This window comes from Hevea brasiliensis, chromosome 4 (assembly GCF_030052815.1).
Source record: "Hevea brasiliensis isolate MT/VB/25A 57/8 chromosome 4, ASM3005281v1, whole genome shotgun sequence".
Taxonomy (NCBI): domain Eukaryota; kingdom Viridiplantae; phylum Streptophyta; class Magnoliopsida; order Malpighiales; family Euphorbiaceae; genus Hevea; species Hevea brasiliensis.
In genome coordinates this window covers 7,666,503-7,726,366 of record NC_079496.1, presented here as the reverse complement: position 1 = coordinate 7,726,366, position 59,864 = coordinate 7,666,503, and the positions used below count along the sequence as shown (strand labels likewise).

Below are 59,864 nucleotides of genomic sequence, written 5' to 3'. Positions count from 1 at the left end.
GGCCGTCACACCATCGGTCACATATGCATCTCCCGGTGTACAACAGAACAGCTAACAAGCTGTGATAACATCAGGCACAAGGCCAAAGCTCAATACAAGGTCAGAATGGGTAAAAGCCATAAAATCACAGAATGGCATATTGCCATGTGCAGTACTGCTTACTGAACCCTATTGGCATGCCAAACTATCCAAACCAATCTTGTTAGGTATACTAGGGCATTTGAAACTTTTAGATTCTTCAATTTGTGAATTTCAAGTTTTGGTGTCACTATTCACCTCATTGGTCAACAAAAATGTTGACTTTTGGATAGAAAATAAGTACATTGGTTTTGGCACTCCCAACATACCACATTTTGCATTTAAAACTTGTTGGCATTAAGCATTAATACCATTTCTAAACTTAAAACCAAGAGGGCAGAATTTTCAGTTTTTGAAGCCTAATTTTACTGTTCCATTAAGCACTGTTACAGTGGGAATTTGAGGAAATGGTAAACATGAAAGTTGTTCCTTATTTTGTCTAGTTGAATTTTCTTTTTTGAATCACTCCATTTGGAGTTTTGTAACTCCAGTTGTGGTCCAAAAACCACAGCTGGCCGGATTGCCAAAACTGCAGAATTACCAAATCTACAGTACCATGAACAGTGACTGTGATTGCATTTTTGAATAGGTTCTGGCCATAATTTGGGGTAGGTTTCTTCATGAAAGTTGTTTGTCTATGTCTTAACTTGTTGCTGTAAAAATTTCAGGTCAATTGACCATATCTACAGTGAGTTATGGCCAAATGAACAGTTACTGTTCATTTGGTCATTTCTGCAGGTGCTGTTGCAGGGTATCCGGATTGGGGCTAACTTTTGGTCCACTTGCTTTGGTCTTTTGGGCATGGTTTCTTCAGCAAAAATGTGCCATTATAAGCCTAGTTTCATGTCCAATTGGCCAAACACCAATTGAACCTACACAGCCAAAGTTATGGCTGTCTAAGTGGGCTGGAATCTCAGCCTCATTTCTGCTGTCTTTAGGCAGCCTTCCATTTCAGTTTTGCCATGCATTAACTCACTTCAAATTATGATTAACTTGCCTTAAATGGTCACTAATTGACCATTAGAATGTCCATTAATCAATTCAAATGCCAAGTCCAATTTTCACTCTTAAAACCCTAGTTTCCATTATAAGTTTTCACAACACACCTTAATTACTAACTCATTCACTAACCACATGCATACATGGTTTAAACATGATCTCTAATCCTCTTTAAGTCCATCAAAACACTCTATTATTGTTCCTTCAATAGGGCTGCCTAATTTCATGTACACATACATGAGTTTTTGTCCATTTAAATTACAATTCCTTACTAAATTCAAGTCCCTAATCATGAAATTAAAGAGTTTTAAGTAAATAGGTGCACTAACCTGAATTTAGCCAATCTCCAAGAGTTGAAAAACTCCACTCTTCTCTTCCTAATGGCTGCCTAGAGGTTGTTTAAGGTGTGGTGTAAAATTTTAATGAAGAGAGGTTAGGGTTTTGTGGTGAAACAAAGTAAGAATCAAGCTTGGGAAGTGAGGTTTAATGGAGGTTGAGAGAGGGAGAGAGAAGCTGTCGATTGATGAAGGAAGAAGAACAGATTTTTTTGTTTCAATTTTGCCTCATTTTCCATTTTTAATGAAATTGCTTGATTGTCATTGGTAGAGAGAAATTTTAATGACACCATGTGATGTCAAAAGTCCCATTTTTTTCATTTTTCTTTTCTTTTCTTTTCTACTTAATTTCAATTCAATTTTTAGCAATATTTATTCACATTTTAGATCATAATAATTATTTACTTAACTGGACAAGTCGGCCAAAAATCGTCCCTGAAGGCGAAATGACCAAAATGCCCTCCGTTTGGCTTAACGGGTCAAAATTGTCTGTACCGATTGAAAAAATTTTCTAAATATTTTCTTGGCATTCTAATGCCATAGGAACCTTAATGACCCTTCTCTAGAGTCCCAAAAATTATTTTATGAATTTTCCCCGGGTCTAGGGCTCCTCGTTGCGAGAACCGCAACTTCCCTATGGGTTGCCCATTGCTAGGGCACCGGCTCGTTGAACTTGTTTGTATTTTATTTCTAAAATTTTTACTAAATTTTTCTTACTAATATTTGAGTTAATTATGGTTCCTGACTTTAGTTTAAATATTTTTCCGGACGTCCTAGCTGTCCAGACCGACACCGGTCACCGGAACAGTAGAATGTACGGAGTTACTACAGGGAGGGTGTTACATCACTCTACAGGGTGCATTAGTTTTAGATAGTTATAGAGATTATGGTTAAAATTGATATTTTACTCTCTGAGTCGAACGCTCACTCCTGTTCAATATTTTTTCAGGCCACAGGAGGATATTTTTGAGATTAACCTGCTTTCTTCCTCGCAGGTCGATTATTAACGTTTGTATAAACTTGTTAAATCTTAGAATTTTCGCATGTGTTAAAAATATTTATTTGATATGGGTCTGTAAACTAAATGATTATTTTGGACCTGTAAACTTAGTATTATATGCATGTTTGATGGATTGGATGAGGGAGCTGAGCTCCCATTTATTTTTATGCTGATGAGTATGTGGAGGGTGAGCTGAGCTCCCTAATTGAGTATTTATTGTGTTTACAGGTCGGGTGAGTAAAAAACTCCCCGTTGAAAGGTCCATTTTATGGCCGGACTCTGTCCGGTTGATTTCTTGAAATTGGGCCCAAATGGGCCTTAGAGTTGGGTTAAGTGAATAGTTAGGCTTACTACAGGCCTCGGGGGTTTTAGGCTGGCCCAGGTCCTAGTGCCGGTCCGGCCCATAGGTTGGGTCGTGACAAATATGGTATCAGAGCTTAGGCTCCAGATTCGTAGGGAAAAATTGTCTAAGTATTGAGAAGAGTCTACTAGGAGTCACATGCGGAAAAATAGGGTCCACATTCGTCTTGCATTGTCATCTTTGCTTCTAGTTTCTGCTTCATATAATTATGTATAAATATGAGTCAATAGAGCTGTGTAATGAGTAATTTTGAATTTTGTGGGCTAATGCTGCTGAATTTCAAGAAAATGCGTAGAAGCAGGAGAGCTGCCACTGCACCAGAACCAGATGTGCCTGACGAGGTGTCGGACAGATGAGGAGCCCGCCCAGGAGGCGGGGTAGGAGGCCTAGAGTCGCTCAAGTAAAAGAGCGGTGCCAACGGTCGAGATCAGTCTTTCATGGCGCAGGGTCCCATGGACCCCATGGCAGCTACTCTAGCTGGTTTGCAGAGGACCATCGATATGATGGCGCAGTATATGGTCCACCCTCCACAGCAGCAACAGTCCACTGCACCAAGAGGGGAACCTTACAAACATATCATCAATTTCAAGAAGTTGGTGCCTGGAACTTATGATGTGTCAGACGATGCATATCGGTTTTTGGATTCCTGCAGACAAGCAGGAACAGAATTACAGTTGACTGATAGGAGACTAATAGAGTGTATGCAGCATGTCATGAGGCCTATGCCTAGACAATGGATGAATGACTACATATTACCTCGGATGGAGGGTTTGTCGTGGACTCAGTTTGTGGAACTGTTCATCAATCAGTTTGTGTCAGAAAGATTTAGAGATCAGAAGCAGTGGGCCTTTGAGGCCTTAAGACAGAATGGCAGGTCTGTAGATGAATATGCTACATAATTTCTGGAATTGAGCAGATATGCCCCTACAGCAGTAGCTACAGAAACTATGAAGGTGAAAAGATTCCTAAAGGGGCTTAACAGAAGGTATGCGAACCTGGCCATGATGTCTGATCAGTCTTTTGATGTGGTGGTTGATCGAGCCAGACAGATTGAGATTAGCTATGCTGTGGATGACAGCGGAAGAGCAAAGAAAAATAGAGCAGAGGGTTCTACCGGTGTTCCCCAAATGGGTACTCCAGACAGTGGTGGCCAGAGTAATTACAAATGAAAAAGTAGGAACAAGAAGAGTGGTTTTAGACACAAACCTCGAGGGTTCAGACCAGGATACGGATCCAGCAGTGGTCACAGTTCAAGGTACAGCAGTTCTGGGTCTGGTTCGGGATCCTCCTTGGCACCTTGTGCACAGTGTGGAAGAGGACATTCAGGACCTTGTTTGATGAGTTCAGGAGTATGTTTCAGGTGTGGCCAACCAGGTCACTTTGCTCGAGAATGCCCTGTGTTCAGCGAGCCACAGATCCGGGTGCTTCCAGCATGGCAGGCAATCAGTTCAGTGGCCAACAGGGCCGAGGACAAGGGGGACGTGGATTTGGAGGCAGATCATGAGGTAGAAGTCAGTATCAGTGTAACACCCCGTTGCATAACCTAGTATATTTCACTGTTCCGGTGACCGGTGTCGGTCCGAACAATTATTGGGATTAGGGCCACACTTAAGACAACTTGAGAAGCCATAAACACAAATAATTAGTAATGTTTAATTAGTTAACTATAAATAAGAAAAACAGAACATATGAGGTTAAACGAGCCGAGAGTCACAGCGATGAGTGACCTCCTCGGGAACGACTGCGAAGTCGTTTTAAACTCAAATTTCGAACCGTAAAAAGTGACGCTGCGGTCCTTAGGACCCTTATGAACACAGTGGAAAAGAGAAAATCACGAAAAAGAACTGTTAAGTCAGTCAAATAATTAGGTCAGGGAGCCGGAAGAAATATTGGATTATTTGCAAACCGGGATGAACCGGCGAGGGGCAATTTGGTCAATTGACCCAGAGTGACTCTGACATAATCACAAATAAAATCGGAGAAAATAAAATTTCGGAAACGACAATAGAATTAAAGAACTAATAGAAAAATAAATAGAAAAAAAAAAAGGAAAGAAGTTAGAAAAGTCAAAGGTGATGTCATAAAAGAATTAATAAATTGAATTAATTAATTTGGATTTAAGGGTCTTCCATAAGCAAAATAGATAAAAGAAAAGAAAAAAAAAATTTTTTTGATTACTTCATTCCCGTCACTCTTTCTCCCTCATTTCTCTCATTTCCCTTTCCACCATTAACACCCATTTCAAGCTTTCAAAAGCTTGATTTTATTTTATAAACTCCCTAACTCCTTTAAGTAAGTCTTGTTCTTGGACTTTGACAAGCATCTTGACAACAAAAGAGGAGGAAAGAAAGAAGATTTGAAAAGGAGAAATTCAACAAAAGAGGTTAGTGGTTAGTTTTTAATATTATGTTTAAATTCATAATTAAGTAGTTGAATTACACTAGAAATTGTGGAAAAATACAATGAAATAAATTGTTGAAGGACCAAACCTAAATTTTAGTCAACTAGGGTTTGAGGATGTGTATGCATGAACTTGGTGAATTTAAAGGTGTATGTGAGCTTATTGGTGTTGAATGATTAGCATTAAAACAATTAAGTGTGATTAATTACAATAATTAGATGAATTAGGGTTTGGAGGCCTAGGGTTTGAGGCAAATTTTGGAGAAATACATAAATGGCATGTTTGACCTATTGTGAAGTGAAATAGTGGTCAATTATGACCAAATGAATTGTGTGGGAATGGTAGGAAATTAAACCAAATTCGTAGGTCAATGGTCATGCTGCTGGCAGCATGACCAAACTCACTTTGAAGGACCAAAACTCAAATTTTACAAGTCCCATTGATATGCCACCAATTGGAGATGAAAATAGACATAAAAGAGAACACTTTTCATTAAGGAACCATGGCAAAAAAACTGACCAAAACTTGGTGAAACAATTGACCAAAGTGAATTGATTGCAGGCTGCCACTGCACTAAACTGACCAAATGAACAGTAACTGTTCATTTGGTCATAACTCGAGTTAGACAGGTCAAATTGACCTGAAATTTGGCCAGGGGTTAGAGGGCATATAGATCTAAAACTTTCATGAAGAACATCACTCCAAATTATGCCATTAACCCATTCAAATTATTGAGCAAAGTTAGGTTACCAAACCTGCAACTCTGCAGAATTTTCAGTGAGTAGCAATGTTTGGATGGCTATAATTCCCTCTAGAAAACTCGGATTTAGGCGATTCTTGAACCGATGGAAACCTAAGACATAGTAGAACATTTCATATGAAGAAAGTGAGACCAAATTATGAACTTAACTTGATCAAATTATTGACCAAAGTTTGATCAAAATCTGCCAGAACCCAAAATTGCAGCATGAGCGATTGCGTGAAGCGAGAAACTTATTTTGGCCATAACTTGAGCTACAAAACTCCGATTGAGGTGATCCAAAAATGAGAATACACTTAAGACAATAAGGAACATTTTCTATGAAGGAAGTTTTGTTAAATTCCAACAGTAGATCGACCAATGGAATAGTGCAACTTCGGAGAACCAAAACCGAAAATTGACAATTTTGCCAAAATGACCTAAGCTTTAAACAAATGACCAAAACCAACAAGTTTGATGACCAAAATGTGGTATGTGGGTGAAGTTAGAGTTCCCATACCTATTAAGCCTTAGAAAGTCAATAATTTGACTTGAATAGTGTAGTGAATAGTAACCCGAAACACAAAATTTCGAGAACGTCGAATTTAACACGTTAGAGTTAGGTAAATGTGAAGTTAAGTTTATTTTGGATTTATTTTAAGTTTTAGTACTGAAACATTGGAAAATTTCATGTTTCAGTGAAAAAGAATATCGGGACAGAACCCGAGGAGTCTAGTCAAGGCCAACAGGCGACTCGTTTGAGGTTTGTGCACAACATATACTTTTATAATCATCTTTTGTATATCGTTTTGAATAATGTGAAATATTGAATTATGGCATTCTTATGATGTTTGATTTAAATTGTGAAAGTTATTGTTGATTTTTGAAATGAAAATGTTTAGCAAGTTGTTAAGATAAGTTTTAAAACCACAGTATCATGACCATATATTTGAACACCTCACTAGCACGACTAGTGGAGGTAATTAGTTTTGAATTTTGATTCCTTCTCTGGAGAAGTGTTGAGGTGTGCCAGTAGAAGAGGATGTGAATGGATATCCATATATTTGAGCTAGCTAGCCTTGTGATATGATTTCTCTTTAGCTTCTGGCTATTAAGATTCATGTGATTTCTCTTTAGCCTCTGGCTATTAAGATTCTATTTGTTTCGAATGGCGTGATCTAACTGTGGGTTTTATGAAATGTGTTTTGATACTTTGAAATGAACTTGGTTTACATGTAAAATCTCACAATGCATGATTGTATTTAATTTTCATGTTTAGCCAAATTTTTGAATGAATGTGCTTTAAGCTTTGCATAAAGATTATTTTAGTATATTGTGCACCACTGAGTCCTAGTACTCGTGATAGCTTTATTCTTTGTCGTAGATATAGAGATTAGAGGAGCGTGATGAAATCTTGAGGTGTGTGAAGTCATCAGCTTGAAGTTTTCGGGTATAATTTATACCCTAACTGTAAATATTTCTTTTGATGTATATATTGCACATAAATGTATGGACATGTACATGGGTCTTGAGCAGCTTGTACAAAGTTTGTATAAAAGTTGTAATAAATTTTAGTTTGGACTTCCTGAATGTAAATTTTAGTATGATGAATATATAAATTGTTTATCTTGAATGGAATACGAATAAATGATATTGATGGACAGTATTTTGAAGAAATTATTGAACTTGTGAATTTGAGAAATTGATTGAGATTGAGTTTGAAATTGAAGTAGTGGTTGAGAAAAACTTTTAGAAGTGCTTTTTACAGGTATTCGAAGAACTGTTTTCTCAAAATACAGAGGAAACTTTGTCAAAATTTTTATAAAATTTGCGGAAAACTAAAATGGCCAAAAATATTAATTAGTTTTAATTTCAACTAAATGTTTTAAATACTTATTTGAAATGCTCACCACTTGTCAAAGATAAGAAAATTATTTTAAAATCCCTTGTAGGGTACTTAATGAGTTATCGGTAGGTGAAGTTCGGTAGTTCATTAGGTATTCTACGGGATCATGTTATGCCTTACAGAGGGGTAAGGTGTGACAATCAGGGTTCTGCCACTCAAGGTAGGGGTCAAGCTCAGGTTTTCACCCTGACCCACCAGGATGCTCAAGCTTCAAATACAGTTGTGGCAGGTATTCTTCTGGTCTGTTCCTATGAGGCTCGTGTTTTAATAGATCAAAGCGCTACGCACTCATTTGTCTCCCCTGTGTTTGCCATGAGGTTGGGTAGGAACCCTACAACCTTAGAATGTCCTTTGTCGGTAGCTACCCCACTTAGTGAAAACATAGATGTAGATAAGATTTTTTCGGGTAGCCCAGTAGTAGTGGATGGAAAGATCCTCTCAGCAGACTTGGTTCCTCTACCAGTAATGGATTTTGATGTAATTTTGGGGATGGATTGGTTGACAACTCATTATGCCACTTTAGACTGCAGGAACAAAAAGGTGCATTTCCACATACCTGGTGTGGAAGAGTTTAGCTTTGATGGTGACAGGAGCGTGGCTCCATATAATTTGGTGTCAGCAATTAGTGCTAGAAAAATGTTGAGGTGTGGATGCCAAGGGTATTTGGCATTGGTGAGAGATACATCTGTAGAAGGTGTTAACATGGAAAATGTTCCTGTTGTTAGAGAATTCATGGATGTCTTCCCTGAAGAGCTTCCAGGGTTGCCACCGGAAAGGGGAATAGAGTTCTGCGTTGATGTTGTTCCGGGTACAAACCCCATATCAATGCCACCTTACAGGATGGCCCCAGCAGAATTGAAAGAGTTAAAGGAGCAACTACAGGAGCTGTTGGACAAAGGTTTCATACGTCCGAGCACTTCACCCTGGGGTGCTCCTGTTCTATTTGTGAGAAAGAAGGATGGGTCATTGAGGTTGTGCATTGACTATAGACAGCTGAATAAGGTGACTATGAAGAACAAGTATCCACTTCCTCGGATCGACGATCTGTTTGATCAGCTCCAAGGGGCTAGATTCTTTTCTAAGATAGACCTGCGATCAGGCTACCATCAGTTGAGAATCAGGAATGAGGACGTGTCCAAAACGGCATTCAGGACAAGATATGGTCATTATGAGTTCTTGGTGATGTCTTTTGGACTCACTAATGCACCAGCAGCTTTCATGGACTTGATGAATAGGGTGTTCAAGCTATTTTTGGACCGTTTTGTCATCGTATTCATAGATGACATTTTGGTATACTCTCGGACCGAGGAAGAACACGTGTGGCACTTGAGGATGGTGTTGCAGACGTTGAGGGAACACCAGCTATATGCCAAATTTTCAAAATGTGAATTTTGGCTAGAAAGCATCTCATTCTTGGGACACGTGGTTTCTAGTAACGGCATTCAAGTGGATCCTAAGAAAATTGAAGCTGTAACTGATTGGCTTAGGCCTACAACAGTCACTGAGGTGCGAAGTTTTCTGGGTTTAGCTGGCTACTATAGACGTTTTGTGTAAGATTTTTCCAGGATAGCGGCTCCCCTAACTAAATTAACTCGGAAGAATGTTCCATTCATTTGGACAGATGACTGTGAGAGGAGTTTCCAGAAGCTTAAGGAGTATCTAACCACCGCCCCTGTGTTGACACTACCTATGAGTGGTGAAGGATACACCATGTACGGTGACGCCTCCAGAGTTAGCCTAGGGTGTGTTTTGATGCAGAATGAAAAAGTAGTGGCTTATGCTTCAAGACAGCTGAAGAGGCATGAGCAGAACTACCCCACCCATGATTTGTAAATGGCGGCTGTAATCTTTGCACTAAAAATCTGGAGACACTACTTGTATGGTGAAGTGTGCGAGATATACACCGACCACAAGAGTTTGAAGTACATCTTCCAACAGAGGGATTTAAACTTAAGACAGAGGAGATGGATGGAGCTTCTGAAAGACTATGATTGCACCATTCAGTACCACACTGGGAAAGCCAATGTAGTAGCAGATGCTTTGAGCAGAAAATCTTCTGGCAGTTTGGCGCACATTTCAGCAGAGAAGAGACCATTAATTCAGGAGGTACATGAGTTGATGGATCAAGGTTTAATCCTAGATCTTTCAGATGAGGGGGTATTGTTGGCTCATTTTTCAGTGAGGCCAGACTTGCGGGACAGAGTTAGAGTTTCCCAGCACAGAGACCAACAATTGATGAAAATCATAGAAAGAGCACAGCGAGGTGAAGGTGGTGAGTTTGGATTTGCCAATGATGGCGCCCTTATGCAAGGTTCTAGGATAGGTGTGCCCGATGTGGACAATCTCAGAGATGAAATCATGCGAGAGGCACACTATACACTGTATAGTGTCCACCCAGGTTCCACCAAGATGTACCATGATGTGAAAGATAGCTACTGGTGGAATGGCATGAAGAGAGACATAGCAGACTTTGTGTCCAAGTGCTTGACTTGTCAGAAGGTGAAGTTTGAACACTAGAGACCGTTAAGAAAGCTGCAAGAGCTCCCTATCCTAGAATGGAAGTGGGAAATGATCACTATGGATTTTGTGACTGGGTTGCCTCGTACCACGCTAGGATATGATTCGATATGGGTAATTGTGGACCGTCTAACCAAATCAGCTCACTTTTTGCCTGTGAAGACTACGTATTCTGTGGCACAGTACGCCTGACTTTACATTCGAGAAATAGTCAGATTGCATTGAGTTCCAGCTTCCATAATATCTGACAGAGGGCCCCAGTTCACTTCTCGGTTTTGGAGAAAGTTGTAGGAGGCACTTGGCACACAGTTGAACTTCAGTACGGCCTTCCACCCTCAGACAGACGGACAGTCCGAAAGGACAATCCAAACACTGGAAGACATGCTTCGCATGAGTGTTTTGGATTTTGGAGGTCAATGGGATGATCAACTAGCTTTGGTGGAGTTTGCCTACAACAACAGTTACCATTCCAGCATAGGGATGGCACCCTATGAGGCATTATATGGAAGGAAGTGTAGGTCTCCTCTGTGTTAGACGAAAATGGGAGAAGTGAAGGTGCATGATGTAGATCTAGTGCAGTACACTTCAGAAGTAGTTCCTTTAATAAGGGAACGATTGAAAACAGCTTTCAGTAGGCAGAAGAGTTATGCAGACCCCAGACGGAGGGATATGGAGTTTGCAGTAGGCGACTATGTATTCCTAAAGGTTTCTCCGATGAAGGGAGTGATGAGATTTGGGAAGAAGGGCAAGTTGGCACCTCGGTATATTGGACCTTTTGAGGTTACTGATAGAGTTGGAGCAGTTGCCTACCGGTTGGAGCTACCACCCAACCTTTCTCACGTTCATCCCGTATTTCACATCTCCATGCTCAGGAAATACATTCCAGATCCTTCTCATGTACTACAGCCAGATGTAATAAAGCTAAAAGAGAATTTGACATTTGAGGAGCAACCTGTAGCCATAGTGGACTATTAAGTGAGACATCTAAGATCAAAACAGATCCCTATGGTTAAGGTTTTGTGGAGGAGTCAGTCAGTGGAAGAGTGCACCTGGGAGTCAGAACGGGACATGCGTAGCAAGTACCCTTACCTGTTCAATGTATAATCATATACCTTATTCTGGCTTGTGTAAAATTCGAAGACGAATTTTCTGTAAGGGGGGAAGAATGTAACACCCCAAGAATTTTAAATTTTATTATTTTATGAGCATTATTGGTATTTTAATTTTATTTAAATTTTAGGAAAATTTTTTTGATATTTTTCAGATTTTGAAAATCGGGTTCGATTTTCCGAAAATATAAACTTTGATGATTTTTAAAAATTAATTTAAAGACCACGTGGCAAAACTAAAAATATATTTGGAATCTACGAATTTTTCTGAGTTTTCTGAAATTTTTTTCGAAAATTTTGGACCTCGTTTTCGGTTCCAAGGCAGAGTAAAAATTCAAAATTTTGTATCCTGAATCGGACCGACCGAATCGAACTGGACCGGATCGGACCGGTCGAATCGGATCGGCCTTTTCTTTTTCTTCCTTCTTCCTCCCACGTGCGTCCGACCTCCTCCCCTTCTCTCTCTCTTTTCTCTCTCCTCCCTCCTCTCCTTGCCGCGCCGCCACCTCCCCTGCCTCCCCAGCTCGCCGGCGCCGAACCCCAGCCGTCCCAGCCCACCGGCCGCCGCCCCAAACGGCCGAAAAACACTCGCGAACGTCCCTCCCTAGCGCGCGCGACCGTTCGTCTTCCTGGCCAAAATCCGGCCGATCCGGCCACCAATCAGACCGGGTCTTGTGTCTAAACTCATCCACTCATCGAGAGCTTTCCATAGACACCAAGAACACCGAAATCCATCGAGCGGTTTGTCCAATTTTTGCCTGGGAAGTTTTAGCCCATTTTGACTTTCGGGCTAGATTTCTCACAAACCGTGAACCCCACTAGAAAACCGAGAGTACCAGAGTGCTCCACTCGTCGAGAGCTTCACGGGGATATAAATTTCAAAATTTTCCGACACCGTTTTTTGGTGGGTCCCACGGAACTTCGCAGTGTTTTTCTGAGCATTAAATGAGCTTAGAAAATTCTGAAAAATTTATGTACTAACCCCCATGTTGTGGGCTTCGTGTAGGTATCCTCAGTTCGCGGAAATTCTATAGTTGTCCGGGTCTGTGAATTTCCGGCTAGACAGACCCGTTACCGGAAAAGTCTCCGAATTGGACCGAGGTTTTGGCTACCCCCCCATTGTTAGACGTCTCGAACGCGTCTCCGGAGTCGGAATCGGCAAAGGTAAACCCGAACCTTGCTTTTTCGTAATTTTCTAGTGCTTAAATAGGATTAAAAATCCATAAAGTATTCGTGGTAGCTCAGAAAATTATGATTCTTTTTGCAATAGCCTAGTAATATTGCTAAGGACCTCGGGGCAAAGTTTTAGAATTTTTAGAGCTTGTTTGGGCAGTTTTTGCAAAAATGATCAATTATAAGGACTAAATTGAAATTTTACATATTGTGATGAATGATTGATTTGATGGGCCCAGGAGGGGCTGTGTGATGTGATTGAATGGTGGATATATGAGTTGCGAATATAGAAGTGTGTTTTGAGCCCTTTTGCAGGTTGGGTAGGTCCTAAGTATAGAGGAGACTCTGCCGGATTTTTGGCACGACATAGGACGTATTTGGCCTTTCTCTTGGTTTGTATTGAGTCGATTGTATTAAATAATTGTAATGTAATTGTCAGGTGAGCCGGGACAGCCTTCTTCCTCCGCCCAGCCGCCACAGTGACCGTTGTCAAGTCTGTGAGTAAAATATTAATTTTAATTGTAATTTCACTAGTATTATATGTTCAAGCATGCCCATGCATCACTTATATGCATATATCTATGTAGATAAACTTTAGGCACGATTTATGTTGCATTCATAACTGTGAAAGTGCCATGTATGTTGCTGTGGTAATTTGGAGCAGTGTGCGTGCGTTGGCGTGCGTGTGATGTGGTGTGGACTATGGATAGGACGGGTAGTCACGGCTTGAGATCTTCGCTGGGACCCCCGATTTGGTTTATTAAGCGAAAGTCCGGCTTGAGTTCTTCGCTGGCACCAGGTTGGATTTAAGAGAGCTGTATAGGGGATCAGCTCCCATATATTATGATTGATATCACTGGGTGTGTGAGTGCTCCAAATTACCTTTTTGATGTTATGATATGAAAATGTTGTTGATGTTGCATTTCACTCTACAGGGTGCATTAGTTTTAGATAGTTATAGAGATTATGGTTAAAATTGATATTTTACTCTTTGAGTCGAACGCTCACTCCTGTTCAATATTTTTTCAGGCCACAGGAGGATATTTTTGAGATTAACCTGCTTTCTTCCTCGCAGGTCGATTATTAACGTTTGTATAAACTTGTTAAATCTTAGAATTTCCGCATGTGTTAGAAATGTTTATTTGATATGGGTCTGTAAACTAAATTATTATTTTGGACCTGTAAACTTAGTATTTTATGCATGTTTGATGGATTGGATGAGGGAGCTGAGCTCCCATTTATTTTTATGCTGATGAGTATGTGGAGGGTGAGCTGAGCTCCCCAATTGAGTATTTATTGTGTTTACAGGTCGGGTGAGTCAAAAACTCCCCGTTGAAAGGTCCATTTTATGGCCGGACTCTGTCCGGTTGATTTCTTGAAATTGGGCCCAAATGGGCCTTAGAGTTGGGTTAAGTGAATAGTTAGGCTTACTACAGGCCTCGGAGGCTTTAGGCTGGCCCAGGTCCTAGTGCCGGTCCGGCCCATAGGTTGGGTCGTGACATTTTAATTTTAGTATGATTAAATAAATTATATATATACATAATCAGAAAAAATTTCCTTAAGAGTTAATGCAATAATGGAGCTCTATGAACCATTTAACTTTATAACAAAAATTTTTAAAATTAATAAAAAATAATTTAAATTAATATATATAAAGAGTTCAAGTCATTACTTAGTTTATTTTTCTAAGAAAAGCTATATAATTTATTTACAAAATTATTTTTAATATTTTAAATGATATATAAAAAATTTGAAGTATATATATATATATATAAATATTTTATTTTTAAATTTTATTAAGATATATAGATAAGAAGAAAAATATTCTTAATTTACAATCATTATATAAAAATATTTTAATATATTAAAAAAATTATAAAATGTCTTATTATTAAAACTTATTTCTTGAAATTACTTTTATTGTTTACTGCTCACTCCGTCCATAAAGAATGGCCATAATTGAAGTTTTTAGGATGATTAAGTAAATGATTAGACAAATTTATTTTTATAAAAAGAAAATTAGTAATTTATTTAATTATTCTTTTTTGAAAATATAAAGAAATGAATATTAACGTAATAAACAGCTAATTTAATTAAAAAGAGAATAATAATATTAATTTTAAAAAATTATATAAATATTTATTATATTTTATAAAAATAAATAGTAAAATTAAAAAAATAGTTAATTCTCTTTTATCTTCTAAATGTGACATAATTTTAAATAAAAATAAAAATTAAATACGACTATTATTTATGGACGAATAGAGTGTTATTTTAAATTTTAATTATTAAAATTTAATATATATATATATATATATATATATATATATATATATATATACATACAAGGAAGTATTAATGACTTGACATCTTCATAGCCATGAATTGCAGAAAAACAAAGAAAGGACTTGATAACATTGAAAATGTGAATCGGTCTTGTCCATATCTATCAAACCACCCCTGCCCCCACTTCACGCTAGAGCAGTTTAGGGAATTAAGTTTAGATTCACACAATATTAAATGCCTCAAATCCAATTAATAGAATCATCTAACCATATCTTATTCTCTTAATAATTTAGTTATAAAATATAATATCCTTTGCATCACATATTATATTATTTATTTTAAATATATAAAAATAATATATCTTTTTTATGATTTGATTTTAAAATTCAACCTTATAAAAAAAAAACAAGTTATTTAAGATAATTAAAGCGGACAAGTTTTAAAAAAGCTTTATGCTTAATACTAATATGTCCCCCTTTTCTTGTCCCCTATTCAATGAAATGTGACACTTGTGGTGAGAAAACCAACTGGATATGCGCAGAAAGCTTAGTCTCTTCCTACATAAAATTCGTAAAATAGGGTTGGCATTAAATGTAAGAACTACCCACGATGAATTATAAGCAAAAGGCTTCACAGCCACATTATATGGAATAAATCATATGAAAAAAAGATTGAATTGAATTTCATTTCAATACGTTAGCCAGTGTCACAGTATCATATTACTTAATTGTTAATCTTGTTCAAACATATCAATTTTTTCAGTACAAAAAAAGAGTTTACGCCATCAATTTCACTTTATCAATCCTGTGGCGAAGTGCATTTCCCTTTTCTTAGTATAAAACTATGTATAGGGCCTTGGTATTTATTGCATGCAGAACTCAAAGCGGCTCATCGGCAGTCAAAAAATTTATTGCTTTGACTAACACAGAGAAGGGATGAGGAGGAGGTCGGAGAACAGAAAGAGATCGGGAAATAAAAAGGACCAGATACAAAAGAAAATAGAGATCGGAATAATAATCCTAAGATCGGTCAGTCACAATGAGAAGATTGAAAAAGAAAAAGACGACCTATAGAGATCGGAGAGCTTAGGGAGTTGAACAGCTTTTAATCATGACCTTTAATTCATAAAAACTAGCTCCCTTCACCGTCAGATCAGAGTCAGTTAAAGCATTGCAGGCATGATCCAATCCTCACCACACATCTCATTTGTAAGGACGCACTCCTAGCCGTCGAATTCCAAACGATTAAAGCAGCCAAGTACATCTCGATTTACACCGATGATTATAATTGTAAGGATGGATCTGAGGCCTTCGGATAAAAAATAAATAACAGATTCGGTGCTTTTTGTTTCCAGCCTTTGGATCCATTTTGTAAGGCAAGACCCTTGTCCATTGGATTAAGGTGCGAAAGGACAAAAATTCCGAACGGAATCCCAACCCTCAATTTTGATTCTCTTTAATTCTATGACGTCGAATTATCTCCTTTTGAATCTAGGCCTTCCATCTCCTCCCGCTGGAATCCTGGCCCTGTGTTTTGAGTATCCATTTCCTATAAATACCTACATGCAACGCTATAGAGGTAGCGGTGATTATTAAGAAAAAGCCCTGGAATATTGCTGTAGGTTTATTTTTAATCAAAAACTCTCAAGGTTCTTAGAGACTTTAGAAACAAGTTTTCTGAAGGATCTTACCGTGGAAACTATAGAGCTTGCAATCCATGCCTTGGATAACCTCGCAGAGTCTTGGGAATTCAATCACCTTTTCTCAAGAAAATCTCACTTCAATTATTTACAACTCCTCAAAATCACCTTACTGTCTTAGTGTTAGTAGCGCCGGAAACACGAAGACATCGGTACCAGCTTACTCGTTGTTTTAGCCTTTTATACAGGTAAGTGCTTGACTTATCATTCTCAAGTGGTCATGGCATAGTTTGTCGCAACAAATCTTCAGAATAAGTTTACGTCAAAACTGGACTTATTTCACTTTTGTGACGTCCATGAGTTTTACCTCTTATTTTTATGTTGCCTTTAATCTCTTTACGTTATTTCGAGTAAAAAAAGGGATAATTCAGGATATTGACATTCTGAAAGCACTGTAAAGAGTACGGATGTGAGAAAACAATGTGGAGATTCCCGATCAGGGTAAAAATGATTAGGAACAATACGGATGAATTGGGAGGTTAGTTACTCAGTCTACCTCTAAAAAACAGAGATGAGATCGGGATTCGGAATCAAGTTTGGACGGGGAACCTCTGAAATGAGATGTCCGAAAGATTCAAAATGAGGAGTCATAATAAGTTGAGGAAAGTTCGATAAATAAATTATGAGATCGGAAACAAGAATATGAGATAATATGAAAAGCGGGAGGTGATATGAGCAACGCTCTCATATCTAATAAGGTCAAACGAGTTTGGTCTCACAACCATGGCCTCTTAAAATTCATTTTTGACAAATTAGAAGGGATCGGGAGAGACTCCTTACTTGAGTCCTCTTAATAAAAATTCCGATATACACATTTTAAGAGATCGGGAGAGAGTCCTTATCTGAGTTCTCTTAACAAAATTCTAATATACACATTTTAAGAGATCGAGAGAGAATCCTTACCCGAATCCTCTTAACAAAATTCTAATATACACATTTTAAGAGATCGGGAGAGAGTCCTTATCCAAATTCTCTTAGCCAAAATTCTAATAAGAATATTTTAAGAAATTGGGAGAGATTCATTTTGTAACGGTTGGGCCCTAACCACTAAAGGAATTGTCCGCTTTGGCCATAAGCCTCATGGTTTTGTCTCATAGGTGGAATGGAGAACTTCCTAGGAGGTCACCCATCTTAAGATTTCTCTCAAGCGAGCACACTTAACCCTGGAGTTCTTCCAACTCTCCAAGCCATTCCACCAAAAGGAGCCTCTTGGTATCAAAGCCGCTCGCGTATCCTCTTGGGTGATGGTGGGGCAAACCTCAGCGAGGACGCTGAGTCCCGAAAGGAGGGGAGAAAGGTCTTTTAGGCAAATCTCACATCGGCAAAGCACGGAGATGGTCTTGGGTTCAAAAAGTAATGATATATAAGATGGGGGAACTAATCACTAGAGGCGCCTTTTGGTGGAATGGCCTGGAGAGTTGGAAGAACTCCAGAGTTAAGCGTGCTCACTTGAGAGAAATCCTAGGATGGGTGACCTCCTGAGAAGTTCTCTATTCCACCTATGGGACAAAACCGTGAGGCTTATGGCCAAAGCAGACAATTTCTCTAGTGGTTGGAGCCCGACCGTTATACCCTTCCCGAAATCTTTTCAATCAAAATTTTAATATTTAAATACCGAGACTCCTAACATGTGAGCCAAGAACCTTTCTCATTCATTATGGATCTTTAAGGACTCAAATAACATCTCTTTAAAATTAGAATCCCAAATTCAAAGTTGAAAAATTAGATAAGATATGTAACAAATCAAATAAACAAAACACCAATTCACCGTAGGGACATCCCATGTACTCGTGTTCTTGAAAAACCCAAAATGGTGAGATATTAAATGCTCCTTCTATCAATAAAAGGACCGACATCGTGACTCGAAAACCTCCCAAATTATTAATCATAAGCAATTAAGAGCATATCGTTAAATTTGCTGACCCTCGTTAAGAGACGAGGTGGGATGCCTAACACCTTCCCCACCCGTGAATGGACTCCGAACCTAGAATCTCTGTATCGGAAGTGGTTTTTGTTTTTTTCAGTAATGGTTTCCTTTAATTTCCCTTAAAATTAAAGTGGCGACTCCTCACTTTTTCCACTTCGGTGAGAATCGTCCGGCGATCGCAAAGTCCTTGCGACAATGCTCAACCCTATTCAACTATTTTTTTTCAGGTGACAGGTGGACTCTTTTTGTGAATAACCTACTTTTCTTCTCACAGGTTTACTAGTAACAGCTTAATTATATTTCATTTCCTTGATTTATAACCTAGAACTCCGCATGTGTTAGTAGTATTTCAATCTTGATTGGGACTGCAATAATTTATTTCTTTAAAGTTGTAAACATATTATATGGGTATGTTGGAATATTTGAGATGAGTATTTACTTGAATGAGGGAGCTGGGCTTCAATTTGATTATTTATTATTTTGAGGATTATGAAGGTGAGTTAAGCTTCCCAAATTTAGTTATTTTTATGTTTACAATTTGGGTGAGTTAATGCTTCTCGTTGGATAGTTCAATTTATAGTTGAATTTTATACGTTTGATTTCTTGAATTTGGACTACAGTTATGGACCTTATGGTTGGGTTAGGGATAATTACTTTTACTACAAACTTTGGAGGCCTTATGCTAATCAAAGTTCTGGTACCGGTCCGGCTCAGAATTTGAGTCATAACAAATAAATTCTAAAAAACATTAAATAAAAATTAACATGTCACACCTTACCCCTCCGTAAGGCATAACATGATCCCGTAGAATACTTAATGAACTACCGAACTTCACCTACCGATAACTCATTAAGTAACCTACAAGGGATTTTAAAACAATTTTCTTACATTTTGGAAGTGGTGAGCATTTTGGTAGGAATTAAAAATCATTTATTCAAAGCTTAAGGACTAGTAAAAATTTTTATCCATTTAAATTTTGCTGCAAATTTTATAAAAATTTTGACAGAGTTCCCTCTGTATTTTGAGAAACCAGTTCTTCAAAGACCTGTAAAAAGCACTTCCAAAAGTTTTCCACAACTCCCAACCTCCAATAATTCATAATTCAACTCAAATCAATTCATTCCAAAACAAATCCACAATCCAAATCAAATTTGTCAACTCAGAATATTTAATAAATCCATTCACAAAACATAACGCAGGAAATTCATATATATAAATATTAAATTTACAGAAGTAAATCTAAAATAATATTATCATAATTTATTTACAACTGCTCAATTTACATTGATACTTATGACATTACAGTATTTACATCAAAATAACCATAAGGGTATAAAACAATACCCGTACAAAAGGGGTCAAGAAGTTCTTGTCAATCCCGCAGCTCACTCTGCTGCTTTCTCCTTGCTCTTATCTGCGACAGTAAATTAAACTATCGCTGAGTATAAACATACTCAGTGGTGCACAATAAAAATTTAAAATGCAATAAATAAATCCTTCATTGCCAAAAGCAATTCAAATGTTTCTCAGTCACATTGCAATAATGATCGAAGTTCATAATAACACCCTTTTGTCAAATAATCTATTAAACACAGTTTAGTCAAACAATTTCATAAACACAGTGTTGCCAAAGTCATACACAACTTAAGCAATGACACAAAATTTTCGATCATTGCCGTGTTGTACACCACGACAAAGCAATCTACAACCCCATTAATCGAAATCAATGAGGGAGGTGGCTAGCTAGCTAATGAGTACTCATCCGATCTACAACCTCAACTGGCGAGCCAGAGAGGGAGGAAAATAAACGATCTCAACCCCATAAATAGAGGAGGAAATGTGATACTGTCATGCTAAGTGTGAACATAAAATCCATTTCAAACATTTCATTCAAATATTGCATACAAAAATCAAATCAATTTCCAAAGTTACAATTTAATCACAAGGTGGCAACACAAAAGTTCATAAATTCATACTGCATGCTAAATCAATTTTTCAAGGGTAAAATGCTTAAATAGGATTTATTGTGCACAAACCTGACTGGAGTTGCCTCTAGGCCTTGACTCAATCTCTCCGAGCTTCCAAGTCTTTTTCAGCTGAAACACACAATTTCATAGTGTTTCAGTACCATAACTTAACATAAGTCCAAAAATAAATTTAATTTCACTTTAACTAGCTCTATTGCGTTAAATTCGACGTTCTCAAGTGTTTTTGTGTTTCGGGTTACTATTCACTGCACTATTCAAGTCAAATAGTTGACTTTCTAAGACTTAGTAGGTATGGGAACTCCAACTTCACCCACATACCACATTTTGGTCATTAAACTTGTTGGTTTTGGTCATTTTCTCAAAGCTTAGGTCATTTTGGCAAAATTGCCAATTTTCGGTTTTGTGCTCTGAAGTTGCACTGTTCCATTGGTCGATTTACTGTTGGAATTTGACAAAACTTCCTTCATAGAAAATGTTCCTTATCGTCTTTAGTGTATTCTCATTTTTGGATCACCTCAATCGGAGTTTTGTAGCTCAAGTTATGGCCAAAATAAGTTTACTGTTCACGTGCACTGTTCATACTGGTATCTTGGGTTCTGGCAGATTTTGCTCCAACTTTGGTCAGTAATTTGATTAAGTTAAGTTCATAATTTGGTCTAACTTTCTTCAGATGAAATGTTCTACTATGTCTTAGGTTTCCATCGGTTCAAGAATCGCCTAAATCCGAGTTTCCTAGAAAGAGTTATAGTCATCCAAATATTACTGCTCAACTGAAAATCTGCAGAGTTGCAGGTTTGGTAACTCAACTTTGCTCAATAATTTGAATGGGTTAATGGCATAATTTGGGGTGATGTTCTTCATGAAAGTTTTAGGTCTATATGCCCTCTAACCCCTGGCCAAATTTCAGGTCAATTTGACCTTTCTAACTCGAGTTATGACCAAATGAACTGTTCATTTGGTCAGTTTGGTGCAGTGGCAGCCTGCTCTCATTTCACTTTGGTCAATTGTTTCACCAAGTTTTGGTCAGTTTTTTGCCATAGTTCCTTAATGAAAATTGTGCTATTTTATGTCTATTTTCATCTCCAATTGGTGGCATATCAATTGGGCTTGTAAAATTTGAGTTTTGGTCCTTCAAAGTGGTCTGGCAGCATGACCATTGACCTACGAATTTGGTTTAATTTCCTACCATTCCCACACAATTCATTTGGTCATAGTTGACCACTATTTCACTTCACAATAGGTCAAACATGCCATTTATGCATTTCTCCAAATTTTGGTTCACAAACCCTAACATTCAAACCCTAACTACACTAAAATGTTGCATTTATTCCCATTTATGCATTTCCAACTTACTACCATTCTCATGCAATCTTACTAACACATTTAATTCATTCAAAATACATCAAACTCTCCCACATCCATGGCTGGCCAAAATTTCAGTTTGTCCTTCCCCATATTTTTATTTCATTTTAACACATTACAAGCTAATTCAACAACTAATGATGCATTAAAAATGGAAAGAATGGAAAGTAACAAGTTGACATGCTCACCTCACTTAAGTCCTCAAAACCCTATCTTTAGCTCCTCTTTCTTCTTGAAATTCTCTTCTCAAGTTGCAACTACAAGCTTTAATGAAGTTCTTATGAGAGTTATTATGGTTGGGTAATGAGAAATTAAGCTTAGTGTAAGCTTAAGGAAAGAGCTTTCATGGAGGATTTATGGAGGAAGGTGGGGTGTCACTTTAGGAAGAAGAAGAGCTTTCTAATAAATTTCTTTTTCTTTTCTTTCCTTTATACGTTTTTTGCTTATGGAAGACCACTAAATCCAAATTAATTAATTCAATTTATTAATTTAGTTATGACATCATGCATGATGTCATAACTTTTGACTTTTTTCATTTTCATCTCTTTTTCTTTTTTTTTTTTTATTAGTTCTTTAATTTAATTCTCGATTCCGAAATTTTCTTTTCTTCGATTTTATTTGACAGTTAGGTCAGGAGTCAGCTCTCAGGGTCAATTGACCAAATTGCCCCTCACCGGTTCATCCCGGTTTGCTAATAATTCCATATTCTTCCGGCTCCCTGACCTAATTATTTGACTGGCTTAACAGTTCTTTTTCGTGATTTTCTCTTTTTCACTGTGTTCATAAGGGTCCTAAGGACCGCAGCGTCACTTTTTACGGTTCGAAATTTGAGTTTAAAACGACTTCGCAGTCGTTCCCGAGGAGGTCACTCATCGCTATGACTCTCGGCTCGTTTAACCTCTTATGTTCTATTTTTTCTTATTTATAGTTAACTAATTGGACTTTACTAATTATTTGTGTTTATGGCTTCTCTAGTTGTCTTAAGTATGGCCCTAATCCCATTAATTGTCCGAACCGACACCGGTCACCGGAACAGTCAAATATACCAGGCTATGCAACGGGGGTGTTACATAACAGATGGAGTATTATCATGCTTTTAATGTTTACATTAAAAGAGAAGCCCAATAAATAAATTTAAAAGTAAAATAAAAGTAAATAAAATTTCTCCCAATTTTTTATATATAAAAAATGTTAAAAAGATACATAAATAAAAATTTTAATTTTAGTATGATTAAATAAATTATATATATACATAATCAGAAAAAATTTTCTTAAGAGCTAATGCAATAATGGAGCTCTATGAACCATTTAACTTTATAACAAAATTTTTTTAAAATTAATAAAAAATAATTAAAATTAATATATATAAAGAGTTCAAGTCATTACTTAGTTTATTTTTCTAAGAAAAGCTATATAATTTATTTACAAAATTATTTTTAATATTTTAAATGATATATAAAAAATTTGAAATATATATATATATATATATAAATATTTTATTTTTAAATTTTATTAAGCTATATAGATAAGAAGAAAAATATTCTTAATTTACAATCATTATATAAAAATATTTTAATAGATTAAAAAATTATAAAAAGTCTTATTATTAAAACTTATTTCTTGAAATTAATTTTGTTGTTTATTACTCACTCCGTCCATAAAGAATAGCCATATTTGAAGTTTTTAGGATGATTAAGGAAATGATTAGACAAACTCATTTTTATAAAAAGAAAATTAATAATTTATTTAATTACCTTTTTTTTAAAAATATGAAGAAATATATATTAACGTGATAAATAGTAAATTTAATTAAAAAAGGATAATAATATTAATTCTAGAAAATTATATAAATATTTATTATATTTTATAAAAATAAATAGTAAAATTAAAAAAAATAATTAATTCGCTTTTATCTTTTAAATGTAACATAATTTTGAATAAAAATAAAAATTAAATGTGATTATTATTTGTTGTCACGACCCAACCTATGAGCCGGACCGGCACTAGGACCTGGGCCAGCCTAAAGCCCCCTGAGGCCCGTAGTAAGCCTTAACTATTCATTTACCCAACTCTAAGGCCCATTTGGGCCTAATTTCAAGAAACCAATCGGACAGAGTCCGAACATAAAATGGACCTACCAACGGGGAGTTTTTGACTCACCCGACCTGTAAACACAATAAACAATCCATTGGGGAGCTCAGCTCACCCTCCACATACTCATATCATCATAATGATAAATGGGAGCTCAGCTCCCTCATCCAGTCCATCAAACATGCATATAATAGTTTTTACAGGTCCACAATAATAATTTAGTTTACAGACCCAAATCAAATAAACATTTCTAGCACATGCGGAAATTCTAGGAGTAAATAAAATTACACAAATATTGATAAACAACCTGCGAGGAAAGGAAGCAGGTTAACCTCGAAAATATCCTCCTGTGGCCTGGAAAAATATTGAACAGGAGTGAGCGTTCGACTCAGAGAGTAAAATATCAATTTTAACCATAATCTCTATAACTATCTAAAACTAATGCACCCTGTAGAGTGAAATGCAACATCAACAACATTTTCACATCACAACATCAAAAAGGTAATTTGGAGCACTCACGCACCCTGTAGCATCAATCATAATATATGGGAGCTGATCCCCTATACAGCTCTCTTAAATCCAACCTGGTGCCAGCGAAGAACTCAAGCCGGACTTTCGCTTAATAAACCAAATCGAGGGTCCCAAATGAAGAACTCAAGCGTGACTACCCCTCGAAGGATCGTGTCCCAAGAACTCAAGCCGTGACTACCCGTCCCGCCCATAGTCCACACCACATCACACGCACACCAACGCACGCTGCGCTCCAAATTACCACAACAACATTCATGGCACGTTAACAGTTATGAATGCAACATAAGTCGTGCCTAGAGTTTAACTATATAATATATGCATATAAGTGATGCATGGGCATGCTGAACATATAATAATATCGAAATTACAATTAAAATTAATATTTTACTCACAGACTTGACGATGGTCACTGAGGCGGCTGGGCGGAGAAAGAAGGCTGTCCCGGCTCACCTGACAATTACATTACAATTTTTAATATAAATGACTCAATACAAACAAAGAAAAAGACCAATACATCCTAAGTCGTGCCAAAAATCCGGCAGAGTCTTCCCTATACCTAGGACCTACCCAACCTGCAAAATTGCTCAAAACACACTTCTATATTCACAATCCATATGTCCACAACTCAATCACATCACACAGCCCCTCTTGGGCCCACCAAATCAATCATCCATCACAGTATGTAATATTTCAATTTAGTCCTTATAATTGACCATTTTTGCAAAAACTGCCCAAATAAGCTTTAAAAATTCTAAAACTTTGCCCCGCGGTCCTTAGCAATATTACTAAGCTATTGCAAAAAGAATCATAATTTTCTAAGCTACCACGAATATTTTATGGATTTTTAATCCCATTTAAGCACTAGAAAATTACGAAAAAGCAAGGTTCGGGTTTACCTTTGCTGATTCCGACTTCGGGGACGCGCTCGGGACGTCTGACAATAGAGGGATAGCCAAAACCTCGATCCAATTCGGAGACTTTTCCAGAACAGTGCACCGCCGGAAATTCACAGACCTGGTCAACTGTCGAATTTCCGCGAATTGAGGATACCTACACGAAGCCCATAACACGGGGGTTAGTACATAAATTTTTCAGAATTTTCTAAGCTCATTAAATGCTTGGAAAAACATTGCGAAGTTCCGTGGGACCCACCGAAAAACGGTGTCGAAAAAATTTGAAATTTATGTCGCCACGAAGCTCTCGACGAGTGGAGCGTGCTGGTACTCTCGGTTTTCTCGTGGGATTCACGGTTTTCGAGAAATCTAGCCCAAAAATCGAAATGGGCTAAAAACTTCCCGAGCAAAAAATGGACAAACCGCTCGATAGATTTCGGCGTTCTTGGTGTCTATGGAAAGCTCTCGTCGAGTAGATGATTTTAGACACAAGACCCGGTCCAATTGGTGGCCGGATCGGCCGGATTTTGGCAGGAGAAGCCGAAACACCGCGCGCGCGAGGGAGGGAATTCGCGCGCGGTTTCCGGCCGTTTGGGGCGGCGGCCGGCTGGCTGGGGAGGCTGGGTGGCGGCGCTAGTCGGCTGGGGTGGCAGGGGGAGGTGGCTGGCCGGCGACAGGGGAGGGAGGAGAGAGAAAAGAGAGAGAAAAGGAAGAGAGAACGACGCACGCAGGAGGAAGAAAAAGGGAAGGGAGCCGGTTCGATTCGACCGGTCCGATCCGGTCCGGTTCGATTCGGCCGGTTCGATTCGAAATACAAAATTTTGAATTTTTACTCTGACTCGGGACCGAAAACGAGGTCCAAAAATTCCGAAAAAATTTCAGAAAACTCAGAAAAATACGTAGACTCCAAATATATTTTTAGTTTTGCCACGTGGTCTTTAAATTAATTTTTAAAAATCATCAAAGTTTATATTTTCAAAAAATCAAACCCGATTTTTAAAATCCGAAACATCTCAAAAAAAATTCCTAAAATTTAAATAAAATTAAAATACCAAAAATGCTCATAAATTTAAAATTTTTGGGGTGTTACATTTGTGGACGGAAGGAATATTATTTTAAATTTTAATTATTAAAATATATATATATATATATATAAAAGGAAGTATTAATAACTTGACATCTTCATAGCCATGAATTGCAGAAAAACAAAGAAAGGACTTGATAACATTGAAAATGTGAATCGGTCTTGTCCATATCTATCAAACCACCCCTGCCCCCACTCCACGCTAGAGCAGTTTAGGGAATTAAATTTAGATTCACACAATATTAAATGCCTCAAATCCAATTAATAGAATCATCTAACCATATCTTATTCTCTTAATAATTTAGTTGTAAAATATAATATCCTTTCCATCACATATTTTATTATTTATTTTAAATATATAAAAATAATATATCTTTTTTACGATTTGATTTTAAAATTCAACCTTTTAAAAACAATCAAGTTATTTAAGATAATTAAAGCGGACAAGTTTTTTAAAAAGGCTTTATGCTTAATACTAATATGTCCCTCTTTTCTTGTCCCCTATTCAATGAAATGTGACACTTGTGGTGAGAAAACCAACTGGACATGCAGAAAGCTTAGTCTCTTCCTACACAAAATTCCTAAAATAGGGTTGGCATTAAATGTAAGAACTACCCACAATGAATTATAAGCAAAATGCTTCACAGCCGCATTATATGGAATAAATTATATGAAAAAAAGATTGAATCGAATTTCATTTCAATACGTTAGCCAGTGTCAGAGTATCATATTACTTAATTGTTAATCTTGTTCAAACATAGCAATTTTTCCAGTACAAAAAAAGAGTTTACGCCATCAATTTCACTTTATCAATCCTGTGGCAAAGTGCAATTCCCTTTTCTTAGTATAAAACTACGTAAGATGTGATAAAATCACCATGTGGCCTTTCAAGATCATCCTATGTACCATTAAAGCTTTGCTTCAATAAATAGTGTTGTTTTTAATCACATAGCATAAAAAAGGAGTACAAAAACAGAAACGCACCGTTTTCCTGATAGCCCTATTACCTGGACAAATTACAAGTCCAGAACCAAGCATTAATCATATGCCTATGATAGGCGCCTCCACAACGCTGGACGATCTCTTGATATGAGGAGGACACGAGATGCCAAGTAGTCAAAAGAAGGGGAATACATGTCATCTGGGCCAATAACATCTTTTCCCTTTTTGGTACTACCATAATCAATGGTGGAAGAGTAAATGCCGTCATCCTTCAAGGCATCAAAGACAAATAGCCCCAGCCCACAAACACCCATTACAAACTCAGAATTTCCCCAAACCTGTGTTATTCCTGAGTAATGCAAGTGAGCATTTGATTCTGGCATAGAGTATGTACTGACTATCCCTGGTTTGCGTAATGAAAACTGTTGCACCTGTAAACACGGCTCTTTTTTCCCTGCAGACCTCATATTAGTACAGCCAATATATATCGAGTCTCCGCGAGTGAAAACTGACTGCACACTAGCACTGGTAATTGGTATCTCAAGACCTATGCCAGATGGATGGCAAAAGTCTAAAACATTAATGGCGTCCTGGGTGCAGAACACACCATCATTTCCTTCGGCTTCTGCAGCAGATACCCTGCATAGCAAAAATCAACTACTTGAGGACTAGCAAAAGAACTTTGCAATGGCTTCATCATAAATGCAATTAAAAGGCAGACAGCAAATATTAAATCCTACTTTGTTAAATCATGAATGCTAGGGTTGTTATGCCTATCCATGATTCCATTAATTAAGAGAACATTTATGACAATCAAAATGAGAGAAGCAAACAATTGCACGCAGAATAATATTGATAGATCATGCATGCACAACATGTCATCATTTCCATTGGATCCTAAGGTATACATCAAAATACTTTGGCAATAGTAGAGAACTCCTGCAAAGCTTGCTTCCTCTCAAAAATGCATTCATTTATTTCAAAAATAAATGCAAAGATCACAATTGCTTGTATCAATCACATGCATGGCATGACATTACAATTATAGACTGAGAGAGTGTGTGTGCTGGGGAGAAGTGACGGACAGAGACAAGTACAGGACGATTGGACAAAACCCTGGTTATCTAATATTTTTGGCACATAATTGAGAGACAAAAAATTGATCAAAGTTAAAGAGCACCGAAGTTTTTGAGGCCTATATGACTTGACATCTATTGAACAGGGAAAATTCATTCTGAGTTCTCAGAGCAGGCAAGTAAACCAGCGAAAGCTGATAACATGAAAATATGATAACTAGTGACAGCATTGAGTAAAGGTTCACCTTTGCCGAACCCCACCACCTAATTCAGCATCCGTGTTAACCACGTGAAGAGCAGAGATTTTTTGACCAGACAAAGAAATAGATAACAGTGATTGTTGGTTAAGAGAGTTGACATCCCACACAGAAATTGTTTCTGCTTCAGCTATAACCACTTTTCCTCTGTTTCTCCACTGCAGAGGACTTGAATTATCCATTGCCAACACAGGTTTCTGCACCTCCCACTTCATTATTTGCTCTCCATCACGTATATCAAACATCTTGATTACCCTTTGAGTGCTGGCAGTGGATATGATAAGAGGGCTGCATGGCCTATACCACCATTGTCTAGTTTCTGGCAATGATAAGCCAGACAAAGCATTTCTTCTATATGTAGTATTACTGGTAATGGGACCTAGTATTGTTCTTGAAGTGGTTGTTTCAACATCCTCCATGTGAAAAGCTCGCACATCTTTGGTATAGAAATCCCATGAACAAAATCCCGAATCAAGAGCATTCCCAGCAGATGCTGCCACAACATATCTCCCTGAGCATCCATCAGCACTAGGTGCACGGATTATCCAACAATCTCTCCATATGTTAGGTGAGACTCCCTCTGGAGGCTTGTATACAGCCTTTTCCTGAGATAGATTATGGGTCATTAGTAGAATGAAAAAAAAAAATCTTAAATAATGCCATTAATTTAACTAAATCATTGTACGCATCAATCTGCTCGTGATGTTTTGGAGTATGATCATGCTACCTTATTCACAATAAAAAATTTTGATTAAGCAAAAAATGCCATAAAAAAAAATTCAACAAACTGAATATATAATTAGAAGCAACTCTATTTATTCTTCACTGCACAATTTATTCAATTAATATGCATCAATTTAGAGCCATTCAATCAAATTTAAAAAACTGAACAAAAAGCATACCAAACAAATACCATATAGCTGATGACACATAAACAAAAAACAAAACAGGAATAAACAGAACAGAACTATGACCCGTTTGACGCCGATGACCAAAACACAAAATAAAACAGGAATTAACCATAAGCAGAACTAATTAGCAATGACACAAACCTCGCAATTAGCAATATCATAAAAGGAGCAGGACCCATCATCATGAGCAAGAAGAACAGACTCTCCCTCTGACACAAACCATCCTCCTGTTGAACTTTTGGGGCCCATTTGGTTAACTTGATAAACACCAGTATCTTCAGTCTCCTCACCAATTACAACTGCTTGTCTATTTTCCTGGTCATCAAACTCATCAAATGTCTCATCAGTTGTAAGATCAAGCTCCTCACTACATTTACCATGGAAAGTGTTTAAAGAATCTTGTTTTCCTGAAGCTGCAGCACCACCAGTTTCTTTAACTTCACAAGATTCAAAGCCTGTCTTTGTATCCCTCAGAGTTACCTTTGCGTCCTCCTTATGAAGTGAAGCCAAAAACTCTAGCGCTATAGAATTTTCTTCAATAGGGCTCAACAATTTCTCTTTGACCTTTGACTCACAAATTGAGTCAATGACATTAGATTCATTGCAACTCTGGGAACTTCCTGATGATTCATTCAATAATGTTCTACTTCTAAGCAACTTGTGATGAGGAAGGAGTCTTGCTTCAAGCTCCTCTTTGTTCAGGCCCTTAACTGAACCCTTCACCTGATCCTCTTTCTCACTTTTACTCTTCCCAAAGACCTCATTCTCTCCACCTTCGTTTCCACCAATTTTGGATGAATCACCTCCGACATGTCCAATTGCCTTCTCAATCCCTGAAATCTTGTTCTGAATATCTGAAAGGATCACTTTGGATGCATCTGGGTTATTCATATCCAACATCTCCTTTGTCCTCTTAATGTCCGATGCAATTCTCTTCACTTTCCCTTCCAGAAACGCAAGCTTCTCATGAAGCTTGCTTGGATATTTAAGACCAGGCTTGCTACTAGTACTCTCTTCAATCAAGCCCTTCTCCTTCAAATTCTCCAAAACTTTAGCTTTGCTACCAGTTGTCTCACTCGGCTCTTCTTGACAATCAAATTTATCAGGCCCAGAATTGTCTGCGCATACCTGACCTATTTTAACACCTTTTGGGACCTTGGAGTCTAAATTTGAACCAGCAACGTCATCAACCTCCCTTGACTTTATCAAGCTCGAGCTTATATTAACTCTTTTGTTATAATTGCCATTCAAAACCCTATACCCACTTGAATTCTTCTGTTTTTCCTCTGCTTTTACATCATTTCGTTCACAAAATCCGCCCCTTTTCCCTAATTCCACACCAAATCCACTATTTTCTTTACCATCTCTGTAACCTCTAGTCCCAGTCTTTTTCCCTGCACTCGACACCACACGACTATCGCCCTCTCCCTTAGAAACCCTAGAATCTCTAAAAACCCTAATGAACTCAGATGGGCTTGAACTCCTGCCTCTCGGCACCGATGATGTAGACCACCGGACGCGCGCTTCACTGCCGTCACTCCCCGACACAACAGCGGCTGAAGCCTTGTCGACACGCGGCACTGGCCGGATCGTGGGCTTCTGGGCCCTAGAATTGAGCCTGGGGTTCTCTTTGCCGGAAAGTGATTTTTTGAGGGAGGAACTTGGGTTTGGTTGCGAAGTTGAAATAGGGGTTAGGGTTTTCGTGGGTTTTTGGACGGCGGCAGTTTTGGCTCCGGCGCCGTTGCGATCCTTCAGCCGCCGAACGGATGGAGCTGACATGAGATTTTGATAGACTAATTAGACAACAAAAAGAATACTTTGGAATTTGAATCGATTGAATAGAGATTAGTTTTGAATGAGAAATGAATCAATCCAATTTTGAGTTTTTTACTTTAAATTATAGGGCGGGAAATGGATTTGAGTTTTGAAATTTTCCCCCTTTTTTTCAGAAAAAGAAAAAAAAAATCTTTTTTCTTTTCATTTAATACGGTTTATAGTGCATCTAATAACAAAAATAATAAATACATAAAAATTTTAATATAAATATTTAATTTAAAATTTATTATTATTTTTTTTAAAATTAATATGAGTGTAACTCCGATATCATATAAGATTGAGTTTAATTATCATTTAATTAAATATTTATATCAAAATATATATAAAATTAATTAAAATATATGAATAAAAAATATAAATATATATATAAAAATTTAATCGAATAAAAAATATACACATTTTTATATAAATTTGAGCTTTTAAATAATACACATAATTAATTTATAATTTATGTATTGACCTTTATATTTATTATAAATTTAAATTTATATGAAAACACATTTAATACTCTCTATATGCTATTTTAGTGATATTTTTAGAATTTTTTCCACTTTATTTATTATTTTAAAAAATTTAAAAAAATAATTATTTTTTCAACTTACATTTATTTATTATTATTTTCAATATATTTACCACTTACCTAACATCTTTTTATTATATCAAGGGCACTGTAATTAATTACTATTTTTTTAATAAAAATGATGTTATTTAATTTTTTAAAATTTTTTAAAAAAATTTTAAAAAATATATTTAATAGGATAAAAAGGAATAATTATTAAATAAAATATTTATATCAAATTTTGTATATAATTAATTAACATGTATGTAATGAATGTAAAATTTATAAATAAATATTTAATATAATAATTATAAAACTTATTTTTTTTTATTCCTTAAAAATATTTAAATTGAATTGAATAAAATAAATAAAACATTTGAGTCATTAATTTGTAGATTTAGTTAAACATTAATAATTTTAAATAATTCTACATATATTTTATACCACATAATATTTATTATTTGACTGTAATTATAAATTAAAGAGTATTTAAGTTTAATTTAAGATTAATTAAATTTATCATTTTAATTTGAAATCTGTAATAGTCCATACAAATTTGTTAATTTGATAAGTTAATCAACGGAAAAAAAAAAAGGAAGAATTTGACTAAAAACTAATTATTAAAAATAACATTTTAATGTGAAAAGAAATAAATATATGGTATTTTCTATTAATCACGCTGAAAATTAATCTCATACCTAAAATTACAATATTTTTATTTCCTTACAAAAAAATATAATTTTAAATTTTTAGCATTAAAAATTAACAAAAATAATTTTAATAATATTAAAATAATAATATTAATATCAAAAAGTCAATAAAATAATATTTTGTCTTCTGATTTAAAAATACCAATAATAAAAGTTAAAATATTACTAAGTCTAAATCACAATCACAAGACAGCATTGCAATAGTTAAAAGGAAAATCATCCATAATAAGAAATATAATAGTCCTATTCAAGCTAACAAATATAAAACTAAATAAAACATCCCAAAAATCTTTATTTAAATTATAATAAAATCTATATAAATTTTCATTATTCAATTAATGGTTTTATTGATTTGTGATTTACTTAATTTTTCAAATTAAATATCTAAGTCACTTAATTCATTTTAACAAATTATGTAATTATATATGTATTTAATATTTGTAATAGTTTTTTTTTTCTCAATATTTGTAATAGTTGTTTCATAAAATTAAGTGCATTATTATAATAATATAATTATAACTTTTTACTATAGGTAAATGTAATTAAAAATCATTTTTAATTATATAAATTAGGGATAAGATATAGAGTCAAGTCTAAATATATATATATATATATATAACATTTTGTCTCAACTTTGTTCATTATACCAATTGATTTAGACTTTGTTTTCCATTTTCTATTTTTTAAAAAATTATAATTTTTATTTTTCATAAAAAATATAAAAATATGTTCACTTATATATAATAAAAAATAAATTTTAAGTTAAAATAAATAAAAAACAATTCATATATTTTATAATTAAAATTATGAATCATTATAAAAATATATTTAAAAACTTATTTTATTTTTAATATGTAATAGTAATTTATTTTATAATAATATGATTAATTTTTCATTATTGTAAATAATTTTTTAATAATTATTTAATTTTAAAAATTAAAAAAATTATAATATAATTTTGTTTATAAAAAAATGATTTTTTTTTTTGGAAAATGGTTAAAAAATAATGAAAAACAACTTAAAACTATCTTCTAAATTTTAATTAAACTAGAGACTATTAATATATATATATATATATATATATATATATATATATATATATAGATTTTAATTATTTCTATTGTAAAAATTTTATTCAAAAAATTTAAGAAATAAAAATATTAAAAATAAAATTTAAAATAATAAAAAAAAATTTAAAATATTATATATATATATATATATATATATATATATATATTATAAGTTACTTTATAATGATAACTATTTATTATATTATTAATAAAGTAATTATTAAATAATATATAACTTATATATGATAACGAATTTAATGTGATAAAAGTCATATATTAATTATATGACAATACTATATAAAAAAAATGTCACGTATCAAACTTTTAAAAATATCTTTCCATTTTATATATAAATATCCAGTTTACCATTTAGAAAATTAACACATATAAACAAAACTTTATTTCTCAACTTTCTTAAAAAATTTTCTAGAAAACTATCTACAAGTAAATATAGCGTAGTTTCTCTTAGTTGAGTAACGATATTTACATCTATTTAAACAAAAAATAAATATAAACAAATAAAATTTTTATTAAGAAATTCATAGAACTCAATAAAAAAATTTTAAGTTATTTTTATTCGATAGAAGTTTAAAGAATTAAGTCACAATTGATGTATTATAGAATAAAAAGTAATATATATATATATATATATATATATATATATATATATATATATATATATATATATATATATTTATTTATTTATTTATTTATTTATCTTAAAAATAATTAATTTTAAAATAAATAAATAAACTCAAAATTGAAATCTTCTTATTTTTTTACAAAAAAAAAAAAAAAAAAAAAGAATCATCTAAAATGCCATCAATTTGCTTGCTAACGACGTGAAGAAAAGTGGCTTTGTGAGATCATATCTTGACGGGGAAGACTGAGCTCACTGTTTCTTTGAAGCTCAAATAACGTCTTTTAATTTTATAAATTACCCATTTTTCCCCTACTTATTTGGGTTATTCTTCAACTTGTATGTTTCTCACTGGACCAATAGTTTTGTGAATTGCTACAGCAATTGGTTCAATCGCTTGTATTGGACTGCCTGTGGCTTTCAAATCATTTTCCCCAGTTAATTGCTCTCTTTAATTTCTGGTTCAGATGCTTAGTTTGTTGTGGCCTTTAATTGGTTTTGGGGTGATTTAAAGGGTTTCTGTTAATTCCGTTTTTATCAGAGATTGTTGGGTAGATTTTTTTTGTTTATGTAATTAACTGCTATTTCCTCTCTGAAATATTTCTAATGCTGGCTTGTCATGGTATTGGTCATGCTTTAATTTGGTTTGCTCTTGCTTAGTTCCTCTGTACAGCAGGTGGCATATCAGTTTTATTATTGCTTTTAATTATTTATTAATCAATGTGATTTTGGAGCTTAATTTCTTTATTCAATTTTGCAATGAAAGTACTTTAGCACATTGAAATCATTTTCATTTCTCTAATGTTACTTGATAGAGTTTCTTACCACTAGCTGAGCTTGTAATGTTCATATCCTTTCTAATGTTCTTGCCAATAATGCTTCATTGCAAACTGGAAGATTATATCAAATATGTCTTGAATGATGATGGTGCTATCTGACTATAGATTCGACACAAGCAAATCAAGGCTGCTAGGTGCTAGCATTAAGTGAGGAGACTTCAATTTAAAGCCTACTCATTCTTGGGGAATGCCCAAACCTTTCTAAATTATTTCCCCGTGTGTCAATAGACACTAAATATAAATCTTAATGAATTAAGAAGATATTTTTAATGCCTTCTTATTATATATAACGCACAGATAAGTGAAAACGATTGATTCATATTGATTTTGGAATTGTTGATCTGGCTTCTCAGAACCCTTTAATGCAAATGCTTTTATTTGTTTATTTATTTATTTATGAGTTTCATCTAATTTTTTATGCTCTTGACTGAGAAATCTTTTAATTAAAAAAATATGGATGGTTTCAAAGCTAATCCATGACAAACACTAGAATGCATAATGGACATATAAACCTTCCCTCCTGTTTAGTTTGAATGGTTCTTATTCTATCATTTGGGAACCTATCTTTATATAGTCAATTGCAGAGTATTGTTTCTGGTCTGAACAGAGGCCTTGTTGCTAGTGAAGATGATCTACAAAGGGAAGATGCTGCTGTGAAGGAGCTTGAAGCTGTTGGACAACTAGTAGATCTCTCAAATGATATTGATCGGATGCAAGGAAGATGGAAGTTGATATACAGCAGCGCATTCTCAACTCATGCTCTAGGTGGAATTCGTCCTGGACTTCCCACTGGAAGGCTTCTTCCTATAACTCTAGGCCAGGTGTGCTATGTCAATTATCTGCTAGTTTGATTGCTATGTTGGCAATCTACATTTATCTAGGGGTGTTTTCAGTGTTTGTATTGGTCAACTGAGCATTAGAACAGTGCACAGTTCCTCAAGCATCTGCGAAAAGTCTTCCACAGGACACATATCCAGCATGTTGAGAGTTGTCATTCAAGTGAATTTAGATCTCTATTTTGCTCTTTAAGAAAAAGCAGTTCAATAACAGCTGGTCAAGTCAATCCTCCCAAGCCATTTATAAATGTTGTCAGTTTGATCGTAAGCAAGCGATGTTTAGAGAATAAAATCTACTGTAAATTGCTGATTATAATTTTTTTTTTCTGCTTTCTGAATTTTGGTTTCTTGATTAGGTCTTCAGTTAATTGATGTCTTAAGCAAATAGTTCTATAATATAGTATCGCTTGAATTAGGTACTCCATGGCCTTCACCACCATTGAAGTGACTGCAATATTAGCCCACAAATTTGAATTCATAGGTTGGTGCTTCTCACTCATTTCTCCTACATTTGTTTCTAAATTTCTTTATTGTCCTCTAATTCCACCTGTTATTGTGGTATAATATTCTTTCTGGTGAGCTAGGGAATAGTATAATCTGATTGCTTGCGCTTGTATTGAGAATAGGAACCGAACAGCAAAGGTTAAAATAACATATGAGAAAACAACCGTAAAGACAAGTGGGAATTTGTCACAACTTCCATCGATAGAAATACCTCCAAGTCCTGGTGCATTAAGGCCTCCATCCAATCCCAGAGGTGGTGAATTTGAAGTTGCCTAGGTTGATGCTGATATGTGTATCACCAGAGGAAATAGAGGAGAGCTTAGGGTTTATGTGATCTCGTAATTTATTTTCCTGTGCAGTTTCTCTACCATCTCTTCACATTCAAGGTTCTCTATTCATCTTTCTATATCAAAAAGCATCTTGTCTATCTATTTTGTGTTCTGTATGGTAAGATGTTTTTTTCCCCCCGAGCAACAAAGAAACCATTGTGCAAATGTAAATTTTTAACATTTCACATTTCACATGTAGACCTCTTAAAAGTGCAATTGGCAGAATTTGATCCTCTTTCTGAACTTTTTGCAATTGCATTTCCCCAGTGGATCTATGCTATAATCCCTATGTTGTCTTGAACAAATTCATATAATAATTCAATTTTAATCCTTTTTTTTTGTAAAAATCAATTTTAATTCATTATAAACTAAAAATGTGAGAAACTAGAGTATTGTATAATATAACAGGAACTAGGGTTGAGCATCGATTAGTTCAGTTTGGTCTAGAAAACAAAAAAAAAGTTGGTTAAACTAAAATTATAGCAGATTAAATTGAATCAAACTAGTTTGGTTCTATTTAATTTATTAATTTAAGATCCATTGTAGGCCTTTTCTTTTTAATTTATTTTGGTTTATTTTAGACTCAAATTTAATTATATTTCTTATTTTTAAATTTAATTTGAGATTTAATAATCAATTAAAAAATAAAATATTTAATTAAATTCTATCAATTATTTTTTAAAACAAACTTGAGTTCTTTCATTTTTTTTTTTGGGTTCACTCTATTAGGACTAAAGCAATTATATTTAAAATTTTAGAGATTAAAAAGAGTATAACTTTAAAGTAAATGATTTAAATGTAAGGAAACATTTTATAATAATTTTTTTTTTTTTTTTGAGAATACCACATTTTATAATTTTATAATAATGAATAACCACTATGGAATTGTATGATGGGCTGCATTGAGAAGTTTTTAGATGGTGGCCCAGTTTTTTTCAACGAAAACTTATGTCGCCTCCTAAAGATATGGACGTTAGGGACATAACGGCTACTCCTAGTTCAAACTTCAAAACCTTATTTTCAAAATCTTTTCATTTTAATTTTGCGTCTTTTCTTTTCAAGAACACTCCGGCAGCTCTCTCTCTCTCTCTCTTCACTAAAATCATCTCTCTCCGATCAAAGCACAATTGATCTCTTTCTCTCTCTCAATCTCTAAAAAAAAAAAAAAAAAAATTCAAATTCATTGTTGTGTCTTGAAACCTCAAAACAGCTAACCGGAATCCTCTTGAAGAAACGGAAGAAAGCCTAACCACCATCTTGGTCTCCCTCAAAATGGCCCCTACACCTTCTTCTTCTAAATTAAACCAAACCCGATCGATCAAGAGTCCACAATCTAAACATCGTCTCAATTTTACTTCAGCAAGAACCCCAAATCCACATCCATCTCCCAACCCAAACTCAACGGTCAAAGAAACCCCTCAAGGAGACCATCCCATTGAAGTTATTGGTCGGATTCGTGATTATCCTGACAGAAAAGAAAAACCCAGTTCAATCTTGCCAGCAAATCCAGATAACCAGACTCTCCGTGTCCGTGCTGATATTGGGTATAGAGATTTTACTCTTGATGGGATTTCTTTCTCCGACGAAGAAGATCTTGATGCCTTTTACAAGAAGTTTGTGGAATCTAGGATTAATGGGGTCAAATTGGGGAACAAATGCACCATTATGATGTATGGCCCAACTGGGTCGGGGAAGAGTCATACCATGTTCGGGTGCTCAAAGCAACCTGGGATTGTATATCGATCATTAAAGGATATATTGGGAGAGGGAGAAGAATGGAGTGAAGGAAGTGATGGGGGGAGATTAAAGATGGGCACATTTGTGCAAGTTACCGTTTTGGAGATATACAATGAGGAAATTTATGATCTTTTGTCAAGTAATGGTGGAGGCGGATTTGGAATTGGCTGGCCCAAAGGTGGAAATGGATCTAAGGTAAAGTTACCTTAAATTTTGGTTTGGTGTCTCAATGATTAGTTTCATATATGCATATGTATGAAAATGTGTTGTTTGGTATGTAGTTGTGTAAATGAATCTTTTCTCTTATTATATATTTTCTTAAATGTGCTGTTGTTGGGACCTGGAATTCCGTTTCAGTTTTGTTTGTCTAGGAGGATATGGCAATTTTTATGTTGGTAAATTTTCCCTTATCCTTAGGGTATATGATCATATGCTACCGTTTAAAGAAAGAGTATTTCTCTGGACATTGAAGTTGCTTGTAATTTTATTTGCTTCTCTAAAGCTGTGAGCTATCGCTGTTTGATTTCAAAGTATGTCTAGGTTGAATTCCAATTGACCTTGAAGAAAGTAAGCTTGTTTTTTCATCTGCTTCTTTGTGATATTAGATTGATATAAAGTTCAGGGGTACCGTACACAAATATTAGATTTGATACTGTGATTCTTTATTTGAAGAAGTGGGGCGATTCATAAATTCATCAATTCTAGGTTAGTGTTATGTTTTATTTTAAGGGAGTTCTGTGTGTGTAATCTAATTTGCAGGTAAGACTTGAAGTTATGGGCAAAAAGGCTAAAAATGCTACTTATATATCTGGGACTGAAGCTGGAAAAATTTCGAAGGAGATTCAGAAAGTGGAGAAGCGAAGGATTGTTAAGAGTACCCTCTGCAATGATCGAAGTTCTAGGAGCCACTGCATGGTATGAACTTTGGACTAATTCTACCAATTGTTGTTTGTAGTAGAAAATAATTTTTTGCTTGTTATTTTGTTTTTTGTAGATAATCCTGGATGTCCCAACTGTGGGAGGACGGCTTATGCTTGTTGATATGGCAGGCTCAGAAAACATAGAACAAGCCGGGCAAAACACTTTTGAAACCAAGATGCAGGTAAAAATGCCTTTGTAAATTTCTTTATAGAGGGACTTCACCTCCTCTCCCCTTCCATTATCCCATGGCAACCCTTCATTTGTATTCCATGGCATCCCCATTCTTTAAATTTTTATCCTAGCAACAAGGAGGACACTGATTTTGTGCTTCTTCCATTGCAAAAACAGACAGCAAAAATTAACCAAGGAAATATAGCGTTGAAGAGAGTGGTTGAATCCATTGCTAATGGAGATTCTCATGTACCCTTTAGAGATAGCAAGTTGACTATGCTTCTCCAGGTAATTTTTCATTCTTTTTGGTCTTCATATGATGATTTACTTAGTTTTTCTGGAATCTAATCTAATTCATGAAGTTTTCCTTTTCTTTCTTCTTTTTCTAGGATTCCTTTGAGGATGATAAGTCAAAAATTTTGATGATATTATGCGCAAGTCCAGATCCTAAGGAGATACATAAGACTATCTGCACCCTTGAATATGGAGCAAAAGCAAAGTGTATTGTTCGTGGTCCTTATACTCCGATTAAGGATAAAGTTGGTACTGATGATTCTTCCGGTGTAATCTTAGGATCCAGGATAGCAGCCATGGACCAATTTATATATAAACTACAAATGGAGAACAAGCAAAGAGAGAGAGAAAGAAATGAGGCTCACAAACAGCTCCAAAAGAAAGAAGAAGAAGTTGCTGCGTTGAGAGCACTTATTGAAGGGAAGGGATCTGCAGCAAGTGAAGAAGAGATCAACTTGAAGGTGAATGAGCGCACAAGGATGTTGAAACTTGAGTTGGAAAAGAAGTTGGAGGAGTGTCAGAGAATGACTGAAGAGTGTGTTGAATTGGAGAGGAGGAGAATGGAAGAAAGGATACTGCAACAGCAGCAGGAAGTTGAAATGCTGAGAAGGCGTTTGGAAGAAATTGAATTTGAGCTATGCCATGCCAGGGATGAATATAATGAAGATAGGTCAAAAGACATGGATGATGAAAGCAGCTTTGCCAGAAGGCTGTTGGGAGTTTATGCTGATGAGGATCCGGGAATGGTGAAATCAATGGATTTGGACATGGGTGATCAACAAGCATTTGTTCCTGATGTGAAATATGTAGATATGGCTGTTCAAAATTCTACCAGCATTTGCATCCAACGTTTGGCCAACTATCCTCATTTAAATAACTTGAACCAGGTGGTTGGTCAAGATGCTTTCGTGCCAAAATATGGTGGCAAAATATGTCTGAGCACTGTATTTGAGGAAGAAGAGGTAGAAGAAGAGGAACATAAAGAGAAAGTGGAAGATGACGAAGTGGAGAAAGGAGTGATAGAGGTAAAGAGGATTGTTGGTGGGTCTAGCTCTGGAATAGATTTTGATGCAGGCTCTAAATTTGAGGCCCCTGACCCATCTAGTGGAAATTTGGGGCAAGAAAGTTGTTTGAAAGACGAATCAGAGGGGAGGTGTCTGAGTTCAGGACCGCAAAACGAATCTGAGAGCGTTGACGCAGCCTCTTCAAGACGGTTAAGAATCCAGAATATATTTACACTTTGTGGGAACCACAGAGAGCTCTCTCAACAGATCAGAACTCCAGCAGCGCCCGCAAAAAAGATGTTTGAAGACAGTAAAGAAAATTACAATCCATCGAAAGAAAGCAATGATGCACAAATTGAAGTGCACGTGAAATGGGAGGCAACTAAAGGAAATAATGGCAAGTTCATTACAACACTCAAGGTTGTGAGGGATGCAACACTTGCTGATCTGCGAAAGCTGATTGAAATCCATCTTGGTGCCGATAATCAAGCATTTTCTTTTCTTGTGCTTGGGGTGAGTTATCCTTCAATTGGTAAACCGTTTTAAAGTCAACTTATTTTCAGAAAAATTTCATTTGGAATATGATGGTGAAGTGCTTTCTTGTTCAATGCCTACTTGTCAATGGTGCAGGATCCTAATGGAGCAACAATTCCAAAGGAGAAGGAATCAACAGTCCAGGCCATCAAACTCCCCATTTGCAACAACCAGTCACATGGTCACCTTGCTTGCTTGCGACCATTGAATCATCTCCCATTAAGCCCTCTTCCAGTGACTCCCCTGGAAAACAAGCTCCCATTGACTCCCCTGGAAAACAAACTACCACTGGAAAACAAGCTCCCATTGACTCCCCTGGAAAACAAACTACCACTCACATGTGATGGTCTATCACCCAAACTAGCTCAGCACCTAAATTCTACACCTTTCATTACTCTACGAAAACATTAATGAATTAAGGCTGTGAAGTTCACCGAGTATATATATGCTTATGTACTCTTTTTGTTTGTGGTTGAAATGTGAATTTGTTGATATGTGAAGTGACTTTGTAAAGTAAAACATAGTAAGTAGTAAGTAATGTTTTGCATCTTCACCTACACCTACTATCATTTGCTTTAGTTATATATGTAGATATATTAAATTTTCATATTATTCAATTAATTTAGAAAATTACAGTATAATAATAAATATTTTAACTAAATTTCTGCTAGAAAATGGATGATTCCTAATAAAAAGTTTGATAAAATTTAAAATTGATTTAATGTTTTTAATAAATTAAATTCAACTCATGAGAGTTTTTTTTTTTTTTTTTTTTTTTTTTAATTCATCGGTTGTGGAAAGCAAACTATGCGATTTTGTCACGTGGTTTTTTTATGCCAATATTAATATCCTACACTATTAATCCCAGTACACCATGAACGCTAAATGCGAAATTGAATTACATGTTTACCCTTCCATTCACTCCTTTTTTATGTTCCAAGGACAATGGCAAATTGATAATAACAATGCCAAAAGAGAGGTGAACATATATTCTCCGTACCAAAAGAATAAACTTTACTTCCTTTTATATTTCTCCCAAATAATAATTTATTTATATATTTTTTATCAATTATTTTATTAATTATTATTTAAAAATATTAAAAAGTATTATTATTTTTTTAATTTTAATTTTATATTTTTAAATACAATAATTATTTATATAATTATTATCTTAATCAGATAAAATTAAAAATAATTTAATTAAATAAATAAATATTTTATTATAATTTAAATAATTTAATTATTTTTATTTAATCACTAAAATAATAAAATATAATAATTTATTAATATATCCCTATTTAAAGTTTATTAATTTTAAGAATAATTTAATAATATAAATTATTTATTAACTACAATTTTTCGGGTAAGTCTTTCTTTGAGTGGGAGAAGGGAGTCCAGTGGTTTGCTGAATAATTTCTCACTCGTCTCTGTGCGAGTAAACTTCCTTAGTAAGGTATCGACTTACTGACCAAGAAGTCTGTGTTTTGAGCGTCAATCACCATGGATGCATCCTTTGGTCTACCTCCTCCATCGATCAATTCCGATTCTCCCCAAGAAGATGAACAGGTTTTTATATTTACTTTTTTGTGGGTCTTGCCGTTACTGTTTTATGCATCTGTATTATCGTTATTTTGAAACTTTGATTTCAACTGGTGGTTTTGTTCTACGTAGTGAGACTTACTTGAATTTTTATGGGGATGTTTGGTTACTGAGACAACAGAGGAAATGGAAAGAAAAGAGAGTAAAACTTGGTGCCGCGTTAGTTTTAAGCAGTTGGTTCTAAATAACATATGGGTTAAAAAAGAGAAAAGAAAGAAAAACTCAGCTTTCTTATCAGGTTAAATACTTAAACCTTACTCCCTTTTACTCCAATTTGATTCTAAATCCAGACCCAGAAATTTCTAAGCATTTACCCCTCCATTGAGAGTAGAACAATTCTAAAATCTGAAAATTTCAAGGTTTTCTTTCTGTCTGGTTCCCTTTGTATGACATAAGCGTGGACCCTGGAAATGCCCTTCTAATTTGATTTATTTTCATATGAGCTGATAAACTATTTTTAGCGAGTTGGTTTCTGTAGCATCGATATGCGTTCCTGTAAGTGATTATCATCTTCCTTGGATAACGAACAGCTGATTGGATTTTAAAGTTTTCTTGAAGCTTGCATTGAATAGGAACTTCAAATATGATTTGTGAAGTGTCACCGCAAATTTTTTTGGAGGTCTACTTAAAAATCTGGAATTTGCTGCCCATAAGTGTTTAGTTTTAGATCGCCCTTTGGTCCCTGGAATCACTGGAACCATATGAATTTCATAATGCTTGTTTGTGTCTGTATTGAGCAGAAAAATGCTCGCCATTAGATTTATCATACTTTTTATTTTTTGCTTTGTTCTCTTCCATGGGATATGTTTGTACGGTAGGACTACTGAAGTTTATATCTTTTCACTTTTATCTATATTGATTTTCTCAACATTTTCCAAGTTGCATGTATTCCTGCTCGACCCCAAATTTTTGTAATATTATCACGGTTAAAAGGCCTCTAGGAGAATATTTTATTATGCCAATTGTGATGGTATGAGACATATTATCCTCTCACTGTATATGTCTAATATTTTGTAGCTGTTTCTTCTTTGTGTGCATAAAGAAAAACTAGATTTTGAATTCGTCCAACCCTAAATGCTTCTGTAAGACATTATATTTGATCTTTTGTTGCAGATGGATCTTTACTTGAAGATTGTAAAGACAGTATGTTTGAATTTAAAGGGGTCTGAGACAATTAAAACTCTAAAAGCGCTGATACATGAGAAGGAGGGCATTTGTGAAAAGAATCAGGATCTGTTCTTTGATGGTAATCTGCTCACAGATGGTCAAAGGCTTGTTGATTGTGGTGTTCGGAGGAACTCTACTCTTCATCTTATTGTCCAGAATTCTGTTGCAATAAAATTATTTGTCAAAATATCATCTGAGCAGAGGATTATCGTGGTGGAAGCAACTGCTTGTGATACTATCCACAACATCAAATTGATGATTCAGTCAAAGCAGGGGATTCTGTCAGATAACTTCACTCTTGTCCATGATGGACATCTACTTGAAGATGAAAGGACTCTGGCCTCCCTCAATATAAGGAGCAATTCAACTATCCATTTGGTTTTTTGTCAGAAAGAAGTGCTATCCATTTTTGTGAAAGCACCTGATGAAGAGAACGTAACACTAAGAGTTAAAGTTATGTTTACCGTTGATGATGTCAAAGCAATTTTTGGTAGCATGGTTGGTATCTCAGTCAGTGGTTGGAATTTGTTTTATGCCGGAAAACAGCTTGAGGGTTCCAAAACCCTGGCCTTTTATGACATCAAAGAAGGATCTTTCTTGGAGTTGTTACCTACTGTGATGCAGATATTTGTTAAGACTTGGATTGGAAAAACCCTAACCCTTGATGTGCAGGAACGAGATACTGTGAAATATATCAAGGAAAAGCTTGTTCAGAAGCTGCAGATCCCCATTGATCTTCAGAGTATTGTATATGCTGGAAGGCGGCTTGAGAATGACCGGGATCTGGCAAGTTATGGCATCCAGAGGCACTCTACTCTGCATATGGTACTTGCTCCCAGTTCAACTGTTATTAAGATGCCGTTAACTGACATTGGCTTCGAGTTACCAGCTACTACTGATATTTGTAGTTTGAAGTCTAAGATCCAACGTAAATTCCATGCCCCAGTGAAGGAAGTGTTGTTCAAGGGGAAGGCATTGCATGATGACCACACTTTGGCTTATTACAATATTGAGAAGGATGGACAATTGGTTGTGATTCTTTGACCATTGTAAATCCTATGGTATGCACAATATTAGTGAACTTGTGTGATAGACTGTCCAAGGGAAAGGAAGGATAAGGTAAGGATTTGAAGCTTTAGCGTTAGCGTAGAAGCATTCCAGGCCCTTTGTCTGTGTGTTGCTCAGTATGCGCTATGCTCCATTTTTAGCTGTTAGGAAAAGAGGACTTCCAATACTCCTGATGGATTAGGCTCAACTTTCTGGCATCCAGTATTTTGTTCCTGATATTCTGTGCAAATTATAGTTTGATAGTTGACCTAACTATAATCTTAATATAATCATAATTGTGTTCTGCTGTGCATTGTTGTTATTGAAATATAATTTAAATTCTGCAGCAATGTTACTCCTCTTTTAAGATGGAATGGGTATAGTAGCTACAAACAGTCATCCTGCTCAAATCATATGTCGTCTCAAATCTTATTGAAACTCATCCTAAATCACTTAAATATATTTAAACCTGTTTAATTTTATATATTTTAACCAATAATCTATGAAAAAATATTTGTTATTAATAATTTATATTTTAAAATTTTAATAATTTTATAAAATATTTAAATTTAATTTATTTAAAATATAATATATAAATTTATAGGTATTATTGTAAAAATATATTATATTTAATTAATTATTTATTTAAATTAATTTTGTTAATTTATACTTGACATATAAAATTTGAATTTAATAGGATATTATTTTCTATATCTAAATTATTTCAAATTAAATTATATACTATTTAAATCTGTCAATTCAGATAAATTGGATACTAAAAAAATACATATACCTATGAATTGCCATCCCTCACACATTTAAGGAGGGAAAAAAGGGGGGAAAAAAAACAACAGCCAATTACCTGATATCAGATTTCTACTGATAGGGAAACTCTATAAACAATACATAGGTTACAGCATCCAAATTATGCTTAGACCAAAACAAAATAGCTCGGGTGGGAGCCAAGCTCAAATGCTCCATTTACCACCTAATAAATCCTTCGCCATGGCGACCACCAGCACTTTCTTATTTTTAGCATCTGTGACATTGGAAAATCTCAATTCTCTGCACTGCCTTCACTCTGGCCTGTTGTGTTTGATGTTTTCTTGGCTTAAGCAATCAATAAAGTATACCCACGGAGTTTTTTGGCTAAGCAAGCTAGAGGTATAAGACAAGAAAAAAGTCTGATAATAATTAAAGAAGAAACTGAATTATAACAATATCTTCATAGCAGAGCATTATGTTCAATCTCTAATGTACGAAGTCACTGCATTCCTCTCATTCTTATTCGTATGCTTCCAAAACTGAATTTAAATGGCCTGCATAACTCTTTATTGCCGGTGCAGTTTCAGACTCCTGAGGTTCACGATCAGTGATGTCTGCTGGAGAGTTCTTGTCTTTTGTTCTTGATTCCTTGGGCTTTTTCCCCCGAGAATGTCTTGGAATGGAGGGCTGGTCACGAGCTGGTGATTCAACCGCTAGACTTGAATTCAGTTGCCGTTTTGTGGTCCGGATATTAACTGGCGAATCTCTGCCCGGAGAATCCATCGAATTGTTTGAAGAGCGGTGGCGCCTGGAATTTTTTGGCGGGGAATTTAAAGGTGAGTCCGTACCAGCGGTGAATGTTTGGCGCCTGGAATGTTTCGATGATCCTTCAGTGCTTCTTCTACCTGGGGAATTCAAGGGTGAGTCTGCACCAGTTGATGGGCGTCTCGACTTCTTCTTCGGCTTTTCACCCTGGCTTATATCTATTACAGGCAACAAACATCAGCAAATTAAGTGAAACTTTCTCAGAAACTAATTAAAGGGTTAGTGTCTGTTAAATCCAAACAAGCAAACCTGGTGAGGGTGGAAGTATTGAAAGGTTCTTAAGTTCTTCCATACAATTTGCAGTCCCATTTGAGATTTGTGGAGAAGATTCAAACTCATTCATCTGAAAATATCAGGATACAAATACAAATGAATTCTTCTCAGTGCTAAATCAAATGAGTGAAAGATAGAAATTAAAAGGGGAAATGACGAAGACAATACCCAGCTTGGTTTAGAGGCAGACGGACCATCAAATCCAATATGAGCAACATGCTTTACATCTGTAGGATACCCAATTTGTATTTCTGGTTCTTTCTCATCTGCAAAATATGAAAATGTTACAAACTTGGAGAAATAGGTTTGAAATAAAATAATTCATGAAAAAAGAGGAATGCACAATACCCACCAAACATTTGCGAGATATATTTGAAACCTTTTCTGAAACCTTTCATCTCCGCTGTGATGCTTACAAAATTCAGAAATGGAGAAACAAAAGATGAAAAAGAGAGAGAGAGAGACAGAAAAAGAAAAAGAAAAAGAAAAATCAATCATAAGATAATCATCCTCCAGTCATATTATTAAAAGAGTACTAGGAATTTGGTTATGTAAAAATCTCAATCTCCCATCGACAAAACAATAGGGAGACGATTGAATTGGGAATCTCCAAATTTGCAATTGCAAGGCATGATTTTTTTTTTTTTTTTTTTTTGTGTGTGTACGTTTTGTTTGACGGCTAGATGGTAAGGAGGTTTCTTTTCCAATCAAAACCAGTAGATGACCTAATTTACAGGGTAAAATATTGATGGTTTTTGCGCTAAATTTGGGTGGCGCTTCTCTATGAAAACGCGGGAATTTCGTTTATCAAACAACGGCTCTGCGTTTTGTCTGTCGTATTTTCTTTTGGTTGCTATGCTCCTCTTTTGACTCCTTTCCCATGGCTTGGTTTATTTTATTAAATTCATATTTATATTTTCCACAAAATGGATGCATTATTTTTATTGGTTGCTAATATTTTTACCCATATATTACATCTCTTTAAAAAATTTCTCCAATTATATATATATATATATATATTGAATGTCCACTTGATCCGAGGAGTCGGGAGCTACAAAAGTATGCATTTCTTACTATTCGATAATTTTATGCATCTTTGTCCTGTCTAATTTGAATCGGTAGTAAATTTTGAATACCTCCTATCCCTAACCAACTCAACTAGTAGAAAAAGGTTCCGATGAAAATTGTTGTATACCGTAATTGTAAAGGGAATTTCATGCATGAAACGAGATGTATCAGGCCGGAATCCACATGCTTATTCACGTATGATAAAGAATGGAGATACAATTTTCTCTTTAAAAAAGAGAGGAAAAATAATGGAGATACGATGCTTCAATACTAACTACAACCAGACACATCTGCCAATGAGTTGTGACCATTTTTTAATTCTTTAAATTAATATTGTACAAACCAGACATAACCTCAACTAAATTATATAATTGTAGTTAAAATTATATAATATTCATTCTCAACAGAACGAATTGAAGACACACTATGTGGAAAGTTGACAAATAATTAAAAAAAAAAATACAGCAAAATATGCTTTATGAAAAATCTTTTTCTTCATTTCAGGATTTTTTTATTGTAATTTTCAAAATGTGATAAACAAAAAGGCTTATATTGATTTTAAATTTATATACAGGCTTTTTCTTAATTATTGAAGTTCAATTGCGTTATTTAAATAGAAATTTTACTTGACATTCATGATTGCGTACTTATGAATCAAGCTACAGATTTATTCATTTTTTTTTATTTATCTATAACCATATTTTATAAATAAAAATATAAATTTATATATACGCTACACTAAGCATTAGAAAATCAGTAAGTTCGAAAAGTCACTTATAATAATATTACCAATAAATTTTATTTAACATATACATATTAATATTAATGCTAAAAATATAGTTAAAAATATATAAGTTGGATTAATATTTTTTTTTATTGTGTTTTTAATTGTTTATACTTATTGGTTTCAAAATTAAGATTTTTTGCAATAAATATAGAGGTTTATGATAGTAAAAAAATACTACTAAAAAATCAATTTTACCACTTAGCACACTCCCATGACCAAAGAGATAGACATACAAGATATGAAAAGCAATTATACCAAACCATAAATAAGAACAAGGAAAAGGGGCTGGATGAAAAGGTTTGAAAAAATTGCATAGATGTATAATTTGAAATAAATGTTAAACCAAATCCATCTCGTCTCAAGTTTTCAAGCGAACATATTAAGAACAAAAAGCAGCAGAAAAGCATTGCTGCGCACCAGAAAGACCTCTTCCATTATGAAGCTTTTAAATCATCCATTCCAACACTAGCCTGCACCAATGAATTTGATTTGGTGAGCAAACTAAAGCTATTTCAAAATCATTGTAATAAAAAATGGAGAAAATCCCTACAACTCCACCAAACTTTCTGACCCCTTTCCTCAGGCTCACCCCTCAAAATTCTGATTTAAACATTTCTTGATTCCTTTTTTTTTTGCGTGTAAAGCACATACCTTTATACAAGTGGCAAGCAGAACCGACCACTTGCTATACTTTATTAACAGAATAGCAGTGCCACAAGTTTTAAATTAGGACAGCAAAAAGGAAAGCAGAAACCAAAAGGTCCACAACCAACTCTACTTGATATTCTGTATTTAATTCTCGTGACATTTCACAATAGCAGTTAATTTGAAATGTCACAGGTGGAAATAAGATAAGCAAGTCTTGAACAACAAAAAGGGCATACAGTAGAGAGAGCGAGGGAGCAGTGAAGTTATCAGACTTGCTCATTTTCTGAAAAATATTACCAGGAATTTGTGATTCTCTTCAAGAAAACGTGAAAAGGTTGCACAAAAGTTTTCCATGTCAGAACCAATATCACCTGAGCCGGCTATCACTTCCATGAACTTCTTCCTATCTGGAGCAAGCTTCATAGCAACCTGTAAACCAATGTCCAATAAATAATCAAGGAGCTCTGATATGTAGCATATACTGTCTAACTCATCAAGTGAAGAGAAAGACCAGAGTAACAAACAACTGATATTTAGTGACATTTGCTTTGATTGCCAAGTCTAGGTTAGGACACCGATAAATTCATCTACAACAATATGAAGCATGAAACCTTGCATAAAAACCACTCTAGTGAAGAAAGTTTTCAGAATTGAATTGATCAAGCATAGAAGAAATTACAGTGAAACTTGAACTAGCAAGCCAGCCGTGAAATTTTTTCAGCGTCTTGCCATAGGAATCTGTACAGGCTTGTGACATTGTCCAGTCTGCATAAGCAAGTAAATTGCGGAACAGTTCCACTAGGAAATCCATTGCTCTGAGGAATCATAAAAAGACGATAAAATTATGAGAAATTGTGAATATGTAGTGAGGTCTGCTTAATCATAGAAGCACAGACAATTGGCAGCAGTTCACTGAATTTAACCTAATTTTTTTTTCTGGCTTGCTAATTCCAAAATGTTTCGGATCAAAACATTGAAGCCAAAGGCTAGCATTCTTTTCTTCTTATCTTGTACCCTGCTTTTATGCTTGAGCTTGATCTAACCTACTTTTCAAGAATAGAAAATTACACAATGATGAACTCTATACAAAACATTTTCTTGTAGTTCATTGGACTTGAAGGAATTAAAAACTTAAAGCTCCTAACCATTTTTCACTCAATAAATTTCATGGCACCAAACAATATTTCAATATTCTTTTAAAAATTTTACATACGGAACAATTATAACATTCACTCCAAACAGCAAACTGAAATTACACAAAGGGTAGAGGAAAAGTTACATATTAGCAACAGAATGCACCTGGTTAGCCAAAGGAGACCATTGGTACAACTAGATGATCCTTTGGCCGTTTTAGCATCAACCTCCTCTTGAACCATAGTGTACAAGTGGGTGTATTTAGTTGGATCGGAAGAATATTTGGCTTCCAACCTCTACATTTGACAGCCAAACAGTGCAATTTCAGTATAAGCACTACTAATAAGTCCCTTGGATAAATATCCATCATACGAAATTATAGTCTATCTCAATTAATCATATGATGAGAAAAATGTCTCTACCGTTATGTTACCGCCGATATCAGATTTTACAAGGGCCATAGCAGCTCCAAACTTATCTGGACTCAGAAAGGAATATAATCTTTCTATTAGCAACGATTTCAGAATAGATAAGAAGATAAAGGGAAAAAAAAACTATCAAAGCATGAGAAATTTAGGAACGGACCGATAACAGGCAAAATCAATTTGCAGACATCCAAGAAAGGCTTGGTGAGCATTTCTCCTTGCTCAGATTTCACATGTTTCATTCCTTCCAATGACGGTGTAAACACTGTTCCCTGAACCGCCATTTTCTACCTTCACTGTAACACAAAAAGAAGATCTCAACAAAAGCTGGGTTATTAAGTATTCACCAGCTGATTATTTAAATCATAAAAATTAAAAAAAATAATAAAAATTAGTAACTGCAATGCAGAATTAAACAAAATTAGCATCGGATCGATCAGATCAATCCCCAATCAGAAGATCACAGTAGTCTAAATTCTAAAAGCACATTTTAGAAGAAAAAGAAGAGAGATCTCTGTGTTGATACCTTTAAAGCGAAATGATGAACCAGCAGAGAGAAAGAGAGAGAGCGAGAGAGAAAACGAAGGAGAAATTAGATGAAAGATGGAGACGGAGAGGGAACCTATTGGAAAGATGAAAATATGTGAGAATCGGATTCTACACTACCACTACTAACCGACGCTTTTTGAATTATTGTTCAATGGGAAGAAACTGGTCGTGCCGGTTACTTGGTCTCAGATCTCCAGCTACAGAAGTCAATGGCTGTCTCACGATTGGAGTTTATATAAACTATTTATCGTTTTAATTGTAATTTTCAATTATATAGGCCAAAGGCCTAATTAACTCAGAGAATGATTGATACGGGACTAATTATTATTTTTATAATTTTTAATTTTTATTAATATTATTTAAATATTAAAAAAAATAAAAAAAAATAATTTAATTTTTTTTCCTATTAATATTTATATTTTTTATAAAAATTAAATATTAATTTTAAAAACATAAAGTAATAATTATTCTCTTTAAAAATTAAAACTTTCAATGAGAATATTTAATTTTTAATTTTTTAACCTTTTATTAAATACATCCTTAAATTTTTATTTAATAATTAATTTAATATTTTATTGAAGTACAAAAAATTTTAACGAAAACTCGATCGAAGCCACGAGGTAAATGAGTGAATTAATAATTACGAGTGATTAAAATGATAGAATGAGCTAAACATATTAAACGTTTATATTAAATTATGATTATATTTAAAATTTTTATTTTTTTTTAATATCAAAACGTTTTAGATTTATTATAATGGCAGATAAAGGAGTGAATTTAAATCTAAAAGTTATTAATAAATTATAATATAATAGTTAAAGTTTTATTTGATTAATAAAATAGTGAATTGATTAAATTATATATATATATATATAATATTCATGTCTCCATTAAATAATAATGATATTTTAATTTAATTGTTGATGATACTGAGCAATAGGTAATATATATATTTTTTTCATATAAAGTTTAATTAATGAATTATTTTATTAATTAAATAAAACTTTAAGTATTATATTATAATTTATTAATTTCACCTCTTTACTACCATTATGATAAATTTAAAAAGTTTTACCTATTTTACATAAAATTAAAAATTTTAGATATAATCATCATTTCATTTAAGTGTTTGACATTTTTAATTTAATTGACAGATTAAAAATATGCAGTTGAAAGTGAGAGTGCTATTTACATTGAGAGAGAGAGAGAATCTTTGAATTGGGAGGTGAAAAAAAGGGATAATGACTTTGGGGCAAGCCAAACAGCTGTTAACAGAAGCCAATTTTAGGATTGAGATGAGGCTAAAATAAAAGTGTGTTATGATTGGGGTTTAGGATTATTGGATTCACTATTTATGTTTGAAAATAAGTCCACATAGGCTTCTTAAATTTTCTGTCGAAGACTAAATAAAATCTAAAATAAGCTTTTAATCTCTAAAATTTAAATTAAGATTAAAATTAAACTAAAATTTATCTAAAATTAACTTTAATTAAAAAATAAAGCAATAAGAGTATAAAAAAAATTGAAGTAAAACCAATTAAAATGAGATGGGGGAGATTAATTTCGCTCAATTCATCATTTAATCTTAAACAATTTTGTCATATAATCAACTTAATTATCCTAGCAAGGGCAATAATGAAAGAGTGTCTAATAATCATTCCCAGATATTATTAATCCTTTTAATTAACAAAAATAATTCACATTTCTCAATAGAGATTTATTCAATTAATCAAAGCATTAAGATAAAAATTATTACAAATATCCCATAGCCTTAGCTTTTATTCCCACTCTAGATAAAATTCTATGAAAATTGTCATTTTAAAAAAAATTTACAATCTACTTCCCAACACAATCATAAACCAAAAATCAATCAAGTATTATCTTTAACACCCAATAGAATTAGAACAAGAATAACCATTAGTTACAAATATAGAGAAAATTGATCAAAATATCAAGATAAAATTAAGGTCAAGTTATATCATGTGGGAACTCAATATTTTATTTATTTATTTTAATTAATTAATAATAATTTAATATATTTATCTAAAAAAAAAGAAAAATAGTTTATTGGATGGCCTGCTTATTTATATATATATATATATATATATATATATATATATTATTTTTGAAATTAAATATATATCTGTAATCTGAACAACTCAATTCAATAATAACTCTTATCACATTTTATACATAATAAAATTCTTAAAATATATATACCATATTCATCTCTTTTTGCTAAATTTTGTTTTCAAAGCCTGTTTATAACCTCTTTTTTCTACCAAATACTCTCAACATGTATTTTCATCATTTTTTATTATTGTTATATGTGTATATATATATAAATTTACGATTTATAATCTAATGTGCTCAGAGAATTCATAAATTCTTATTCCTCTATTCATCACCTTGGATTATATTTTCGAGGAGATTCGAATATTCAATCTGTCAGTTGAAATTGTTTCTCTTTCATTGAATATAACTATTATCTTGGAAGTTTCAAGTGAGTGGTAGTTATAGTACATGATACCGTTTTAGTACATTTTAAAAATTTTTAGCATTAAATTTGTTATTAAATAAAATTTTAAATCAATATTTTAACAATTATTTTATATATGACTTTCTAGAGTTTTATTTTATTATTGAATTTTATTTCAATTTTGATTAAATAATTGATTTTGTCAATTATTTCTGCATTAGAGCCATTATAATTCTAGGAACAAGCTTTTAATATCTTTATATTGATTGATATCTGACTATAAAATTTATCGATGTGTTATACTAAATTTATTGAGATTGATTTGATCTTATTGACTCTCTAAAATTATTGAAATAAACTTTATAATTGCACTACCAGTTATTATTTGCTATTTGAAATTTTTTTGTTAATTTGATTGATTTGTACAAATTGATTTTCTGTTTTGAATTAGTAACTGTACCCAGAATTTGTATTTGTTATCTGACCCCACCGTATGAACTATCACGGTATTAGGTTGCATTGTTAAGTCATGCATCATTGTAATTTATGGTTTGCATTAGTATCATATGCATTGATATCTGTGAAGGAAGAGGAATGTATCTGATTTCTGGTAGTGTGCTTTTAGGTGTAAAATCCCAAGGAACAAATTCGTGAGACTTAATATGGGCTGAGCCAAAGTGAACAATACTAGCCAATGAGTCGGGCCATTACATATCAAAACCCTATCTTAGCAACTTAAGCACTCATGGTACCACCAACCAAAACAAAATTAATGAAATTAAAACTAAGCATAGCAAAATCAAATGGTTCCCTGAAAAGAAAATGACAAAGAAAAGGAATAGAAGAACTCTTAACCTTTGTTTGGGAAGGAACTTTTTAAAGTAATAGAAGGTTTTTTAAGGTTTAAAAACCTTAAACTCCTATTTGCAAGTATATAAGGTTTTTTTTTTAAGTATAATTTTGAGAAATTTTTGAAAATTTTCAAACATTCTCATTTTTCAACCCACCAAATTAGTTGATTAAGGAAGTTCTCTTTTTAAAATATTCAAATGCTTTAAAAAATCTTCATTTCCTCCTAAATATTAAAAAATTATAAATGCCTGAAAATCATAAAAAAACTTACTTTGAAAAATTTTACTTTATAAAATCTTACTTTACTCTACCTTTTTCCAAACGGAGGGTTAGAAGACTTTGATGTAGAAATTCTTTTTCTCAATCCAAATCCTCTGAAAAAATTTCTTTCAAAAGCTTGCTCCCTCCTAAAAAAAAATGGTTCTAGAGAGTTTTTAGGAGGTTACGGGTCAATAATGAGTGAAAATGGTCTGCTGCAATGAAAAAAAAAAACCGCTTTGGTACTACTCCCTTAGCTGGTCTCGTTAGGGGTCAATAATGAGTGTCGAGGTCGTTTAAGGGAGAGAAGATGTTGCTTGAAATTCTCACACCCATGCTGTGCCCCTTCTTTGTTTTCACGCCCTGAGCGAGAGATTGCATCTACTAACTTTTCTTTTAATTCTTCAAGTTTTCTTCAAATATTACACAAGAGTCACACTTCAGAGTGTGAAATCCTTCACTGAGCATTGATAGAGCCTGAATTTTGACCTCTAAACACTTTCAAGTTACCCCAAACGTTGTCTTAATTCAATCCAAAGCCATTTTTCACCCAGAATCAAATAAAACACCAAAATTAAGCTAAGAACAAGTAAATTAACAAAACAACTATCAAAAGACAAAAACTAGACATAAAATATATCAAAATTACTACAAAACTAACGAAATTACTAAAATAAAAACCATATTTACATAACATATCATTAATTCTCAGTTGAAAACATGAAAAATATAAAGATGCCCAACAGTGGGTAATTCTCAAATTTGCCCAACTAGGTAATTACCAAACATGTAAACATGAAGGTGCCCAACTTTCATCTTCTGAGACACTTGCGAAAAAAGTTGGGTTTCTAAAAAATGAAGAGTACTGAGGAGGAAAATGGGAATATCTCTCTGTGGTTGAAAAAGAATGGAAAACTCTTTATATTTTTTTTAAAATTCAAATTTATCTTAAATTCAATTAAAATTTATTCTCAATTATCCAAAATAGTTTCAAACTTAATAATAATAATAATAATAATTATTATTATTATTATTATCCAAAAAGTATCTAAACCTGTTTAATTTTATATATTTTAATTAGTAATTTATATAAAAAATTATTTTTTTATTAATAATTTATATTTTAAAATTTAATAATTCAACAAATTATTTAAATTCTATTTTACTTAAAATAAAATATAAAAATTATAAATATTATTATAAAAAATAAGTTTGATATGTAATTAAATATTTATATGAATAAGTTTAGGTAATGGATATCTAATAATTAAAACCTGAATCTAACATAAATCTATTATGTATATTATTTCTCAAATTCAAACTCTCTCTAAATCTGATAATATATTATCCAATCTCTCATTTTATTAGAGTTTGATTGAGTTAAAAAAAATATAAATAAAAATTCAATATGTTGTTATTCCTAATTTAGGATATTAAATTTTGAGGTTGGACAGGGAGAAAGTTTTATGATATGCGCTGGAGCACCGGAAAAGAATTTGCATATGGGTTTTCCTCGTTTTTTTATTTTCAATTTTTTTTAATTTAAAATATAAAATTAATATTTTATTATTAAGAATAGAAAAACTATTATTTTAATTTTTTTTTTAAAAATAAATTTATTTGACATTAATTAGAAAGTTTTAAATTTATTTAAACTAAAAGTTCAATTTAAGTTTATTGAGTTTTGGATGGAAAGTTTAAGAGTTTATTTGAATTTATTTTTATTTATATTTTTTTTATTAATTACATTTAGGACAAAGCATATTTTCACTGTTCTCAGGAATAAAAAACTTTTAGTATATAGTAATAATAATGGTATGTGTTGCCCATGTGACTTCAATGGGAGATTAATTTGATTAAATTTTTGGAGTTGGAGGGTATAATTGAATTCAAGAGGAGGTTGACATTAACTAACTAGATAATATTGATAAATTTCAGGAAATTATATTACTTTTATAAAAATATTCATTTCATTATTCATAGTCTTCATTCCTATATATTTGCAAGAAATGAAAATAAAAAAGAAAAAGGTCAATAAAGAAGAAGGCTACTTTATTAAAAATTCTCTACAGAGATTCCATCAAAATGTTTCTTTGGCATTGCGCAAAAATTCCCTTTTTCTATGTTTTTAGCAGATCTTTGGTGGGTATTTGATAGAATTCTTGACAATTTTCTTGGTGGCAGCGTCAACAAGATCAATGCCACATATATCAGCCAATCTAATAAGGTAAAGCAGCACATCAGATAACTCTTCTCCTAGATGCTCCTTATCTGATTCCTCCCAATTGGGCAATCCCTTGTCTACCTCTCCTCTCCATTGGAATATTTCTGACAGCTCTCCTACTTCACCAACCTAACCATCAAACACCCACACAAAGAAATTAAACAGTGAAATTTTTTTTTTATTTTACAGATGCATGTCTTAACTGTAGTTGCTACCATACCTTCATTTTTAGTTTTGATAAAAGCTTCTCAAAGGAATGGTCTAAGCACCTTCAGGTCAGCTCAAAAATAGAAAAAGAAGAGGAGAAAGAAGATAACCCTTAATAAGACAAATTCCGGATGGAAGCTAATTGGCTACCTTAACAATCATGTCTCAAGGTTTTTCAAGAGCATCACAGAATAAGCATAAACTGTGTCCCCATTTAAATCTTGCTCGAATTGAGATGGATTAAAAGGGAAACAACCATCCATATTGGGTGTATGTTCTGTTTATGCAATATTCTTGGTGAAATTTATTCCAGGCTTTGAATTAACAAGTTAGTGGTTGAATACTTATTTCATAGAGTGAAAGAAAGATTTTACATATCGACACCGTTATTGTCTTTAAAAAAAGTTTTGTATATCTCACTACCATACAGATCCTTGTTCAGATTCTGGCTTTAGTTTATAAGGGAAATATGGCTAATCTGGAGAGGAGTCTTTTATGGAAGCATTTACATATGTAGCAAGGAAAGCAAGATCATATGTATACATACAGAAAGGATGTGCACATGCAAGTTTCAAGTGGGAAGGAAGATTACCATGGCAAGAAGAAGATTCCTCGGACTATGGTACTTTTCCCAGTCTCTGGCCTTGGCAAATTCCTCCAGTTTCTTTGCAAGGTCCTTAAGACTAATGTCCATCACTTTCTCTTCTGCAACATCTCCTTCTCCTCCTCCTTCTCCTCCCATAAGCTTCAGCTCTTTTTGGGTCTGTGTTAGTTTAGAGATAAGAGGGATTCTTATAGCTCTAAAAGGGAAGGGGACAAAAAATCAATATATGTCGTCTTCTCAAAATGCACGTAAAATATCTGCAAATAAAAAAGAAAAGGATAGGACAAAAGGCAGAAAAAAATGCCTTCCTCATGGTTTATACATGAAATTCCTTGCAGTCCCCACCATGCAAAATGGCCAACTTCAATCCCTGATTTCAGTTGAGAATATTCCATTTTAACCATAGCTCTTGCTTTACCTTCGAAACAAAGGGCAAGATGAGCTAACTAAACTTGATTCCAAGGCTTAACACCACTAGCTTTGGGTGACATTTTCTACCCATATCAGAATGAGAGGATTTTGTGTCATTCATTTAGTGATTTAACTACTCTTTTGGTTTAGGAGGTCAATGTAGCGTGATTACATTAATAGGCAACTAAATCTCTGCTAAACTTAGAAAAGACGCATGCTTTACATTGGATTCCACAATCATATTAAGTGCTAACTCCATGTATTCCAATAACCTTATTAAAGTCATATATGTTGATAAAATATTATCATGCAAACAAATAACACAATCGCTGCAGTCTTTTTGTTATGAAAAATCCATATTACATGATATTAGAATTATCTTTGCATAGCCGACATCCCTGATATCTAAAATACAATAATACTCTTATCTCATAATAAAAGTACGTCTCACCTCTTCATGTATAACATCCAGTCATTTGTTGGGTGTTTAAATGTTTAGTAATTTTCTTAATATTAGCCACTATAACTCAACAAGAGCAGAGGTTCTTGATATAATAAATAAATACATGTAGCAAATTGTGTGGTGATTATAGAATAATATTTGTATGCAAGCCCATTTGCCGATTGAAGTTGAATCCACAGACGAGCTGCCAAGTTATCAGTTACATAAAATTTTGGAAACCTGAGGTTGCCTGAAGGGAAAGAATTAAGGAACTTCAAAATTACACCTCTCTTGCAGTTTAGCTTTCACGGGGAAGAAGAAGGGGGGGTATAAAAACAAAGAAAGAACAGAAAACTAGCTAAATAAGTCTTTTGATTGTGACATATCTATAACAGCATTTGAACACTTGAAATGGCTAATCAATTCTCTTCAATTGACAAGATAAATTAAC

At 34.1% G+C, this 59,864-nt stretch overlaps 6 protein-coding genes and 1 long non-coding RNA gene across 7 annotated transcripts; 3 read left to right on the top strand and 4 right to left on the bottom strand.

Annotated features, from left to right (window-relative positions):
- Positions 1–27,382: 27,382 nt before the first annotated feature.
- LOC110643440 (KIN14B-interacting protein At4g14310) lies at positions 27,383–31,536 on the bottom strand. Its single transcript, XM_021795813.2, has 3 exons — positions 29,807–31,536; positions 28,743–29,359; positions 27,383–28,060 (listed from the first exon to the last, which is right to left on the bottom strand). The coding sequence occupies exons 1-3, from the start codon at positions 31,442–31,444 to the stop codon at positions 27,529–27,531; spliced, it is 2,787 nt and encodes a 928-aa protein (XP_021651505.2). The 5' UTR covers positions 31,445–31,536; the 3' UTR covers positions 27,383–27,528.
- A 3,229-nt stretch (positions 31,537–34,765) lies between these two features.
- LOC131179158 (uncharacterized) lies at positions 34,766–37,088 on the top strand. Its single transcript, XR_009148138.1, has 3 exons — positions 34,766–36,140; positions 36,572–36,636; positions 36,782–37,088. It is a non-coding gene; the product is annotated as an uncharacterized LOC131179158 (long non-coding RNA).
- An 807-nt stretch (positions 37,089–37,895) lies between these two features.
- Positions 37,896–42,208, top strand: LOC110643439 (kinesin-like protein KIN-10A). Its single transcript, XM_021795812.2, has 6 exons — positions 37,896–38,920; positions 39,485–39,640; positions 39,720–39,827; positions 39,995–40,105; positions 40,207–41,628; positions 41,746–42,208. The coding sequence occupies exons 1-6, from the start codon at positions 38,261–38,263 to the stop codon at positions 42,058–42,060; spliced, it is 2,772 nt and encodes a 923-aa protein (XP_021651504.2). The 5' UTR covers positions 37,896–38,260; the 3' UTR covers positions 42,061–42,208.
- A 787-nt stretch (positions 42,209–42,995) lies between these two features.
- Positions 42,996–45,812, top strand: LOC110643448 (uncharacterized). The gene is made up of 2 exons (XM_021795822.2): positions 42,996–43,215; positions 44,362–45,812. Exons 1-2 carry the CDS (start codon positions 43,150–43,152, stop codon positions 45,457–45,459), a joined length of 1,164 nt encoding a protein of 387 aa, XP_021651514.2. The 5' UTR covers positions 42,996–43,149; the 3' UTR covers positions 45,460–45,812.
- A 500-nt stretch (positions 45,813–46,312) lies between these two features.
- LOC110643442 (CRIB domain-containing protein RIC5) lies at positions 46,313–49,318 on the bottom strand. The gene is made up of 4 exons (XM_021795816.2): positions 47,678–49,318; positions 47,494–47,591; positions 47,302–47,395; positions 46,313–47,210 (listed from the first exon to the last, which is right to left on the bottom strand). The coding sequence occupies exons 1-4, from the start codon at positions 47,721–47,723 to the stop codon at positions 46,747–46,749; spliced, it is 702 nt and encodes a 233-aa protein (XP_021651508.1). The 5' UTR covers positions 47,724–49,318; the 3' UTR covers positions 46,313–46,746.
- A 148-nt stretch (positions 49,319–49,466) lies between these two features.
- Positions 49,467–52,148, bottom strand: LOC110643451 (glycolipid transfer protein 1). The gene is made up of 7 exons (XM_021795825.2): positions 51,914–52,148; positions 51,548–51,683; positions 51,385–51,440; positions 51,128–51,258; positions 50,508–50,643; positions 50,126–50,257; positions 49,467–49,650 (listed from the first exon to the last, which is right to left on the bottom strand). The coding sequence occupies exons 2-7, from the start codon at positions 51,669–51,671 to the stop codon at positions 49,615–49,617; spliced, it is 615 nt and encodes a 204-aa protein (XP_021651517.1). The 5' UTR covers positions 51,672–51,683; positions 51,914–52,148; the 3' UTR covers positions 49,467–49,614.
- Positions 52,149–57,560: 5,412 nt separating this feature from the next.
- LOC110643453 (uncharacterized) lies at positions 57,561–59,114 on the bottom strand. The gene is made up of 2 exons (XM_021795828.2): positions 58,549–59,114; positions 57,561–57,878 (listed from the first exon to the last, which is right to left on the bottom strand). Exons 1-2 carry the CDS (start codon positions 58,696–58,698, stop codon positions 57,654–57,656), a joined length of 375 nt encoding a protein of 124 aa, XP_021651520.1. The 5' UTR covers positions 58,699–59,114; the 3' UTR covers positions 57,561–57,653.
- Between the last annotated feature and the right edge of the window lie 750 nt (positions 59,115–59,864).

Excerpts from the sequence above, each read along its gene's own strand:
- LOC110643440 (XM_021795813.2), bottom strand. The coding sequence starts at position 31,444 with ATGTCAGCTCCATCCGTTCGGCGGCTGAAGGATCGCAACGGCGCCGGA. Across the intron at positions 29,360-29,806 it reads ATGATATTGCTAATTGCGAG|GAAAAGGCTGTATACAAGCC; the intron begins GTTTGTGTCATT and ends AATCTATCTCAG. Across the intron at positions 28,061-28,742 it reads GGTGGTGGGGTTCGGCAAAG|GGTATCTGCTGCAGAAGCCG; the intron begins GTGAACCTTTAC and ends TTTGCTATGCAG.
- LOC110643439 (XM_021795812.2), top strand. The coding sequence starts at position 38,261 with ATGGCCCCTACACCTTCTTCTTCTAAATTAAACCAAACCCGATCGATC. Across the intron at positions 39,641-39,719 it reads GTTCTAGGAGCCACTGCATG|ATAATCCTGGATGTCCCAAC; the intron begins GTATGAACTTTG and ends TGTTTTTTGTAG. Across the intron at positions 39,828-39,994 it reads CTTTTGAAACCAAGATGCAG|ACAGCAAAAATTAACCAAGG; the intron begins GTAAAAATGCCT and ends TTGCAAAAACAG.
- LOC110643448 (XM_021795822.2), top strand. The coding sequence starts at position 43,150 with ATGGATGCATCCTTTGGTCTACCTCCTCCATCGATCAATTCCGATTCT. Across the intron at positions 43,216-44,361 it reads CTCCCCAAGAAGATGAACAG|ATGGATCTTTACTTGAAGAT; the intron begins GTTTTTATATTT and ends CTTTTGTTGCAG.
- LOC110643442 (XM_021795816.2), bottom strand. The coding sequence starts at position 47,723 with ATGAAAGGTTTCAGAAAAGGTTTCAAATATATCTCGCAAATGTTTG. Across the intron at positions 47,396-47,493 it reads CTGCCTCTAAACCAAGCTGG|ATGAATGAGTTTGAATCTTC; the intron begins GTATTGTCTTCG and ends TGATATTTTCAG. Across the intron at positions 47,211-47,301 it reads AATACTTCCACCCTCACCAG|ATATAAGCCAGGGTGAAAAG; the intron begins GTTTGCTTGTTT and ends TGCCTGTAATAG.
- LOC110643451 (XM_021795825.2), bottom strand. The coding sequence starts at position 51,671 with ATGGCGGTTCAGGGAACAGTGTTTACACCGTCATTGGAAGGAATGAAA. Across the intron at positions 50,644-51,127 it reads GGTCTCCTTTGGCTAACCAG|AGCAATGGATTTCCTAGTGG; the intron begins GTGCATTCTGTT and ends ATGATTCCTCAG. Across the intron at positions 49,651-50,125 it reads AAGAGAATCACAAATTCCTG|GCTAGTGTTGGAATGGATGA; the intron begins GTAATATTTTTC and ends TCATTGGTGCAG.
- LOC110643453 (XM_021795828.2), bottom strand. The coding sequence starts at position 58,698 with ATGGGAGGAGAAGGAGGAGGAGAAGGAGATGTTGCAGAAGAGAAAGTG. Across the intron at positions 57,879-58,548 it reads GGAATCTTCTTCTTGCCATG|GTTGGTGAAGTAGGAGAGCT; the intron begins GTAATCTTCCTT and ends TTTGATGGTTAG.